The sequence below is a fragment of the Miniopterus natalensis genome, chromosome 12 (genome assembly GCF_054644295.1).
Source record: "Miniopterus natalensis isolate mMinNat1 chromosome 12, mMinNat1.hap1, whole genome shotgun sequence".
NCBI classification, from domain to species: domain Eukaryota; kingdom Metazoa; phylum Chordata; class Mammalia; order Chiroptera; family Miniopteridae; genus Miniopterus; species Miniopterus natalensis.
The window spans coordinates 54,464,689-54,536,777 of NC_142092.1; the positions used below are offsets into that span (position 1 = coordinate 54,464,689).

At 39.3% G+C, this 72,089-nt stretch overlaps 1 protein-coding gene across 3 annotated transcripts; it reads left to right on the top strand.

Annotated features, from left to right (window-relative positions):
• Positions 1-4,795: 4,795 nt before the first annotated feature.
• TMEM38B (transmembrane protein 38B) lies at positions 4,796-47,746 on the top strand. 3 transcript variants are annotated; one of them, XM_016224981.2, is made up of 8 exons: positions 4,825-4,913; positions 13,319-13,466; positions 20,351-20,507; positions 24,267-24,304; positions 29,807-29,959; positions 30,764-30,851; positions 35,108-35,225; positions 45,843-47,746. In XM_016224981.2, exons 3-8 carry the CDS (start codon positions 20,401-20,403, stop codon positions 46,056-46,058), a joined length of 720 nt encoding a protein of 239 aa, XP_016080467.1. In that variant the 5' UTR covers positions 4,825-4,913; positions 13,319-13,466; positions 20,351-20,400; the 3' UTR covers positions 46,059-47,746. The 3 variants fall into 3 exon arrangements, with proteins under 3 accessions (XP_016080465.1, XP_016080466.1, XP_016080467.1); XM_016224979.2 differs by lacking the exon at positions 13,319-13,466 and having other exon boundaries at positions 4,796-4,913; XM_016224980.2 differs by lacking the exons at positions 13,319-13,466; positions 24,267-24,304 and having other exon boundaries at positions 4,796-4,913; positions 29,775-29,959.
• Positions 47,747-72,089: the final 24,343 nt, after the last annotated feature.

The window sequence follows — 72,089 nt, forward strand, 5'->3', positions numbered from 1 at the left end:
GGGTTAGTGTCAGTAGTTTTACGGTGGCTGGTCATTCATGCCTTGTTACAGAGGCGTTTCTTACTTCATTAGCTTGGCTTTGATCACCTGACATTTTTCCTGGGAATGTTTGACTTTGTCCTGCTTAAGCCAGATGACTAACTCTCATCTGGTCTCTGAGTTGGATTTCTTAGTCTCAGCTACAATCTGACTGACCAGACTTGCCAGTTACCCACTCTAATTAGCTAGTCTCAACATCCCTATATCTAATTTTATCGTCAGACTCTCTCCTGGTTATGGATTTGCAACAGCTGTTGGCCCAGTTGTCCTAATGTTCACCTGGTAGGGAATGCTCCCAGACCTTCTTTAGAATATAACATGGCTAACTTTTTTTTTTTTTTTTTACTTTGACACCTCAGAGTATGGTGAATTTAGAATATTGGAGGCCCTGCCAAAGACTTTTCCTAACTAAAGGAGTCGATTTCAATGTAGATGACGTCCAGCTGATAGAATATAACAAGAAAACTTCTAGAAAACCTTAGGCACGTGCCCTTAGTCAAAGCAATAGCATCACCTTCATGTGTTAAGGGAAGCATTGTTGTTATTTCTATTTGGGCACACATGATTATTACTAGGAATAATGATAAAGAGAAGCAAATAAGAATAAAAAAATAAAACCACCCTGGCTGGTGTGGTGCAATGGTTAGAGCATCGGCCTGCACACGCAAGAGTCGTGGGTTTGATTCCTGGTCAAGGGCACATACCCGGGTAGCAGGTTTGCTGCCTGCCCCCAGGTGGGGTGTGCTCAGGAGGCAACCAATTGATATGTCTCTCACACACTGATGTTTCTCTCTCGCTCTCACTCCCTCTCCCTCCCTCCTCCCCTTCCCTCCTTTCCACTCTCTCTGAAAAGCAATGGAGAACAATATTCTCAGTTGAGGATCAACAAAAAATCTTTAAAAAACCCAACCCAACAGGAGAGAAATAAAGGAGAAATGCCTATACCTTTTCTTGGAATGCTAAAGACAATTTTACTGAACTTACTAAAGTCTGCGACACAATGGAGTATGTAAGTGCTGTCCACAGTCATATGAGCACAGCTTTACATTGGAATGATTTGCCTTTGTGGTTATTGCAGGTCAGAGCGCACCTGCAGTTGCACTTGCCCTGTTTGTACTTCTGTTGTCTGGACACACTTACGAAACTCCGGGTAGAATTCCTTCTGTTTGCGCAAGTATCAGGGGCACATTGCATTCTCGTTGCTAATGTTTTGGTTCAGCCAACCCAGGTACGCAGGTCACTGACATTGTGAGGTCCTCGCCTTAGCTATGCGCCGTGCATTTTCTTCAAACTTCACTCGTAGACATCCTTTCCTAATTTTTCTCCTTTGCCTGCCTTCTGGTGTAACAGGATGTTAACTGGGACTTGTTATCTTAAAATTCCAGTTAGAGATCCTAAGACAAAAGACACTACCTCCACATTCTAAAGAGAGGCGCTCGACTGTGTAAGCAGGACTTAAAGATAACTGGTCCAGAGACCTTCACTCCCAACAGCCCAAGAGGTAAAAAATTTGAAAGGAAATTCATGGAAGACAAGGAAAAGAGTTAGAGTGCTTTTGCTCTTTTACTCCTGTCTCAATGAGGAAAGAGGTGCCTCCTCCAAGCCAATTCAGACTCTATTTAAACAGATACAGGGTTATTGTTCTCATATAACAGTAAGTCTGAGAGAGCTAGCTGATACCCTCAGTTATCTGCTATTTTCTTGATCTTTCTCCCATGGTCACAAGACAGCTGTGCTAGCTCAGTGCAGAAAGAAGAGGAGAAGAGCCCATCTCAAGGACACAGATCATTAAAAAAAAGAATCCATTGTTTCTGTTGATATATCTGTCTGTTCTTTTACCAATTCCACATTGTCTTGATTACTGCAGTTGCATAGTAAGTCTTGAGGTCGAGTGGTGTAGGTCCTCCAGCTTTGCTCTTCTTTACTTTGTATTCAGAAGTATGTCAACAGACATTCTGTTCCGTGTCATTTGCCAATTTCTAACACTTGGCCACCCCTTGCTGAGAGGCTGGAAAAACCATATTTAAGGTTTTAACTAACATGCAGAGTTGGATTTGCCTGTTGGGTGTGCCATCTGCTGGTGTCTGCCATAAGTGTAGATGTCGGGAGACCTTGCTATGTAGAGATCCATGACATTGTTGTGAAAACCACAAATGTACCCCATGTATGAGTCAGCACTGGGGTTCTGCCATAAAGAAGAATATCAATAGCCACCACCCCCCAAAAAACTATAAGCAACACTTGCTAACTAGAAGGTCCTCTGTTCCTTTTCTATAATTTCCCTACCTAGTACCTTGACCTTGGAAAATACAGTAGGTGGAGGGGCCAGAAGATGAGGAAAAGTCGAAAGACCACCCCTGCCCCTTTCCCCCATTGCAAGTCTCTGGGCCTGGCAGACCTGAGCTGATGGAATGGGAGCAGCTCTGAATTCGATGCAAGATTGACATTTTAATTGGACTGGGCTTTTAATTTTTTTATTTGATTTAACTTTTTAGTATCTTAAATGACAAAGAAGCCCTGGGATAGCTGAGAAAAAAGGATGAGCGGAGATCTGACACAGGATTATAGGAGGGGCCTTTGTCTGGAGGGTAATAAATCCACTTCCTGATTGTGCCGCCACTGAGGTCAGCCCCTTCAACAAACTGGTTATGCTGAAAACTATAAATTCCTCTAATCCTGGCTGTTTACCCAAAGCTCTGACTCCTAACAGGTCTTCCTGGCCCTCATCTGGCGGCCTTTTCATTTCCGTAGGGATGCTGGATCTATCAGTGCAAGACAACTTCGGGGGAGTATCTGGGGTCCGTGGGACAGGAGAAAGCCCAGTAGGAGTACTTAGGGGAGATCGTAACAGGAAAATAACAAATTCTGGTCTATCACTAACTGCCTTTGTGATCTCACTCTAGCTTTGAATTTTCTACTCTGAAATGAATGGGCTAAAGAAAATGATGGTAATAGATACCTCCTGTGATAGCTGCCTGGCTCCCTCCATTCTCAGGACATTGCCTATATCTGGGGATTCTGTGGGTCCATGTGACCCAGCCTCCCTCCAGAGCTAGTGAACCAGAAGATGTCTGTCCCAGGCCAGGGCAGGCTCTCTTTCCTGGAAGTCTATGAATAGGGGGACACAGAGACTGAACAGTGTTAACACTGACTATCATTAGTAACTGAGAGCAGCCCACAACCACCTGCTGCTGCTGGTCCCAGAAACGCCCAGCTTCTTGCTCTTCTTGGGGCTTGATGACTCAACTCTTCCTTGGTTTTCATGAGGTTGCCTGGTAGCCTTTCCGTAAATCCCTTACTTTACTTAAACTGCCCAGAACTGTTTCCTATGACTTGCAATCCAAGGTACTTTTTTTTTTTAAAGGGTCCATTCCACTCCTACAATTGGATTATTATTTGATTTAAGGGTACCTGTTACTCTTGAGCATAGATGGATTAAAACTGATACCAGACACAAGGGAGTCCAAGGCTGCCTGTCACTACTTGAGCCAAACTAAGCAGAGACAGAGCTGAATCACATATGAGTGTTTATTCCAATAATGCCGGCAGTATGGGGAGAGCAGTCGGTCACCCTGGAAACTCTGCTCTGACCCCTCTCAGTTGGCTGATTTATATACCAGTGAGGGAGAAGATAGCTACATGCGCCTGCAAGCTACACTATAACAAGGAAAGGGGACGGAGGGGTCTGCAGTCCGGCCTTCAGGAGCTCAAAGTCCGGTAACAAGGTGGTGAAGCTTCTATGATGTTACAAACGCTGTTCCTGGGACTGGAAGAACGGTCAGCGTCCCTGAGGTAAACTCCCGGAGGGGTCAGGGTCCGGGCACAGCAACCAGATCAAAGCGTGTCCTGTCCTTGGTCTGTTCTCAACATGTATTTCTTCTCTGAGTGATGGACCATTGAGGCACCTTATCTTTCTACAGCCTGTTTTCATCCTCTGGTTTCCCAGGTTCTGTAAGAAATCTTCTTGTCTATAGTTAGAAAGGTGAATAATTATTCAACAACTGCGGCTCTATTCTTATCATGTGCCTTCCCCACTATCAGTTTCCTGAGGGCGGGACATTAGTTGCATTCTTTTTCATATCTCCAGTAAGTCACGGTGTGATGTGAACACTGTAGTTGGTGGAGAAATAGAGGCGAATGACATCGATTTACAGAAAGAAATCCGACTCCGAGGGTCTCCCCTTTAGACTGCACGGGTTTGTCCCAAATCATAGAACTATGTATGAAAATGGGCGAATATAATGTATGCAGATGAAATCTTTAAAAAAGCTGACTTAAAAAAATTTCTTGAGGATGCCACAAAGCTTTTGTTTATGAGGGTTACAGGTATCGATATTTAACATATTAGAAATTACAACAGAAAGATATAAAATAGTTCTTAATTCATTTAAAAAAATAATAATTGCACTCAGTGTTAACACTATCGATGCGATTTCATTTATTACTTACGTCTTATTCATCCGCCGGCTCTCCCCGCCCGGCACAGCTTGCAGCACCCAGGCGCTGGAGGGGCCCTTATTTGGAGAACAAGCTCAGGCCCCGCAGAAACGGCGGGAACCCCGTCGCCCCGCCCACCCGCCGACGGGGGCGCGCCTGCGACTCTGGAGACGCGCGGCCCCGCCCCTCCGCGCGCGGGTGCCAGGGCGCACGCGCGGGGCTCCTCGGGGCCGCGCCGAAGAACGTGCCCGCGGCCGCCCCTCCCCCAGCCCTCCCCGCGCGAGCTGGGAACCCGTCGCCCCGGCTGCCGCGGTAGGTCGTCGTCATGGCCTCTCCGTGGGATGAGCTGACCCTTTCCTTTTCTCGCATGTCTATGTTCCCCTTTTTTGACATCGCCCACTACCTGGTATCCTTGATGGCGCTGAAGCGTCAGCCTGGTGAGTGCGGGGCGCCGCGGACCGGCCCCCTCAGGTGAGGAGGGCCTGCGCCGGGTGAGCGGCCGAGCGGCCTCTGTGGTGGAGCGTCCTCTAGTTAAGCCGGAGGGGCGCCAAGGGCCGGCCGCCCCCACCTCTCCAGTACAGAAGGGGAAACTGAGGCCGGGAAGGGAGGCGGCACCGGGCCTCGGCAAGGCTGGAGCGACCCGGGGTCCGCGACGCCGGGGGCTGGCCCTACCACCCTGGAGGGACTCCCGGGACCGGTGACCCGGAGGCGCCGCCGCTCGCAGAGCCCGGTGCAGCCAAGTGCCCGCCCCGGATTTGCGCGGTCACCTGGTGGTGCCACCGCTTCTTTGGAAAGTATGTGAAAGTCACCTGGGAACTCAGCTCCGAGGGACGGCGGGCCTGACTTAGTCGCTTGGAGTAGTGAGTAGTTGCGGACCGCTCTGCAGTGAGGAAAGTTGTATGGACACTTAAACCAAGAGCCGCAGGGAGGCACACCGCTCAGGCGCGCCTCGCTTGATTGCGCTTCGCTCTTCCGGGCGTCACAGAGGGGGCGGTGGTGGTTTTGTATTTTGGGGGGGGCTTTTTTTTTCTTTTTAATTGAAGGCCAAACATTCCCCCCCCCCCCCCCAGCAAAAGGATTACGGCTCGCTTTATTGCTTTATTTGCTTTAATGCCACCGGTGGTGGTACGGAACCGAGGGCTTGGGGTGTGAGGATGATGCTGTACCTCTTATGGACTGTTGGTTTTTAAAACCCTTGTATCTCAGAAATGTTTCTCGTTTACTTTGAAGTTTGTAGCCCAGTCTAAATCATTGTTTGGTAGGAAGTTTTTGCCCTGGATAAGGAGAATGTTATTGTGTTAAATAAGGACAGAGAATCCGCATAAGATATTGCTTCCTTGATTTGAAAAGGAATGCATTTTCTTACGCCGTATTCAGTAGTTGATATTTTCTTGTGTAGGCTAAATCAGAGGTTCTCAAAGCGTGGTCCAGGAACCCCTGGAGATCCTGACACTTGCAGGTCAAAATTATTGTCGTAGTAATATGCAGATGTTATTTGTCGTTTCACACTCATTTTCTCACAGATGTACAGTGGAGTTTTCCAAAGGCTATACATGTAACAGATTGAATGCAGAAGCAGATATGAAAGTCCAGTTTTCTAGTTGAAGCCAGACCTTAAAGAGATTGCTAAAATATGAAAGTGTGGCTTTTCTCTCTAAACGGCTTTTGCTTTGGAAAATAGCTATTTTTCATGAAGAATACATAATTTATGTTAACATTTAGTGCACTTATTATTTTTAAAGTGAATACATAAAGAACTATTTAATTTTCTAATATTCTAAATGTTGATACATAAAACCCACATAAGCAAAACATCTTTGAGGTCTTCAAGAATTTTTTTTTCCTTTCAAGGGTAAAAATTTTATTTTTGAGGAACTTCATGCTGCACATTTTCAAAGGGAGTCATATAGGAAAGCAAAAATGTTATCCTCCCCTCATCCTAGAAATAAATAAGAAGGGCATAACATTTCTTTTTAAATCACGACACTTGGAAGTTTAGCACCACCCAAAATGAACAGAAACGGGGGAATAAAAGTACTTACTGTGTATTTCAGATTTCTTTGGTTGGAGGTCTCCCTATGTGGTATTAATTACTATTTCTTCTTTCAATTCATATTACCAAAACAGTAAAAACCAGGAAAAAAAAAAATAAACCTTGTGGTTGCTGAAACTGGGGATGTTGCTCTGGTGTCTTCTGTGCAGGCATTCTCGAAAAAATTGCTGGAAACATTGGCTGACATTCTCCTTTTGTGTTTGTTTTGTAAACAATAATTATAAACATTTCAATGTTCACATCTCGGTTCTTAGCCTTCCACTTTATTGCTTAGGTATTTCTTTGGTGTTGGTAAGGTCATGGTCTGCTTTTTGTCTTATTGTTTGAATGGTCATTAATTCTTTAGGTCACTTGCTGATTGTGAAGGTGCCTTGGGAGCCTGGTGTTACTCAGCATTGCTCTACTTGGTGGCTGGAGCAGGGTTCTCAGATGGCACTTAACCTGCCTTGGTCTCTTTGCCACCTTGTGAAGGAGTGTTAGGAGGACCGGGGCAACTCTGATAGTTGTACAGGTGTCAGTATCTGCAGTGAGCTGATGGCTGCTTTGGACCATTGGCTGCTCTTTATCTCCAGCCTTTCCCACAGCTGGGGCAGGTTGTGGATGAGGAGGTCCCCTATGGTTCCTTGGACGGTAAGTTGGATTTCAGTGAACTGGTTCCTGAAGTTGGCTCCCTCGGGGACTCCCATCCTTCATCTCTCCAATCTCACCTGCCTGCATTCTGTTAGGATGGGGAAAGACCACCGCAGGTACTGAGATCAATGCTGGGGCCAGGGCAGCTGACTCTGGGCCCCAGAGAACTGCCCATCAGTGGCAGGGGCTTCAAATCCTTCATTGCTGTCACAAGAATATTTTTTAAGTCAGACTTTTTAAATGTTTAATTTACATATATTATATTCAGCCTCTTAAATGTAAAGTTCTACAATTTTGGACGAACATATACAGTCATGTAACCAACACCACAAACAGTTTGATCACCCATCCCAGATTCCCTCCTGCCCTTTTGTAGTCAGCCCTCCCCCAGCCCCAGGCAACCATTCATCTGCTCACTAATTTTTATGGGTGCAGAGGAGTCCTGAAACCAAAAAAAAATTGAGACCCATGTAACTAATTGAATGCTATTACATAATTGCGCATGGTGTGAAAAATATTTCACACAAGAGTATGCTATACCTATTTAAGCTTTTTACCAGGAGTGTGCTAGACTGCCTTACACAATGTTGGCTTTTATTAGTCTTAAATACTTTGCCATTCTAATGATCAGAAAACATCGTTTTTATTTGCATCTGTCATGGTTAATAATGAGTTTGTGCTAGGTTTATTGGTGATTTGTATTTACACTTCTGTAAATCTGTTGAGTTGATCATATTGTTTTTCTTATCTAAAAAGTATTGTAATACACACATTTAAAAAAATAACTCATCCTTACATTCTTGGGATAAACTTTACTTGTCTGATGTATTATTTTAATTTTTTAGGGATTTTGATTTGCCAATACTTTATATAAATTTTCAGTTAAAATTGGCAACTTTTCCCTATCTCCTGTGACTGATTCTCTAGAACTGAGACCTATAGTACAATAAAACCACAATTCATTTATGTACTGCTTACCAGGGTTCTTCTTATCTTTATCTTCTCAGGAATGTTACTCCTTGAGACTCTGACTTTTGGAATGTACTTTACCACTGCTAGTACCTCACTCCCCACTTTCCTACCATTTACATTTTGTGATTTGTAGTCTTTGCCTAGATCTTAAAAAATGTCAGTGGAGGCAACAGGGTAAAGGGGGATTAACTATTTCTATCTGTAGTGTAGATGAGGATAGCATCCCTTTTTTATTTGGTTTGGGTTGTAGGCCTTCACATCCAAGGAAAGATAGTGGTTTTCCCCCTTTCCTTTCTCTATGTGACTTGTGCTTCTTAGGCAAAGTTGTCAAGGTACTTAATATATTTGGTGGTTTTGTTTTTTTATTTCTTAGTTTACCTCCATTTATCTCATAATTAACTTTGGTTCCTCCTAAACCCTGGTATATGATTGTGGTTTTCAGTTTTGGCTAGTAGTATAGGTTTTTGTTTTGTTTATATTTTCCTGGGTATTTTATTAGGAAGTTAGAAAACACTGCTTTGGGAGCTATTAAAAACCATTTTAACAGAAAGTTTATATCATCAATTTTAATCTCCCATCTTACATTTTCATGTCTGTTCTGTTTTCTTATTTAAACCTTCATTAAAATAAATAAAAATGTGTTAATTAAATAACACATTTCTTCAATCCAACATTCATATATCCAATTGCTGTTTTCTGTAAGATTTCCCAAAAATTTAATCTACAATTATTTCTACTTGATTTTTACATGCAAAGTCTATATTTTAATTCTCCCGCCACTATTTTGCTAACTTCTCTCAAATCATATTTGGTTCATTTAAGCAAATATTTGTTGAAACTTGTACAAATTAGATGTTGAGGATACCAAGATGAAAAATACTATTATGGCCTTAAAGAAACTGTTGTCTTTTTTTTTTTTTTAAATAGTGTCACATATGGTTGTACTTTTGTTCCTACACAATAATAATCACTCATTTCAGATACATGGAAGACATTTCACTATATTAATTCTAATCCTCACATGTCCCTTTAAGGTAGGTATAGATGAGGTATAGTCTTAGGGGAATAAAATAACCTTCCTTAAGGCACATGGTTTAGTAAATTATGGAGCTAGTTCTTGGGCTAACTTCAAAGTTTTCAACTATTCTGTGCTCTCTTTGCAGGTTCATTTAATGTCCTCGGTTTCTCAATATTTAACAATTTCTCAATATATTTTATTGTTCATATTTTTGCTCCTCTCCTCTCCCCTCCCCTCCCCTCCACTCCTCCCTCCTCCCTCCTCCCTTTTCTTCTTTTTAAAGAAGATCCTTTAACATTTCATGTAATACTGGTTTGGTGGTGGTGAGCTCCTTTAGCTTTTACTTGTCTGGGAAGCTCTGTATGTGTCCTTTGATTCTAAATGATAGCTTTGCTGGGTAGAATAGTCTTGGTTGTAGGTCCTTGCTTTTCATCACTTTGACTGTTTCTTGTCAATCCCTTTTGGTCTGCAAAGTTTCTGTTGAGAAATTATCAAGTCTTATGGGAGCCCCCTTGTAGGTACTAACAGCTTTTCTTTTGCATTTTTTAAAATTCTCTCTTTGTATTTAACCTTTTGCATTTTAATTATGATGTGTCTTGGTGTGGGCCTCTTTGGGTTAATCTTGTATGGGACTTTGCACTTCCTGGTTTCATATGTCTGTTTCCTTCACCAAGTTAGGGAAATTTTCTTTCATTATTTTTTCAAATAAGTTTTTAATTTCTTGCTTTCTTCTTCTCCCTCTGGTTCACCATGATATGAGTGTTGGTATGCTTGAAGTTGTCCCAGAGGCTCCTTATAGTATCTTCATGTTTCTGGATTCTTTTTTCTTTTTGCTGTTCTGATTGGGTGTTTTTTGCTTCCTTATATTCCAAATTGCTGATTTGATTCTCAGCTTCATCTATTCTACTGTTTATTCCCTGTAAATGATTCTTCATTTTAGTTAGTGTATTCTTCATTTCTGACTGGTTCCTTTTATGGTTTCCATGCCCTTTTTTACACTGTTGAAGTTCTTCCTAAGTTCAGCTATTCTTCCCCTAAGTTCATTGAGCATCCTTATAACCAGTGCTTTGAACTCTGCATCCACTAGATTGCTTGTCTGTTTTTTTCTTTTCAGTTTTTTTTTCCCCCGCCTGAAGTTTTGTTCTGTTCTTTCATTTGGGACGTGTTTATTTATCTCCTCATTTTGACTGTCTATCTGTGTTTGTTTCTATGTACCAAGTAGAGTGGTATGTCTTTGGGGCTTAGTAGAGTGGCCTAATATAGTTGGTGTCCTGTAGGGTTCAGTGGGACAGCCTCCCCAATCACCTGAGGTGGGCACTTGATGTGTGCCCCCTGTGTGGGCTGTGTATACCCTTCTCTTGTAGTTGAGCCTTGATTGCTGTTGACTCGTCAATGGGAGGGATTTACCCCTAGGTTGATACGCTGCAAGGCAAGGACTGACTTTGACCACTATCGAGGATCAGCTGTGCCAGGGCCCACCCCACAGAGTAGATCTTACTTCAGCGCTGCTCTGGTGCCTAAGTCCACACCTTGAGTGTGTTGCTTGTGGAGGTGGTTGGGTAGTGCTTTGACGAGAAGCTGTCCACTGGGTATGCTGGCTCTGGGCCTCCCAGGAGGTGCAGGTCAAGGTCATCCACTGCCTGTGTTCTGCCTGGGGCCACCTGGCATGAGCTACAAAGTGATCGGCAGATGGTTGCTATTTGTGCTGGGCTTGGAGGTGCCCAGGCGAGGCCAAGCTGTGAACCAAGGTCAGCTATCCCTAATGCGGGACCTGGGGCTACTTAGCGGGACATACAGGGCATGCCAAGGCCAGATGTTGCTTGTTTGAGAGATTTTAGGAAAGTCTGAAGCATGAGCCAAGACATGTCATTTGTATGGAAAAGGCATTGAAAACAGCTTGGATAGGCCCACAGGTTGGATGGGGAGGGGTCTCGGAATCACCAGGGCAGGGTGAACAATGTTAGCCAGGTTAATGGAGACTAATATATGGCTCCCACCTGCCAGCTCTGTGGGGGAAGGGCTCATAAAAGGAACAATGGCCTCTGCCAGCACTTCTGTCTGGGAGAAAGCTGCCCCTCCAGCTCTCCCCTGAGGGCTGGGACCCCGCACTCCTCAGGGGGACTTCTGCAGCCAAGATATCCCTCCCAATTTTTATCTGCCACAAGTGGTATGGGACCAGACTGTTTCTGTCTCCGACCCTCTTACCAGTCTCGATGTGGCTTCTTCTTTATATCCTTAGTTGTAGGGCATCTGTTCTAGATTTCAGGTGATTCTGATTGATTGTTGATCTGTAGTTTAGTTGTATTTTTGATTTAATTGTGGGAGGATGCGAGTACTGTGTTTACCTACGCTGCCATCTTGACCGAAAGCCTCTCATAATGAAAATATTTTTATGTTAAAGTTCATAGGTGGTAATATATACATACTTTAAACATCTTATGCTTTAAATTAGATTCCTGTCTCATGGTAACAAATTCTGCTGAGTGCTTTGGGGAAAACAATTCTATTGATAACATGTTACAAACATCTTAATACCAGATAGGACAGAGAATTTTCTCTTTTATTTTTAACTTTTATTTATTAAAAAAAATTTTTATCTTCACTTGAGATATATTTTTATTGATTTTTGAGAGAGAGAGAGAGAGAGAGACATCAATGTGAGAGAGAAACATCTATCAGTTGCCTCCAGTAAGTGCCCCAACTGGGAATCAAACCCATAACCTAGGTATGTGCCCTGACCGGGAATTGAACCTATAACCTTTTGGTATACAGTACGATGCTCCAACCAACTTATACAGTCAGCCAGGGTGAGAATTTTCTCTTTTAAGTGTTAGTATGTTAAAAATAAAATAATGTATCCTAATTAACATGCTTGTTCCTTAGATAAGGAATACATATTTGTTTTAAAAATGAGAAGAAATAAAAAAATCACATAAATCATTTTTTTCTACCAAATATTTATAGTATGCTCTAAAGATATGCAGGTTTCTGTATAAGTTTCTATATTTTCATATTTTAACTTCATATTAAACTAATTCTGATACTACTATGATGTATATATAGACACACACAAAGGAACATAGCACCTGAAGAACTTTGTCGTAAGATTTTCTTATACTGTAAAGTGTGTTACCATAGTGTGTGTACTGAAAAGAGTGTTACAGAAAGGCTAGCTTGAGTTAGAGAAATTTTTCTGGGTGACATAATTTTGAAATTAGGACTGATGTGAGGGAGACCCTCCCTTCTCTGTTCTTTTCTTTTTTTCTTAATAAAATCTTAGTTTCAATGATTTAAGACTGTTGGTGTTATGAGTACTACTTCAGTGCCATGATGTGCCTTTCTCATCTCAGCCTTGTAGTAAAAACTCAAAAGAATTATAGCTTGGGCTCAGAGAACTGAGTCAGAAGCAGCCCAAGAGTTGCATTTTGCTTACCTCTTTTTTCCTACTGTCAGTGATCAATCCATTCAGCAGATAAGTCAACAGGGGTGTCTGCCATGTACTAGGTAGTAAATATGTTTTTATGTATATTCTCTCATCTTAAATCCTTATAGATTATGCATTATTCCCATTTTATGAAAGTTGAAATTTAAGCCAAGAGAGGTTAGAGGTCTTATAAAAAGGTGTCACAAAACTGGTATGCAGTCATAGCAGCCTTTCTCAATTGTGATAGCATTAATGGAAATTAATTGTAATATGATATAGATGTATATATATGCGCATACATAAAAAAGATGTGGGAAAGCAAACAATTAAGTTGTTGAGTTCACTACAAAGAGTAAGTGCTGGAACCAGGATTTATACCTGGGGCAGTTAAGCTCTAGAGTCCATCCTCTTAAGTACTCTATATTGCCTTTCAACATAACAATTGTTCAGTATAGCAGATGGTGCCCATTGACCAGAAGAAAATATAATACTCATTTATTTTGCTGACTGACCAGTGTTGTAATGAGTCATCACTGTATGGGGTAATACTGAACAGTGCCTATACACATATTTTGATAGATAACATGTATGTATTAGAGATACAAGTGGTATTGGCTCTAAAGACAGCATGACCATGTATCATCAAAATAACTCTTGAAAATTCTTAGGTTTAGGGGAAATTGCTACACTGGAGATTGACAATCCTGTCTTTTAGTAAGTTTCTCATAACTAATTTTTCTTCCAGATTGGAACAGGTCACCATTTCTTGAGTTGTCACCGGATGGGTATCATTAAACCTTGGCATCAGTTCTCTTGACAGGATGTGTACACCACAGAAAATTCACATCTGCCAACTCATGTTCATTCCTGGGCACATTTTGCTGTGTAGAATGGTGGGTTGCACTATTTAAATATTTATATCTCTTTTTTTTCTCCTGAGCACATACAGATGAATTCCCATGTTAATAGAAGTATGATGATGTTAGTCTACTGAACTCACACATACATTTTCATAGTTTTGTTGTTTGTTTTTGCATAAATGGGCCTCCCTTAAGATGTAACAGCAGTTAACTGTCTGGTTGTGTATTATTGCTGACCAAATTTTTTGTATTACCTGCACGTGTATATAACTTTCGAAATATTTGGACCCAGCCAGGCGTGGCTCAGGTTGAGCATCCACCTAGGATCCAGGAGATCAGGGTTCGATTCCCGGTCAGGGCACATGCCCGGGTTGCGGGCTAAGCAGCCAATCAGTGACTCTCTCATCATTGATGTTTCTATCTCTCTCTCTCCCCCTCTTTTCCTCTCTCTGAAATCAATAAAGATATGTTTTAAAAAAAACAAACAGACATATTTGGTTTTCCCCGTTAATGATTTCTTCCTGTAGATATTTTTTACATATTTGGGGTTTTCATTTTGTCATGTCAGTGCATGTAAAGCTGCTACATTCTTTTGAAGAGATACATTGTATTACTCAGATTGGATATGACATAATTTGTTAAAATTTTATTTAAATATACAATTAATAAGTGAACATTTTATTTTACTTTATTTATTCATTTATATTTAATCCTCACCCAAGGATATTTTCTCCATTGCTTTTCAGAGAAAGTGGAAGGGGGGTGAGGTGTGTGTGGGGGGAGAGAGAGAGAGAGAGAAAGAGAAAAAGAAGGAAAGAAAGAAAGAAGGAAAGAAAGAAAGATGTGAGACAGAAACATCAATTGGTTGCTTCCTGCATGTGCCCCTACCAGGGCTGGGGATTGAGCCTGCAACTGAGATATGTGCCCTTGGCTGGAATCGAACCCATCGAACCCATGACCCTTCAGTCTGAGGGCTGACACTAACCACTAAGCCAAATCAGCTAGGACATGAACATTTTATTTTAAAGAATCCAAATACAATTAAATAATTTAATTAAGTAAATTTAAAGCCTCTTTTGTCGTCTTCCCTAATCCCAGGCTTTTCTCAAGAGATAATAAGAGTTAACATTTGTTGTATTGCACACCTGTTCTGGGCATTCCATGTATCTTTTGTGCCTAGAGAAATGTGTAGTGTTTGCATTTTTGCCCATAAATGATCCATGCTGTGATACTGTTGTTCAACATGACTGTATTTGGTTATTTGCATATAATCAACAGCATGTCTTGGGGATCTTTCCATGTTTCTAATTATCTACCACACTCTTGAATTGCTCCTGTATAAATATTCTATAGTAGAAGTGATCATGGTTTATTTAACTGTTTCTCTGATGATGGTCATTAGATTTTAAAAAAAAATTTTCATAGAGTTATAAGCAACACTACTTTAATATTCTTGCATGAAACTCCTAGGACACTTGAGTCAGTTTTAAATTTAAATTTTTAATCATAAATGGGATTGTTTTCTAAGTTTCCCTTTCTGATAGTTCATTATTAGTGTATAAAAATGAAACTGATTTCTGAACATTCATTTTGTATTCTGCTGCTTTACTAAATTCATTGATCAGTTCTAGTAGTTTTTTGGTGGAATGTTTAGGGTTCTCTATATACAGTATCATGTTGGCAGCATCGAAACATACTGTCATTGCTGGCTTTTTTGAGGCAATGGCCTTGGGACATGGGCATACAACAAGAAACATCCTGTCATTTTCAATGTCTGTAGCCAAGTAAGGCTTTTTTAGAATGTGACTGCCTGGTTACCAGTGTTCCAAGTTCTATTGAGCTGTATAGTCAGGAAGTAAAGTCACTGCTCTTTTCTGAGGAGATACTTGGGGTAGGGGATCCAAGCAATTCTAGGGAGGCTGAACCAGTCACAGGGTACACTGTGAACATGCTCTATCCAGATGAAGTTCTCAGTTGCAACAATAGGACTCACTTGAATTTGTGTGAGCAGAAGGGACCTTAAGCTAGGGGGCCTCACAGAAGGTCAGAACATTAGGTTCGAGGCTTGGTATAGGCCACAGCACCCAAACCAACCCTCAGGGCCTGAGGCTACTAGGTGAGGCCATGGTCAACCCAGAAAAGGGATCCACTCCAAGCGGAGAACATAGGTCCTCAAGTTCGGGACTCACCAGGCTCTCCCTGGAGGAAGAGAGAAGCCCCTAAAAGTAGGGAGAGCAAAAGGGGGAGAGGAGGACATTTTTGTGGATGTCAGTCTTCTAACCACTTTTAAGGTAAGCCACACACTTGGAGAAAGTGTTTTCAAAACACATATCCAATAAAGAACTGGTATCCAAATACATATATATATCCCTTAATTCTCAACAATAAAACAAACAACCCAATTAAAAAATGGGCATAAGCTCTGGATAGACACCTCACCACAGAACATACATAGATGGCAGGGGATCCAAGATGACCTAGAATAGGTGGAAGTGACACCTCCTCCCAGGACCAAACTGGAATTAAAATTATAGAACAATCAACCTGAATAACCAACTAAAGACTAGCTGAACAGAAGGCTTATAACAGGATTACAGATGAAGCCACATCCAAACTGGTAGGCAGGACAGAGATGTGAAAAGGCCTGGCCCCACGTCCATGTGTGTCAGTAGAGAATCTACAGGGATATCTCAGCTGCAAAGGTCCCCACCAAGGAATGTGGGGTCTCAACCCCATGCTGGCCTCCCCACCCAGGAGCACCGGATCTGGGAAGAGACTTTATGTAACATCTGGCTGTGAAAATCAGTGGAGCTTCTGTCTGCCAGGGAGAGATGGAGGTCTGGTAGAAAGCCAGGAGCCCTCTTAAAGGGCTGGTGCACAAAATCTTGTTTGTGGGCACACATCTCAGGTTCTGGCAGAGAGATGGAGGCTCAGAGCAGACTGGATTCATACAGGGAGAGGCTTGGAGGGACAGCTGCCAAGGTCCCTGTGCTGAGTCCATCTCCCATACCACCCACAAATGCCATCTTTCCTGGGTCAAGCACTCCCCTCCATATGGCATTAGCCTGGGGAAATTCACTAGCTCCACCCTTCCAAATCCCTGTGGCCTCGCCCTACCAAGCTCATGCCCTGTGGAGGAATTAGCTTGCTGTGGTCAGCCTAGGCCCATGGTCTCAACTTTCTTGGAAGGTTCTCAAGGAGGTCCTGGCAGACCTGAGGTGGCCGAGACATATAGGGAGAGACTGAGTTTTCTGGCTCAGAGGTGAGGGCCATTTTTCCTTCACATGCCCAACTGCCACCATTGTTTTTGTGCAGAGCTGTCTTTCCACATGGCCAAATCTTAATCTGTTTTAACCTGATGAACTCTGTTGGCCTCACCCTGATTACTCCTTGAGTTCCTGCTTCACCGCAAAGGTTTGCAGGCCTTGGGCACATGTGACTGCCCTTGGTGTACTCTTAGACTTTTGCTGAGTGCCCTCAGGTTCAGCACTTGTGCCGAGTTTCAGTTTGATCACTCCTGGTGAATACCACTTGCCCCTACCTTGTGAATGAGAACCTACTCAAGCAACTTGCATGCCACTAGAGGCTCTTTCAGTGACTGAGCCTAATGGGCAGAAAGCAGAGACAGATCTCAGGGTGACTTAAGCTTTATGCTGACCTGCTTCTGGGCTTGGTACTGGTGGAAGCCGGCCTTGGCACACAGCCTAGTCCCTCCCATGTGCACCAGGCTTAGCAGACGGAGCCACAAACTAGATCTCTTTTTAGCTCCAAACAGGTAGTCCAGGGCCAGTCATAGGCAGCATCTGACTGACCTGTGTCAGAATCCCTCCCAAGGGGCTCCAGAACCAGCACCTGGTGGCAGGCTTCAGACTACATCAGAGCACAACCTAATTAGCTCTATAAGCGGCACTCTCAAAGGGACACCTTGGCACCACCAGAACCTGCTGGGGTGAATTCCTCTTTGTAAGGTCAGCTCCTGCACAGCAGCTTACACAGTGTTGTTAGGGTTGATTCTTAGAGTCTGCCAGCCTGAGGGTCAGTCCCACCCATGGATGGGCCAACAGCAATCAAGACTCAACTACAATATGAGGGCTCACATAACCCCCACAAGGAACAAAGAGAAGATCTTAAAAGCAGCAAGAGAAAGATAGTTACCTACAAGGAAGCTCCCATAAGACTGTGAGCTGATTCCTCAACAGAAGCATTTCAGGCCAGAAAATATTGGCACAAAAATTTAAAGTGATGAAAAGCAAGACCAAACTACCAAGACTACCCAGCAAGGATATCGTTTGAAATGGAAGGAGAACTAAAGAGCTTCCCAGACAAGAAAAAGCTAAAGGAGTTCATCACCACCAAACTAGTATTACAAGAAATGTTTAAGGGACTTCTTAAGAAGAAGAAAGAAAAAGAAAAAAGGAACACAATTATAAAGGATAAAGTGGCAATAACTATGTACCTATCAGTAATCACTTTAAATGAAAATGAATTAAATGCTTCAATCAAAAGACATCAAGTGACTGAATGTATAAAAAAAAAGACCCATATATACCCTGTCTACAAGAGACCCACTTCAGAACGAAATACACAGGCTGAAAGGGACTCGAAAAAGGAATTTCTTGGAAATGGAAACAAAAAAGCTGGAGTAGCAATACTTATATAAGACAAAATAGAACTTAAAAGCTGTTATAAAAGACAAAGAAGGACATTACATAATGGCAAAGAAATCAATCCAACGAGAGGATATAACGTATGTAAATATTTATGCATTCAACATAGGAACCCCTAAATATATAAAGCAAAACTTGATGGAGATAAAGGGATAGATCAACAATAATACATCAAGAGTAGGGGAATTTAACACCTCACTGACATCAATGGGTAGATCTTTGAGACAGAAAATGAACAAGGAAACATTGACCTTAAACAACAAACACACTAGACCAGGTGGTTTTAATTTATATTTTCAGAGCATTTCACCCCAAAGCAGCAGAATATACATTATATTCAAGCACATGGAACATCTTCCAGGATAGACCACATGTTAGGACACAAAACAAGTCTTAATAAATCAGGAGTATTGAAATCATATCAAGTATCTTCTCTTACCTTGACAATAGTATGAAACTAGAAATAAATTACAAGAAAAAAACTGAAAAACATTCACATGGAGGCTAAATAACATGTTACTAAACAAGGAGTTGGTTGTCAATGAAATCAAAGACATCATAAGATACCTTGAGACATATGAAAATGAAAACACAACAACCCAAAATCTATGGGGCATAGTGAAAGCAGTTCTAAGGGAAATGTATAGCAGTACTGGCTTACCTCAAGTAATAATACAAATCTCAGACTATTTAATCTTATACCTAAAGGAACTAGAAAAGGCCCAAAGTGAAGGGAAGGAAGGAAATAATAAAGATTAGAGCGCAGAAATAAGCAAAATTAGAGTCTTAAAAAAAAGAAATACAAAAGGTCAATGAAACCAAGAGTTGGTTCTTTGAAAACAAAGAAGATTGACAAACCTTTTACCAGACTCATCAAGAAAAAAAGAGGATCCAAATAAAATAAAAAAGAGAAGAAACAACTGGCACCAGAGAAATACAAAGGATTATGAGAAAATATTATGAACAACTATATGCCAACAAATCAGACAATCTGAAAGGAATGAATGAATTCCTAGTTACATACAATCTTCCAAAAACTGAATCAAGAAGAAACAAAATCTGAACAGACTGCAACTAATGAAACCGAAGCAGTGATCAAAAAACTCCAAGCAAACAAATGTTCTGGACCATATGGCTTCATAGGTGAATTTTATCAAACATTCAAAGAAAAACTAACACCTGTCCTCTTAACCAGTCCAAAAAAATTCAAGAGGAGGCAAGACTTCCAAACTCATTTTACAAGAGGCCAACATTCTAATTCCAAAACGAGATAAAGACACTATGAAGAATGGAAATATAGGGCAATATCCCTGATAAACATATATGCAAAAATCCTCAAAATATTGGCAAACCGAGTATTAGCAAAATATTAGCAATACTTAAAAAGATCATGCACCATGATCAAGTGGTATTTATTCCAGGCATGTAAGGTTGATACAATATCCACAAATAAATTAATGTGATACATCACATAAAATTAAGGATAAAAATCATATGGTCATATCAGTAGACGCAGAAAAACATTTGACAAAATCCAGCACCCATATGATAACTCTCAGTAAAGTGGGAATAAAGGGAATGTACCTCAACATAATAAAGGCCATATAAGACAAACCCACAGCCAACATCATACTCAACCAGGAAAAACTAAAAGTGTTTCCCTTCAGATCTGGGGCAAGACAGGATTGTTTGCTTTCACCACTCTTAATTCAACTTAGTACTGTCCACAGCAATCAGAGACATTTTGTGATGATGTAAATATCTGTTCATCATCAACTTTTGGTCTTTAGGTTTATTTTACTCTTTTTCTAGCCCATTGTGTTGAAAGCTTAGTGCATTTATTTCAGCTTTCATTTTTTAAAGTGTGTAATTAAGATTATAAATTTTTCTTAATATATCTTTTTAAACATATCAACTGGGAGTACTTTATAGCAGGATTGGGAATGAAAGGAAACAGTAGGTGGGGATATTGTTTATAATAATCTACTACTAGGAAACTGGCAATAAGAGCCTGAACAGAGTATTTTAATGTTGCCCCAAATCACCCATGTCTGAACAAAATGTTTTTAGTCCTGATTTAAAGAACAGAAGATATGTTTCATGATGAATGTGATTGTCACATCTATGAGTAATGATAAATTCATGAAAATTAAGAAGTGAACAAATTGCTATTTCTTTAGTGCTAATAGTACCACAGGGCTTGTTTAATATACAGCTATCTCAGATCACATTTTTACTTCACTATTTCAGGAGCAGTGGCGGTGGCATGGAAGAATCCTGTTTCAAGTTGGTTTACTGCTATGCTCCACTGTTTTGGTGGAGGAATTTTATCCTGTCTACTGCTTGCGGAGCCTCCACTGAGGTTTCTTGCAAACAACACTAATATATTACTGGCATCTTCAATCTGGTAAGCTACCATTTTGACTATCAGACATTTAAAACATTGTTTTGTAAGTTATTAGTAAATGCAGTTTTTTCTTTAAAAAATATTTTATGTTATTGAAAAGTTAATGCATGTGCAAAGGAAGGAACTCAGATAATCCCAAAGATTTTATCTGCAAAGTATGTTTCTTTCTTACCCTCTTCTCCCTTATCCTCTCCCAGAGGTAATTATTGTTACCACTGTCTTAATGTATTTTTGGTGGCAGCATTTCAAATATGAAAGAGCATCAAATATTTCGCCACAAACAGCTTATTTTTATCCCCTAACCCATATATACAAATATACAACAGGATAGGAATCAAGAATGTGATCAACTACACCAAAGTCTAAGTGATTATAATTCATATATAATAATTGTTCTTGTCATACTCTGTTGGATTTTGGGGAGCCTTATGAGATTTAACATTAATTTGTCTTGAATTTAGTTTTGAAATGAAGAAAAATATTAGTAGCAATTGCTTTGGATTCTTGCAAATCAAATTCAGTGCCTTTGTGCTTGCCTAAGTCTTCTCTCTGTAATGTTCTTTCCCAGAAGGCTCCTATTTTCTTTTTTTCAGACAGGTTGCCCCTGAATGAAATACCACCTTCTCTCTCATGACTATCATGTCATCCTTCTTTATTTTTCTTCTTAGACTGATTACTACTTGATATATTATCTGTTCGTTTCTTTTTATGTTGGTTTGTCTCACTCTGCTAGAATAACAGCCTGTCAGAGCAGGAATTTCATTTTATTAACAGTGTAGCAAGTACCGTTCTAGGTTCAATAAATACATTGCTAAAGGAATGGACTTCTGTGTATTGTTAAGGGATTTCTGCACTTGAGTGGCAAAGAATTTTAGATCTTGACTAGTTGATCCTTTCAGTGAAATAAACTTGCTTTTCCATAAATATATCCTTTCTTGGCTTAAACTAAAAGGCATATTACAAATGGAAAATAAGAAACACATTTTTATATAGTGAATTAATAGTATAGTGTTTAGTTATTTGTTAATCTCAGATCTTTTATTATTTCCCTTAACATAAGAGGAAATTTAGAGACTTGGTAAATGGCAGGATCTGGACTCAGCACTTAGACTATGATCTTTTTCCCCCCCCCAATTTTTATTAAAAATTTTTTAAAGATAGAGAGTAAGGGAGAGGGAGAAACATTGATGTGAGAGAGAAGCACTGATCAGCTGCCTCCTGTACACCCTCTACCAGGGACTGAGCCTGCAACCTGGATATGTGCCCTGACCAGGAATCAAACCAGCAACATTTCAGTGCGTGGGATGATGCCCAGCCAACTAAGCCACACCATCCAGGGCTAGACTGTGATATTAATTAAGAGGAATTTTTATTCTGAACAACGTGGTTTTTTAACTTAAAATTTTCAATTAATATTTAATAGGTACAAATGAATATTTATAAAGTACATGCAAAATATAAAGAATTGTGATACAATAAAAACTTGTATATTCATCATTTAGATTAAGAAAAAAATTCCACTTAAAAATCCTTTTATTAAAAAGGAAAAATTCAGAAAACTACAAAAAACAAATATGTGGCCTAATGAATTATTGTAAGGTATATCCTTGAATCCACTACTCAAGTCATGAAATAGAGCTTTATCATCCATCCTAGAAGTTCCTTCTGTGTGTCCCATTCCAGTCACAACCCCCTTCCCACCTCAGATAACCATTATAGTAACATACCATTATCCTGACTTCTATGATAATCACTTCCTTGCATATTTTTATAATTTTATCATCCAGGTGTTAATCACTAGACACTATAATTTAGTCATGCCCATTAAAAAATGTGATGTCTCTTAAATCTCTTTTATTTTATAGGCCCCCCCCTCCATCTCTTCCCCCCTAATAATTTGTCTCTTAAAGACCCAGAGCCATTTGACTTGTAGAGTTTTTCATAGTTTAGAGCTTGCTGATTGCATACTCACAGTGCAGGTCATTATATTCCTCTATTTCCTATGTTTCCTGAAAATGGGCAGATTGATCCAGAATCCAAATCAGACTCAAGTTAGATCTCTTTAGCAGGACCATAAGAGGTCCAAAATGTCTGATTAGTTTTCTTTTTGTTGACATTAGCACTCTTATACTTAGTGACTATATCTATTAATTAATTGCTATTTGCAAAGTTTTGGTAGTCTTATTCTATCTTTTCTTATGTATTAGTTGGAATAGTATTATAAATGGTAATTCCCATTAATCATCTGTTATTTGGTTACCCAGTTGTATAGAAAAGGCAGGATAAACACTTGATTTTTTTCCCTTTTTCAGTGTTCAGGATAATGAATTGGTCCTCTGACATTCTCCAAAGGTGACAATTAGAAAAAATTTTTTTTGAACTCATGGATTTAAGCTTATTTCATTGGTTTTAATAAATTGCAATTATTGTCATTACTGAAGCTGAAATTGTTCCATTTTTGGCTGGTAGGAACTTCTTTAGAATGGTTCCAGGGACTTTGATTACCTTCCTTGCTACTTAATGGAAGATTCATCTCATACTTTTCTTAAGGAATCTTTTATTTCTTTAATAAGCTCTGCCATTTTGAGAAATAGCATTTCAAGACCACAGTCTGAACGCTAGAGATGTTCATTTTTACTGGATTGATTACTGTTTCTAGGACTTTTCAGTGGACAGAGCTAGGAAACAATAAGGATAAAATAACGTATGAGTTGATATTGATATTTTTAATTCAAAGTCAAGGCCATAGAGCTTTCATTTAACCTTTCTCTGTTACATATGTATCTCCTTTCTTCCCCGCTAAGAATTTTGGTTTTTAAGGGCACAAAACATGATAGAATTAGAATATTCCAGCATTACTCATTTATTTTACTCTGTATTATGCACATAATACATAGTAGTTTTGGATAACAGTACTAATACTCTCCACTGATACGATTACTGAAAACATTATTATTTTTTTGCATATATACTTGTCATTTTCATCCCATTTTTAAAATAGTTATACTATTATTTCCATACTATATATTATTCTTAATCCTCATTTAGTCTTAGTTTTATAGGTAACTGTGTATTAATGCTTACCACCAGTTCTTATGTCTTTATCTCTCTAGTAACTTTGGTTGCCTAAGCTTATTCTCTAGTTGGTTCTTCAGGAACAGTAGTCCCTGAATTCTCACATGTTCATGTTTGTCTGTGTGTCTTTTCTACTTGAAAGTGAGTTTTACTGGATAAAAATCATTGGATTATACTTTCTATCTTGAGTGTTTTAAATGTTACTCTGTTTTCTTGAAAAGTCTGACGATTATTTAATTTTCTTTCCCTTATAAGTCATGTACAGTTTTTTTCCTAGATGCCCAAAAGACTTTTTCCCATTAAAGGCTAATAATATTTGTAATTTATTTTTTATTTGAATTTATTGGGGCGACATTGATTAATAAAAATTATATAGGCTTCAGGGGTACAATTCTATAATACATCATCTGTATGTTGTATTGTATTTACCACCCCTCTTTACCCTCTCCTATCTCTCCCCAGCCCCCATTCCCTCTGATAATCACTATACTGTTGTCTGTGAGTTTTGTTTTTTTTTTCTTAATTCCTTCACCTTTTTCACCCAGCTCCCCTCCCCTCTCCCCTTTGACAGCTATCAGTCTGTTCTCTGTATCTGTGAATCTGTTTCTATTTTGTTCATTAGATTCCACATATAAATGAAATCATATGGTATTTGTCTTTTTCTGACTGGCTTATTTCCCTTAGCATAATACTCTCCAGGTCCATCCATGCTGTCGTAAAAGGTAAGATTTTCCTTTTTTAACAGCCGAGTAGTATTCCATTGTGTAAATGTACCACAGGTTTTTTATCCACTCATCTACTGATGGGCACTTGGGCTGTTTTCAGATCTTGGTTACTATAAATAATGCTGCAATGAACATAGGGGGCATATATTAAAAGCATAATAATTTAAACAAAATATGTCTTAGTGTTGTTCATTCTGGGTCAGTATTCTTAGGAACTTGATATGTTCTTTTTAGTAGCTACACTTTTTTTTTTTTAATTGAAAAAGTTATTTTAGTACTTGTCCTCTTCCCTTTCTTCAGGAACTCCTATTATTGGTATATTGTCTCTCCTTTGCTTTTCTTCAGTGAACCTTTTTATCTTTTCTTAAAATTTAAAATGTTTTCCCCTTTTACATTCTACTTTTTGAAGCACTGTTTTATTTATTTCTCTTTGTTTTTCTTCCAGTTTGTTTTTCATTTGTAAAATTCTTTTTTTCCCTGAGTATTTTATCTTCAGTTCTGTTTTTCTAATTCTGTTGTATGTTGTTGTTTTATGTATTGTTATCTCTTTCATAATGTCTTTAGGGTGTTTTAAAATAGTAGGTTGCAGTTTTGATATGTTTTATGAACATATTTTCGTGAGTGTTTTCATTGTCTGTAGGAATGTATTCTTTTTTTTTAAATAATAAATGTGTATGGGATTTGACCTTGATCCTTTTCTGTTGGTCATTTTTATGGGGAATTAGGTTTTTTTTAACTTTTAGCATAAGGTGGAATTCAGGAAAGTTTTTTGACTTCATAGAGCTCGGCCTTTTGGTTTTATATAGTGTTCCAAAAATGATGACCTGCATTCTGAGATTTCCTAGGTCTTTTCCCCTTCCCCAGTTTGGTCTGGATCTCCTGTTTCTTCTGTTGTTCTACCCTACTCAGTTTCTATTATACACCAGCAGTTTCTTCTCACTGTGGGACTTGTTCTAGAAGACACCCTGGGTGGATCAGTTTTGAAAGTTCATGGTGACTAAATTGAGCCAACCTCTTTTTAGACCTTCTTATCATGGACCTTTTGTCTCATGCAGTATTGGAGATGCCAGCATCCCTCCCAGTTTTAGCCTTTGTTTTTGTTGTTTTCCATTTTGGCCTGATAATGCTCTCTAGCGAATACTCATTAGCTATTTTGGAGTTGTTGTTAGGCTCATTAGTTGCCACCTGTTGCTTTCTTTTTTTCTGCCAACCAGTGTAGATCTTGTGGGTGTTGGTGAATAGTCTCTGTGTTTTGAGAGTACCTTGTCATGTAGTTTTGTTTTAGGTATTGTGGATGGGATTTTGGTTTTGCTGTGTAGATGCCTTGTCTATGTGGAGATTTGAAGAAATCAAAATCTGTGCAGCCACTGCTGCTACCATCTTTCCAGAATCCTTGCTTTTAGTTTTGATGTCCCCTGTAAGTATAGTCTATGATGTTCGTACAACAGAATCACCTAATGACACATTTCTCAGAACATATTCCCACTGTTAAGTGACACATGCCTATATATAGTTCTCTGGGACTGTTTTCTTCACTGAACATTATGTTACTAAGATTCATCTCTGTTCTCGCATGTAGCTATAGTACATTTCCTCTCACTGCTATGTAATTCATTATATTAATATCTATATTTTATTTATTCTTCTGGTGAGCATGTTAATGGTTCTAGTTTTGTTGGTCATTACAAAACAATAACAGTAGCAACCACTGGTGTAGTATTTACTATGTCTCAGACGTTTTCTATGCTTTACATACATTATCTCTTGTAAACCTCACAAGAATCCTGTAAGGTGGTAGGTACTATTTTATTCTCATTTAACAGCTGAGGTAACTGAGGCAAGAAGGGTTAAATAACTTGCCCAAAGTATCTCAGATACCTACTAGTTGGAGCCAGGATTCAAACCTACGGTATCTAGTCCTTTAGTCTGTGCTTATGTAGTATGTAGTAGATTGTTTTGGATTCTGAAAATGCAAATATTGTCTCTCTCCTCACAGACTCTTAATTAAAAATACTTGCTTAACAGCACAGTTTATTTTGCTGTTTTTTAATGGTTTTAATTTTAAGAACATATTTATAATCTTTGCTTCATTTGATTTGAGAGAGAAAAGGATGTTTGGAATATACTTTAAACTCTAGTAAGCTAAACTAAGGGATTCTGTGAATGCACTTATTGGAAGGGTCATCTTTATCCAGTACACTAGCTTGTAGTGCTCACATCTGGAGATTAGCACCATCTACTGGCAAAGGGAAACAACTGTTGGGAAGACAGTGTACACTTTGATAGGATTTTCCTCTTTGAAACTGTTTCTGGGGGAAAGAAATATGTTGTAATTTTTGTGTGTATTGATTTTTGGATCCCTGTTTGTTTTCCTTAAACTTCAAGTGTATCTATTATATATTGCACATTTGCATAACTGAGACTGCATTTTTATGAGGAAAAATACAAGAAAAGTTATAGTTTTATAGGTCTGCCATTCTGCCATAGTCTTTTCAAATCATATAAAGTTATTTTTTAGATTAATAAGAACAAGAAAAAGGTATCAGTTTGGGCTAATATGAACTGTATTTAGTTTATAGTTCTATTTGGCTTAGTTAAGTAATGCTGTCTTTGATAGAGAAGTGGAATTAATAGAGTGAAAACAGAGTTCTCAGTGACTAATCACGGGAAGCTTCTTTCTGCTCAACTCTTGGTATTAACTTAATTTTTGCTTTTATCTTTCCTACTTAAACTGGTTTAGCTTTCATTTGTCAGTGGCTTAGTATTCTGTTTGTATACTGTTTTAGATTGACTTCTGTTATTTAGCACTATTTGTCTTTTTTTTCAAAACTCTGCATTAACGTAAGTGACTTAAAAATGGATGAGAAAGAGAATGGATGAGAAAAAAAGTGAATGAGAAATCAGTTGCCTTCTTGTTCCATTTCTTTCTTTTAATGTTTTTATTGATTTGAGAGAGAGGAAGGGAGAGGGAGAGAGAAATAGAAACATCAATGATGAGAGAGAATCATTGATCAGTTGCCTCCTGCATGCCCCCTACTGAGGATTGAGGCTGAAACCTGGCATGTGCCCGAACAGGATATCAAACCTTGACCTCCTGGTTCATGGGTTGACCCTTATTCACTGAGCCACATAGGCCAGGCTTGTTCCATTTCTTGTTCAATATGTTCTATTTCTTCTTTTCTGATATGTTTTCTTTAGGCACTTTACAAATTTAAAGATCCTTAGATAATTTTAGTTAAAGGTGAAATGATAATTTTTACAGAAGGAGAGGCATAATGAAAGCTAACTTGTATTATGGAGCAGGAATGGTTGTTTAAGGAGCCATTAGTCTGATATGTTTACTTGCAAGTCTACCAAGCACAATAAACAATTGTTCTTTTGCCCTGTGACTATATAACACTTGAAACAAGAATTGTTTTCTGCTTTAAATGTTAACTTATTATAGGTATATTTTAGAGATATATGATTAAATGGAATAAAGACTTATATATTAAAAATGGCAATAATTACAAATTTTGGATTGTATGTCATAATGTTACATAGGTGAATATAGAAAGTCCACGGTTGCTCTTGTAATAGTACAGGTTTCTAACTCGTTGAAGATAGTCTCAGGGTAGAGAATGAAAATGGGGGCATTTGTGTTTTTGTTTTTGTTGTTTGAGTGTTTTACTTTAGAAACCAAATCCCCCTAATTCTGATCTATAGTGGATACCAAAATATTTTAATTTTATTTAAAAACACATTTTAAAATTGCTTATTTAAGTGTAACTCATTTTTCCCCCTAAAATCTAACTGACTTCTTGGAAATTTGTTCTGTATTTAAAGAGAGAAGTGTATAGAGGCTTTCAAAATATTGTATGAACATGTACAGTTTTTAAATCATACCAGTCATTTTCAAAAAGCTTTTTACTACTCTCAGGTAATTTATTGCTTTCTCTCAAACTCTTTAATTATCAACTGATTCTTTGATTTGATATATTTGTATTTTGCCTCAAGATTAATTGTTAATAAATGATTTAATTCAGGACTATTTTTCATCATGCTGAGTTTTAGGTGAGGGAATAGCAAGATGAATTATTACTGCCATCTAAAGTCTATTAAAATTTATTATGAGAATTACAGCCTTTATATGGGGTGTGGCAAAAGTAGGTTTACAGTTGTGAGTACACATAACACAGAGTTTATTCTTGTATTATTATTTACTAATTATTGTATTATTTTCCATATGAACAACTGTGAATCTACCTTTGCTCCACATTGTCTATTAAAAGAAAAATTATTAAGAGCGACCTACGTTTAGGCACAGGAGCCAATTGTTTTAGTTGTATATAGCCATTAGAATTTATTCTGAACTGAGAATATTAAATAAAACAAAATTCCCAGTGTGTATGGCATTGTTTGAGTGGGACCTTGAAGAATAAGAAGGAATTGGTGGGTGGGGATAAAGAAGAAAGAGTTCCTTGGGAACAGACCATTGCATCTTATGTTGGGTCTCTGAAGCAGTATTCTGGCAAATAGGTTTCATATCCCATGCATACTTTTGGGAATTCTTACTTTATGAATCATGAATTGCAACAAGATTATCAACTTTTTTTTGAAGAACTATAATACTTCTTTCATACAGTGTATTCCATATCACTCTGTTAGAAAGAAGATGACATTCTGCTTTAAGCACAAAATTGTCAGCTAGAGAGTATTTTTAGGAATGGGGGGGGAAGTAGAGTGTTTTCCAATTTAACACTACTGCTAAACTGTTTGAACAGATGCTTAGAACAAATGAAGCTTCAAAAAATAATTCACCTGAGGAGGAGTGAATTATCTTAAACTAGTATCACAATTTAATTGGTTAAAACTTAATCTTACTCAACTGAATTGAAGAACAAGCTTCATATTCTTTTAGCTGTATGAAAGTATGTTTTTCCTTAATACAAATCTGTCTCCTTGAGAGCTATGACCTTTCTTTGTATAGATTGCAGTTTATGTACTGTACAGAGGGGCACAGGTGAAGATGTTAGTGGGATTGCGATGCAGCCCTTGCTCAGCTACCAAGGGCCCTTTTCTAATTCCTGTTCCCAGGGAAAAAGGCACTCTAGCTAGAGAAGTCCCTACCCTACAAGTGATTATACATTTTCTTTATTTTTTTAGTGGATACAGCACTTAGCTTCTAGAGGAGTATAGGCACAAATTCAGAACTCAGTAAATACTTTTTGCATATATAGAGTAGTCAGAAGTTCAAACAAGATGAAATTTCTCTGTGATCATGACTTTTTGTCTGATTATTATAGGTGTTTCATGTGATTTTTTAAAAATCTACCCAGTTTTGGTCTTGAAGTCAAATTCCATGTTTATATGGAGTTTATGTTTATATGTTTGTTGTGTTTTGCCAAATTGTTATTGTTGATATGCTGTATTTTTATTTCTGTTCTGATTCTATTTATATATTAAAATATTTAAATTTTAATTTCAGGTATATTATTTTTTTTTGCCCATGTGACCTAGTTTCCCAGGGCTATTCTTTCCTACCTGTTCAAGTCCTGGCTGCAGGAATGAAGGAAGTGACCAGAACTTGGAAAATAGTAGGTGGAGTCACACATGCTAGTAGCCATTACAAAAATGGCTGGATAGTCATGATAGCTATTGGATGGGCCCGAGGTAATAATAGTATATGTTCATAAATATTCTGTTATTGGTGTACTATGACTACTGAACAGTTCTCTAGTTACATTGATGGGGACCATATACTGTAATAAAGTCTTTTGGGATGATGGAAGCCTTGTTTCTGTTGGCTAATAAAGTTATTTCAAAAGCAGCACTTTTCACTAGTACTAGCCACCAGCTATTATGTTGAGCCCAACTGCCTTACAACATAAAACTTTTGTGATTGGTTTCATTAGCAGCCCCAGAACCAGAGGAATTCATAATTAACTAAGGTATAGTACCATCATAAATAAAACAAGTTTACATAAGAAATTATGTGCTGCGCTTAAAAAAATTGCCGTTATTTTTATAAAATCCTCAATAACTGGAAATGGCAAATATGATTCATTATGAGTTCATGTTTACTTTGCATTACTTACCTTTATTGTTGAATTCTTTTGTATGTGGGAATTGAAAAAATGTCCCCAATCTCATAGTGTATTTCACCTAAAGCTAATATCAGGGAAAGAAATGATAAAGCAGAGGATTTTATTTTTCAGGTCTGAAACAAACCTCTAGCCACATCTCTGTGCCTGAGGACCCAATTTTAACCTTAATTACAGCCCACTAGACAGTTGCCATGCTGGTGAAAGGGAAGAATTGCAATAGTGTCAGTACCATAAATATACAAAGCAACTTTTCTTTTTATTTTGGGGATCCTCTTGGGATTTTAAGTCAGGAGATAAAATTATGGCTTTGTTTCAAATATTTTCTCTAGAAAATTTGGCTAATATTCTTGTTTTATTTTTTCATTTTTAGGTGCAGGTGGTAGCATTATCACAAGTTTTGAGCAATTGATAAAAGGAGGTTGGAAACCACAAGCTGATGAATGGCTGAAGATGTCCTAGTGAGTTGGTATAAACTATTCCTACACTCGGCTTTTTAATCTTAGATCCCACCAAATTTATTTTTAAAAACATTTTGCAGATTCTAAATGTGGATGAAGTGTAGATGAAAAAATAAATTATAATGATAATGGGAAGAAAAGCAGGAAACTTTATTCTTTCAAAAAGTCTGCTCTCTCACATGTAGTTTTAAAAATATATATTGATTTATTTATCTGTGGGTTCCTTTCCTTAAGAAATAAAATCAAACAAAATTGTCTAGATTGTTATAGAATTGTGGGAAGAGTATGAATTTATGGAGAGAGAATTACATAGGCACAGACTTATCTGGATGGAAATGAATCAGTTGCAGGCTCTTGGCCTTTTCATTAATGAAATCACCCAGATTTCAAATTTATGTAGTTCTCTTAGTAAAATGTCAAGTTTATGAGAACAAACAATACGTTGTCATAAAGCCCTGTTAGTTCCTTTAAAAATGGAAGTTGAGCTTAATTGTACATAACAATAAGAAAAAGATTAGAGGCAATAACCCACTCTATACATGTTCAATGCATACTACCTTTTGTGTCCACTTAAGAAAGTCTGATCATTAGATATTCTCTAATGACACGGAACCAATATTAAATAAGTCACAGATGTATCCCTATGTACCTGAAAATGAAACAGAGGAGTGCAGTATCTGTTCCCACAATTCAAGAAGGAAAAGACTTAGGGAATAGTGGCCATAATTAGCAAGTCAGGGTAAGCTTCATATGAAATTAAGCTCATTAGAATGGATTAGTATCCATACTGGTGAAGTATATGTTTGAGAAACAACAAATTACAGGATATTTAACCTGGAAAGTACTCCTTAAAGCTTTAATTGAGGCAGTTTAGAAATAGAAGAAAGAAGGCTTTGGTTGATAATAAGTTATAAATAAGGCATTAGTATAATTAAGGGGAAATTTTTCTCATTTTGAGTGCATGCCTTGAAATATCTTTTATAAACCATTTCTTGGGGGTTTAAAACCGAAATCAAATTACATTTCTCCTCTGTTCAAAACCTTGCAGTGACTCCCCCAAATGGCCTGTAAGACCCTCCAAGATCTGCCTCTCCCCCACACCCAGTTTGCTTTGACTTCATCTCTTATTCTCTCCCCTGTTTATTACACTCTATTCTTGAAAAAGCCAGGTGTGGTCTGCTTTAACACTAGTTTTTCTTTTTGTCTAGAATCTTTTTCCTCAGGTGGCTACCTCCCTATCTACTTTGCTTAAAGTATTTTCTCAAAGCTCACCTCAGTGAGGTCTACCCTGCTTAAAATGGGAACATTTCCCTCTATTATTCTTTATTTCTCACAGCATTTATCATAATCTATCATTCACTTATTCATTGTGTTGATTTTCTTCTCCCCTTCGCTTCCCCACCATGCTTCAAAGAATACAGGATGCCAAGGATAGGGATTTTTGTCCTTTTTGATTGCTTTTGTATCCCCAGCACTATCACATAGTAGACACTCAATAAATATTAGATGAATGAACGTTTGACAGTTTGTCAGGCAATTATGATATTTTGTCCATTATGATATTTTGTGTATATGTGCATATATTTAAGTTTTCATATATCTATTACTAAATACTTCTGCATAGCAGAGAAAGCCTATTTGGTCTTAGAGAATACATATATTGTCATAAACAGAATGTTGGTAGAAATATGAATGTTAGAGATGCTGGTGAGGGCTCAGAAGGAAATGAGGAACATGATAGTAGAAACTGGAGAGATGATACAGTTATATAGTGGCAGAAATCTTGTCTGAATTGTGGAAAGCATAACTTGTAAGCAATGAACTTAGATAGTTAGCTGAGGAGATTTAGAAGCAAAGTGTTGACATTCTGGACTGATTTATCCTTGCTGCTTATAAAAAAAATGTGTGAGGAAAAATTTGAATTAAGGGAATGACTGCTAAGTAAAGAAACCAGGACTTGATGATTTAGGAAATTTTCAGCCAATTCAGATTGCAAAAGATGATAAAATTAGGAGACTAGTTCTTAGGAAAGCCTGCTGTGGAAAGAAAGCCAAGGGTGTTGCTGGACAATTTTTACTAGTGTTAAAAGGGGTCAGGCATGTGACACATGAATCCATTCGGCTATCATAACAGAAACCAGGACTAGAGATGGGATTATTCAGGAAAGATCTATGAAAGACCATTTTGACTAATGGCATGGATTCCTGTGTCATACACAGGAGACTCACAAGGTCTTTGAAAATGTTATATCAGCAGAAACATTGCCAGCTTGGACTGAAAGGGACAGAGATAAGATGAAATAAAAGAAGGCTGTCATACTCCCAAAATTCTACAGGCAGGAAACAGGCTTATAAAACTGCTCAGCTGCAAACATGTGCTACCCTTCAAGGAAGAGGAAGAATGACTTTAAGGTGAGAGCTGTGTGCCTAGAAGCCTGACTCCAGGCACACAGACTGGAGTCACAGGTGCAAAGGCCAGAGCCCTGGGTGCAGAGGTTGGAACTGCAGACTCAGAGGACATAGCCTCAAGCCATAGAGGATTATTTGTAGGCCTCATAACCTAATGGAATTTGCTCTGCTGGATTTTGAAATTGTGTGGGACCAGTGACCGTTTTATTCTTCTGACTTTTCCCTTTTGGAATGGGAATGCCTGTAACTGTTACCCTATGCCTATTCCACCACTGTATTTTTTTTGTTTAATTTATCTTTATTGTTGAAAGTATTACAGTTGTCCCCCTCCTTCCCCCCCATTGACCCCTCAACCCCGCTCCCACCCCACCCCCTCTCCCACCCCACCCCCCAGGCCTTCACCAAACTATTGTCTGTGTCCACGGATGATGCACATACGCATATAAGTTTTTTGGTTAATCTCTCCCCCCCACCCCCTTCCACTACTGTATTTTGGAAGCAGATAGCTTATTTACTAGCTTCACAGGAAGCTACTATAAGAATTTTCTAAATGCTTCCTGATCTTCCCAACCAATCTCACTGACTTTTTCCTAAATCCCAGCCCTTTTCCAATTTCCTGCTCCCATTTATTATCTACAATCCTTGTTTCTCAGATTCATTGCTTCTGGATTTATGCTCTAAGAGCACACAATCCAGAATGGAATGTGTGTATGCTAAAAGGATGCCTGTGATGAGGTACTATGGAACAGAACCCAAACTATTAGAAACAAAGAATGGCAAAATGACATTAAGACAAACCTAATTTCATTTGTTTTTTGTCTTATCTTGTTAAAATGTCAATTTGGTGTACATTTTATAATACAGTTGTACATGTATATAATTTACAAATTAATTGATAAACATCTTAGGGAGTGTCTTAAATACTTTTTTATCAATAGGGATACATAGTTGTAAGTTTAGAGACTACTTTTCCAAAACAGGAATGCTGCCCAGTCATTGCTAAGCAAAGTCCATACTCCTGTTGCCCAAACCTAACCCTGTTTTGAACTCAATCCTTAGCTTGTAATAATTCAATTAATAACTTAGTTTTCATAAAATGGCTTATAGGGGCTTTTACATTCTAAGAGTTTATTATTTATCTTTTTCTAGTGGTAATCATAAAAAGCTACATAATGACCTGTTACTGAGATATGCTTAAAAATGTGGCAAATATATGACATGAAAGTAGTGCTTCTTATTTGTAGATTAACACCTTATAGACTTGAAATGTTCAGCATTAATTTATTAAGATATTAGCTAATGCAAATATTCTGTGCTGGAGTTAGCTCATGCAGTTTTATGAACACCAATTTTGTATATCCCTTCTCTATTTTATACAACACCCGGAAGTTGGTTTTGATGGGAATATTTACACAATGGAAATAAGAAAATACTACAAATCAGGGCTTTCTTTTCCTTCCCCCATCCCACCCAAGGGGACTGTTTAGCATTGTAAGGTTTTTCAGGGCTAATCTACTTTTCCCAAATTATGCTGTGGAACATGGGACTTTCAGATCCTTTGTGAGAAAGTGTTGTATGGTCAAATATGTTTCAGAAATATTGTATGTAGAAATGTACTCTATCAGAGAGCCACAATATGTATGAACATTCTAAAATCTCTAATACTTTATGCTGTGGGGAAAGTTATTTAATTTTATATAACTACCATTTCCAAAACTTTATTCACAGAACTCACTTTTGTGTTATATTAGTAACTCATTAAATTAGTATTTTGTAGAGTACTCTTTGAGAAATAGAGACATAGATCATGTTAATTACTTACTGACTTAAAGTGTGTTTTATTTTCAGCCCTGCCAAGGTAACCCTGCTTGGGTCAATTATCTTTACATTCCAGCACACCGAGCACCTGGCAATAGCAAGGCATAATCTTGTGTTCCTCTATACCGTGTTTCTTGTGGTCACAAAGGTAAGAGTTCAAAGTAGAAATAAATCAGTTACAAATTTTGTGTAACCAGAATTCTGTGTACAAGGCAAATAACAGGAACATTTATTTTTTATTGTTATTCCAGTCTAAAAAGATGAATTTGGGGGAGTTTATTCAGCACATCCATGACTTTCTGAAACTTAGCTCTCCTATGATTCCTCATTTGGTTTATGCTGAGGCTACCAGGAAAGACTTGCAGATAGCCTAATAGTATATTAGAGGCTAGAGAGTAGTGGAAATGGCCAAGGCTGAACAGAGACTGCAGAAACAGTGTCATCTCATTTGTAAAACGAGGTTTTGAGGTAGATGTTCTCTGAGGTTCCTTTAAGCTTTAAAATTTTGAAATTTCATGTTAGGACATTTGTGGTCAATCTCTTGTGTTATTGTCTAGTTCGAAGCTTTATTCTTTCTTGAAGATAGGTAGTATGGCCCGGCCGGGCGTGGCTCAGCAGTTGAGCATTGACCCAGGATCCAGGCGATCAGGGTTCAATTCCCTGTCAGGGCACATGCCCGGGTTGCGGCCTCGATCAATGACTCTCTCCTCATTGATGTTTCTATCTCTCTCTCTCCCTCTCCTTTCCTCTCCCTGAAATCAATAAAGATATATTTTAAAAAGAAAAAGAAAAAGATATGTAGTATGATATAAGATCACAGGTTTTCGAGACAGGTTGTCTGTGTTCCCATCTAGCTTTGCTTTCTAATCCCTGAATAGGCAAGTCACTTAATGTCTCTAAATCCCAATTTCCTCATTTTCATTGTATGATTGTTGAGAGGATTGGAGATGACATATGTCATTCTATTTTTGTGTCGCTGACTCATCTTATGAATTCTATTTGTGGCTATATCATGAGGCTAATCCTGGTTATTGTTATTCTTATCATTATTAGATATTGTTCCCTGCTCACAGCTAGACAGTTAATTTTAAAATAAGATAATTATTTAGTCCTAGAGAAATTTTATAGCTAACTTTATCTCAGTCTAGATATTTTTGGCTAAAAACTTATCTACAGGATTCTTAAAAGGAAGCAGTATTATGTTATATAAATTTATGTCTTAAAAAGAACCAAGTCACTGTAGGGATCATTTGTTTCTGTTTCCATAATCTCTGCAATGGAGGTGGTCTGTGGCAGTAACTTGAGTAATGCCAATATAAGGCAAAATCTATTCACATGTGCCTTCCTCTTCCAGTCCTCAAATTTTGGGCTGTATGTATTGCTTTGTAACTGCTTTACTGAGATATAGTTTACATATCATACAATTCATCCATTTAAAGTGTACAATTCAATAGTGTTTAGTACAGTCACAGATTGTACGACTATCACCACAATCAATATTAAAACATTTCATCACTCCAGAAAGAAACTGCATGCCCATTAGCAGTCACTTCACATTTTCCTTTAATTCCCCCAGCTGTAGGCAACCACCAATCTACTTCTGTTTATAACTTTGCCTATTCTGATATTGTAAGTAAGTGGGATCATACAATATGCAGTCTTGTCACTGATTTCTTTCACTTAGCGTAATGTTTTTGAGGTTCATGTGTGTTGTAGTATGTATCAGGACATTATTCCCTTTTATTGCCAAATGATATTCCATTGTATGGATATACTACATTTTATTTATCTATCAGTTGGTGGATATTTGGGTTCTTTTACTTTTTGGGTGATATGAAAATGAGCTATGAACATTCATGTTCAAGTTTTTGTGTGGATATATGTTACATTTCTCTTGGGTAGATCATATAGGAATGGAATTACTAGATCATATAGTAATTCTACATTTAATCTTTTGAGGAACTTTGAGGAATTAACCAAAGTGGCTTTATCATTTTATATTTCTACCAGCAATATATGAGACTTCTAATTTCACCACATCTTTACCAATGCTTGTCTTTTTCATTAGAGCCATTTTAATGGGTGTGATGTGGCATTTCATTGTTATTTACATTTCCCTGATGACTGATGATGTTGAGCATCTTTACATGTGCTTACTGGCCATTTATATATCATCTTTGGGGCAGTGTCTGTTCAGATCTTTTTCTCACTTAAAAAGTTGGATTGTCTTATTATTTATTCAGTTGTAACAGTTATCTATATATTCAAGATACCAGTCCTTTGTGAGATACATATATATAGCCGATATTTTTCTCCCAGTTTATGGCTTTCTTTTTCTAATTTCCTTAACATTGTCGCTAGAAGAGCTGAAGTTTTTAATTTTGATGAAGTTCAGTTTATCATTTTTCTTTTATGGTCCTGCTTTTTGTGTTCTATCTAAAAAATTCTACCATATCTCAAGGTTGTAAAGATTTTTCACCCATATTTTTTTCTTATAGTTTTATTGTTTGTTTTTTGTTAAGTCTCACCCAAGGATATTTTTTCCATTGCTTTTCAGAGAGTGGGGGGGAGGAGATAGAGAGAGAGAGAGAGAAACATCAGTGTGAGAGAGACACATCGACTGGTTGCCTTCTGCATGTGCCCTGACCTGGAGCAGGGAGTGAACTGCAACCCAGGTATGTGCCCTTGACCAGGAATCAAACCTGTAACCCATTGGTTTGCTGGCAGACATATCTACCCACCGAACCACACTGGCCAGGGCTTGTTTTTGTTTTTACATTTAGGCTTATGATCCATTTCTTTTAAAAAATATTTTTTATTAAATTTATTGAGGTGATATTGGTTAGTAGGATCATATAGGTCTCAAGTGTATGTTTCTATGATACATGATCTGTATGTTGTATATGTGCCATTTCAAATTAAATTGTATAATTGGCAGGAGGTAAGGGTCAGGTTTATTTTTTTCATATGAATATAAACTTGTTTTAGCACTTTGTTGAAAAAGACTATCCTTTCTCTCATTGAATTATCTTGGCACCTTTGTTGAATGTCAGTTGGCCTTAGACATGTGAGTCTCTTTCTGGACTGTGTTCTGTTCTATTGATTTATATGTCTATCCTTAGCCAATACTAAACTTTCTTAATAACTGTAACTATAGTTAAGTTTTGAAATCAAGTAACATAAGCACTCCAACTTTGCTCTTTTTCAGGATTTCTTTGTATATTCTAGGTCTTTTACATTTTCATATAAATATTATTATAAGGGTGTCACTTGGAGTCAAATTCTATTTACTATAGGTAATATGCTTTTTCTTTTAACAGTTTGCTAAATAAGGAGATAGTTTTTTTATTTTATTTGTAAAAGAATAAGGGTTCATTCCATTTGTCACCATTATAGTTGTATCACCTTGCTGAATCAAAGCCTCGTAAGAGGCTGAATTCACAGAAGTCTGTCCTTGAACCTCCTAAGTCTATTTCAGCAATACTGATGCTGGCAATACTTCTCAGCTGAGTGATGACTCTACTGGGAGTAGAGCTTCTATTAAAACACTGGACTTGAAAAACACTTACTAGAGCTCATGTTCCCAGGAAATACTTTAGATCCTGACACACTTCTCTTTTGGATTTTGTTTTAAAAAATGCTGGGTTTTTTCTGACAGTGGGCCATTGTTTTTATTGGAATTCTTTTATTTTTTATTGGCAGTCCATGTAGTCAGTAATTTTGCTAGTACACCTTACTGTAACTATTTATTCCAAAGAATAGTTTAATATAAGGAAGTTCTTCTTAGATCTTACCCAATAATGGCATACACTTGGAGGATAACATTATATTTAGATTTTTTTTTTTGCTATATTCTCCCCAGGTGACCACATTCATATTTGTTCCTTTACCTTTTACTTGTATGGTAATGCTTGCCAAATCTATATCCTGTACTTAAATGTTTCTGGGCTAACCTCCATTACTGCAGTTCTCTTCACTGTTTTGTAATTACTGATTTACTTGCTTGTCTCTGACTAGTCTATAAGGTCCTCGAGGGCAGGGACCACATTCAACATCTTTCTGGCAGCCAGGTGTAATGCACAAGCAGATTATTTAAATTCTGTTGATGGTTGGTTTTAGACTTTGTTAGTGCTATTGTATTTTAAATTTGCCTTCTAGAATGTGACTCTTTTGGTGTCTCAATTTAAGCTTGAAGTGTATTTCTGGGCGGTTCCACCTTGCCTAGTCTTGAACTTCAACCTGGCTGCTGAAGTGTGTGCTCAGCTCTTTAGCATCCCAGCTGTTGCTGTCTGCTAGGTTTTGAAATCACTGTCTCTGTACACAGTTAAGGGTTGGTAAACTCCTCTAAAACAGATCATGCATGGATTTTTGGGCTTGCTTCCATGTGATTCCCTCCTTTTGAGCTGCATTTCCCTCAAGTCTAGATGCTGTGGCCTTCTCAGACTCCAACCTTAGTCTCCTTAGCCTATTTGGGACTTCTACCTTTTATTCCCCTATGCTGTGAATGGACACATATCCTTAAAGAAAAAAACTAAGGGTGAATGTGAAGTTCATCTTGTTCAGCTTCCTTTCTCTTAGGGATCATACCCCATCAGGATCTTCCTGTATCGGTTGTTCTCCAGTGCCTTTAAATGGTCTTAGATATTTCTGTCTTTTGTATTGATTTTGGTAAAAGACTGGACTCTGATATAAGCTGTTTAGTAATGCTGCCCTGATGTCCATGTACATGCATTTAAAAATGCTATTTTGTTTATTTTTATTAAGGTCAAATTCACATAATGAAATCAACTATTTCAAAGCATACAATTCAGTGGCATTTAATACATTCAGTGTTGCATGCCCATGCATTTTTAATTTATATAATGAGAGTAGTACATTATAGCTCTTGTTCTTTGTCTCATTTTCACTTAACAATATGTTTTAAGAATTTTTCCATGTATTTTTATTTATTTTAATAATTGCACAGTATGCATTTCACTTATTCATTCTTCTTATCATGGACACCTACTTTGTCTCCAGCTCTCCATTACCTATACTATATTGCAGTTAATAAGAATTTGTTCTTGATTCCATTGTCCTCAAGCAAGTAGCTTATGTGGGGCCTCTTGTTGAAATTTGAGTTAAAAAAAATTCCAGTTTGATTCATTATCTGAGATCTGCTGGAGGAACCGACCCTTGGAAATACATGGGCTTTTTGGAACCATTCTAGTCCTTAAAGTTCTTCCCTCAGACCTATTTTGACACCAACCTAATTTCTTTAGCAAATCTAAACATCTCTGAAGACAGTGTATTCTGCCAGATAGAGGATTGTTAGCACTCTCCATTCCATCTCTCAATGTCTTGGTTGCTTGTATTATTACTAGGATCAGCCTTACAAGAAATGTTAAAAGGGCTCCTTTAAGCAGAAAAGAATGGGTGCTAAATAGTAACCAGAAAACATGAACGTTTATATCTCACTGATAAAAGTGAATATATGGTAAAGGTAGTAGATTAATCACTTATGAAAGTAGTATGAAGGTTAAAAGACAAAAGCAGGAAAAATAACTATAACTACAGTGATTAGGGGATACACAAGATAAAAGATGTAAAATGTGGCATCAGAAACATAAAAAGTGTATGTGGGGGGGCAGAGTAAAAATGTACAGCTTTAGAATGTGTTCAAACTTAAATTTTTTTCAATTTAAAATAGACTGTTAGAAATGTAAGTTGTTAGATGTAAGGCTCATGGTAACCACAAAGCAAAAATGAATAATAGATATACAAAAGATAATGTGAAAGGAATATTAGCATACCGTAAAGAAAGTCAACAAACCAGAAAGGAAGAGAGCAAGAGAGGAAGAAAGGAAAAGAGAGGAACTGCAAAATGGCCAGAAAACAATTAACAAAATGACAATAAGCACATACCTATCATTAATTACTTTAAATGTAAATGGACTAAATTATCCAATCAAAAGACATAGAGTGGCTGAATAGATAAAAAAAATGAGACCCACCTATATATTACCTACTAGAGACTCACTTCAGATGTAAGGACACATACAGACTGAAAGTAAAGGGATGGGAAAAGATATTCCATGGAAATGGAAACCAAAAGAAAGTTGGGGTAGACAAAATAGACTTTAAAACAAAGACTGATGAGAGACAAAGAAAGGCACTACATAATGATAAAGGGGTCAGTCAACAAGAGGATATGACATTTACAAATGTTTATGCACCCAACTTAGGAGCACCTAAATATATAAAGCAAATATTAACAGACCTAAGGGAGAAATGTACAGCATTACAATAATAGTAGGGAATTTTAATGCCTCACATCAATGGATGATAGATCATCTAGACAGAAAATCAAAAGGAAACATTGACCTCAAATGAATAGATCATATGTTAGGTCACAAAACAACTCTTGATAAATTTAAGAATACTGAATCATATCAAGTGTCTTTTCCAACCACACTGGTATGAAACTAGAGATCATTACAAGAAGAAAACTGAAAAATTCATAAATATGTGGAGATTAAACAGTATGCTACTAAATAAGCAATGGGTCAAAGAAATCAAAATAGAAATCAAAAAATATTTTGGGACAATCAAACATGGAAATACAACATAACAAAACTTACGGGGTATACAGCAAAAGCAGTTTTAAGAGGAAAGTTCATAGTGATAAATGCATATGTCAGGAAACAAAAAAATCTCAAGCAATTTAACTTTACCACTCAAGGAGACAGAAAAAGAACAACAAATAAAGCTCAAAGTTAATAGAAGGAAAGAAACAACAAAGATCAGAGCAGAAATAAATGAAATAGACCAGTGATTTTCAACTTTTTTATTTCATGGCTCACATAAACTAATTACTAAAATTCTGTGGCACACCAAAAAATATATTTTTTGTCAATCTGACAAAAATAGTATAATTTTGATTCATTCACACTAGACAGCTATTGTTGTGTTGGCTGTTGTCATTTTTTTTTTAATCCTCACTCGAGGATATTTTTTCCATTGCTTTTCAGAGAGAGTGGAAGGGACAGAGAAAGAGAGTGAAACATTGATGTGAGAGAACACATTGATGGTTGCCTCCTGCACTTGCCCCGACCGGGGCCAGGAATTGAGCCTGCAACTGAGGTACATGCCCTTGGCCAGAATCGAATCCAGACCCTTCAGCCTGCGGGTTGACACTCTAACCTCTGAGCCAAACTGGCTAGGGCTGTTGTCATTTTTTTATTTGACAATCTTAAGGGAAAAGACGTTAGTGCCCCTGACTAAAATAGTCAGCTATTTCGTGTTTTAAAAATTGTTGTGGCACACCAGTGTACCTCTTGTGGCACACTGGTTAAAAATCATTGAAACAGACTAAAAGACAGTAGAAAAGATAAATGAAACTAAGATCTGATTCTTTGAAAGATAAAATTAATAAACCTTTAGTCGACTCACCAAGAAAAAAAGAGAGAGGACTCGAATAAGTAAAACCAGAAATGAAAGAGACATTACAATGGATACCATAGAAATACAAAGGATTATAAGAGACTACTATGAATACTTATACACCAACAAATTTGACAACCTAGAAGAAGTGAACACATTTATAGAAACATACAACCTTCCAAGATTGAATGATGAAGAAATAGAAAATCTGAACAGACTAATTACTAGTAAGGTGATTTTTGAATCAGGAATCAAAAACCTCCCAACAAACAAAAGTCCAGGACCAGGTGGCTTACCTGGTGAATTCTACCAAATATTCAAAGGAGAATTAATACCAATTCTCCTGAAAAAATCTTCCAAAATATATGAGGAGGGAATACTTCCAAACTCATTTTATGAATTTATGATATCAAAACAGACAAGGTCACCTCTAGAAAATAATTATGAGGCCAGCATTACCCTGATACTGAAGCAAGGTCACCTCTAGAAAATAATTACAGGCCAGTATCCCCGATGAACACAAATGCAGAAATTCTCAACAGAATATTAGCAAACTGAATTCAATAATACATTAAAAGGATTATAGAACATTATAAAGTGGGATTTATGGCAAGGGATGTAAGGATGGTTCAAGAGCAGCAAATCAATCACTTTGATACACCATTAATAAAGTAAAAGAGAAAAAAAAAATATTATCTCAATAGATGGAGAAAAAGCATTTGACAAAATTCAGCATTCATTTATGATAAAAACTCTCAACACAACAAAGTTGGTGTAGGGAAATGTACCTCAGCATAATTAAGGCTATATATATATGACATGCCCACAGCTAACATCATAATCAGAGGTAAAAAGCTGAAAGCAGTAAGATCAGGAACAACACAAGGATGCCCACTCTTTCCACTTTTATTCAGCATAGTATTGGAAGTACTAGCAAGAGCAATTAGGCAAGAAAAAGAAAAGGCACCCATATTGGAAAGGAAGAAGTAAAATTGCCTCTATTTGCAGATGACATGATATTATATATAGAAAACCCCCAAGACTTCATAAAAAAAACTGTTAGAACTATTAAACCAATTCAGTAAAGTTGCAGGATGCAAAATCAATATACAAAAATCTGATGCATTTCTATACATGGATCACTATGGAAAGAGAAATTAAGAAAATAATACCATTTATGTAAAAAGAATAGAAACACCTAGGAATAATTTTAACCAAGGAAGTGAAAAACCTGTATATGGAAAACATTAATGAAAAAAATTGAAGACAGAAATAAATGGAAAAATATTCCATCTTCATGGATAAGAATTGATATCGGTAGACTGTCCATACTACCGAAAGCAATCTACAGATTCAATGCAATCCCTAACAAAATTCCAATGACATTTTTACGAAATAGAATAAAAAAACCAAAAATTTTTATGGAACCACAAAAGACTCCAAATAGCCAAGCAGTCTTGAGAAAGAAAAACATAACTGGAGGCAAGACACTCCCTGACTTCAAACTATGTTACAAAGGAGTAGTAATCAAAACAGTATGGTATTGGCATAAAAACAGAACAGTGGAACAGAATTGACAGTCGAGAAATAAACCCACACACATATGGTCAATTAATTTATACCAAAGGAGCCAAAAATATATAATGGGAAAAGGACAGTCTTTTTAATAAATAGTGTTGGGAAAACTGACAGCCACATACAAAAAAATGAAACTGGATCCCTATCTCACAACTTACACAAAAATCAACTCAAAATGGATTAAAAACTTGAGTGAAGATCAGAAACCATAAAACTTCTAGAGGATAACATAGGCAGTAAGCTTCTTGATGGTGACTTTTTTTAATCTGACACCAAAAAGCAAAGGCAGCAAAAGCAAAAATAAACACATGGGACTATATCAAACTAAAACTTCTACACAGCAAAGGAAGCCATCAACAAAATGAAAAGACAGTTTACTCAATGGGAGAAAATATTTGCATATCATATATTTGATATGGGGTTAATATCCAAAAAAAATAAAGAATTCATAAAATCCAGCAAAACAACCAAATGACCCAATTTTTAAAATCTGAACAGAGCCCTGCCAGGCGTGGCTCAGTGGTTGAGCATCGACCTAGGATCCAGGTGATCGGGGTTTGATTCCCGGTCAGGGCACATGCCCAGGTTGTGGGCTGCAGCCGATCAATGACTCTCTCATCATTGATGTTTCTATCTCTCTCTCTTCCTCTCCTTTCCTCTCTCTGAAATCAATAAAGATATACTTAAAAATAGAATAAAATCTGAACAGATTTTTTTTTTTTTTTTTACAAAGAAGACAGGTGGCCTACAGGTACATGAAAAGATGCTCAACATCACTAGTTATCAGAGAACTGCAAATCAACCACAATGAGATATCACCTCACACCTGTTAGAATTGCTATTATAAAAAAGACAAGAAATAACAAGTTTTTGTGAGGATATGGAGAAAGGGAACCCTGTTCACTGTTGGTGGGAATGTAAATTGATGTAGCTACTATGGATAACAGTGTGGAGGTCCCTCAGAAAATTAAAAATAGAACTATATGATTTACATTCTACTTCTGGGTATTTATCTGAAGAAAATGTAAGTGCTAAGTCAAAAAGATATGCCAACCCCATATTCATTGCAGCGTTATTTACAATAGCCAAGATATGACAACAACCCATCAAACGATGAATGAGTAAAGACTAAATGGTGTATATGTATACAATGAAATATTGTTCAGCCATAAAAAGGAATGAAATCTTGCCATTTGTGACAACATGCATGGACCTTGAGGACATTATGCTAAGTGAAATAAGTCAGACAGAGAAAGACAAATTCAGTATGATCTCACTTATATATAGACTCTAAAACTTCAAAAACAAACAAGCAAAACAAATTCAAAGAAGAGAGATTGGTGTTGCCAGAGGCAGGGTGTGGTGATGGGCCAAACAGGTGAAGGGGGTCAAAAGGTACTCCAGTTATAAATCAAGTAAGTCATTGATTGGGTAAGGTGACTATAGTTCATGATACTATGTTGCACATTTGAAAGTTTCTAAGAGAGTAGATCTTAAAAATTCTCATCACAAGAAAAAAAAATTTTTTTGTAACTATGTATGATGATGGATATTAGCTAGACTAATTGTGGTCATTCCACAGTATATATACATATATGGAATCATATGTTGTACACCTGGAACTAAATCGTGTTATATGTCAATTATACCTCAATAAAAAAAGAACACATTTTGAATTTTTTCTCCATTTTTTATTTCTTTTCCCTTTAGTTTTGAGAAAATAAACATTTGTGTTTAAATTCAAAATTGAACTTTTTCCCCCCAGATAATCATGATGACTACAGAGATTCCTACTGTGCCTTTTGCTCCTTTTGAGGATACAGTTAGTCGGATATTGTTTGGCTGGCAGCAGCATTTCTCACCATGTGAAAAAAAAAGTGAAGCAAAATCATCTGTCAAAGGTACTAGATCATCGACCTCAAAATCTACAGCTGCTACTTCAGATAAAGTTAAAAAGAAAGACACTAAGAAGACTGAGTAAATTTACTTGATGACTTTTAGAAGGCAAAAAAATTTCTTATCTACCTGTCAGATTGTGATAAATATTTCTATTGTAAATAATGTGAAATAAAGATTATACATAAGGAATGGAGGTGACAAAAAGAAAGAACTTTCTATTTCAGGGAGACTATCTCTTTCTGGATTGTAATTCTCAAGTGTTATGAGTGTATCATGTGAAACTGTTTTTCTAAGTTATATAAAAAATTGTGATTTTATAGTTTTATATTGATAAAAGCAGGCTAGATTTTTTAATGGTAGAGAAAGTAAACTTTTTATCACTGCAAAATTATAAAAATTAAACCTTTTTGTTTTATTTAGATATTTTTAAATCTTTTTGAGATTTAGTTCAGCAAAATTAAACTTTTATTTCACATTACCATTATAATTTCTAGATATGGAAAACAAAATTAAAATTCCTGTTTAATTTTGAACACTGGGAAGAGTAAACTTGACCTAAATCACTTTATATTACAAATGAAATAAATTTCTAGTTTGTATTTCAGATATAAACATTGTATATTTTGTCCACATTAAATGGAAATACCTGAAATTTTATTAGTTTTTTCTATTAGCTTTTTTCATTGAGAACAAAGTATTAGCATGAGTCTTGAAGTCTGTTTCATGCCCTTGTTTGTACTGTTTCTTCTCAAAAGAAAATCAGGGTTATAATTTTTAATAAATTACTAATCCTGTGTTTTGCTTTATAAGTTTCATTTGAGGAGCTTATATATTTTTTCCTCTCCTTAAAACACATTTGTTTTTAACTGTGAGAGAGATTATTATTCTCAGCATTTCACATGTTGTTCTTTTTTATCTTAGTTGGTTTGAATACTTTGATGGGTAGTATCATCTTAATGATTTAACAAAAAGTATTTCAATTTAAAAATTTTCCCATTATGTCTTCTAATGGGAACTTTTCAGTTTTCTAGTTGAAATGTCTCTGACTAGTTTGCATATGTTTATGTTATATTTTAATCTATGTGTCAATATTATTCATTTTATTTTAAATTAAAAATAATTAACCCTTATGTGAAAATGTTTAGCTCTAATGAGAATTGTCCTTGGGCCTTTGGCAGTAACCAACGAGCCAAGAAGAAACAGAAGCTAAAATCTCATACAGTAGTCCATTTGAGTGAAGAATGACGACATTAAACCTGGTTCCTTTTAGATTTTCTTGCTTTATTTTATAAAGTCCAGTTATAACTTTAAAGCTCTGTGATTGACATTTTTTCAGTCTACACTGTGTACCTGCCTACCTGCAAAGAATTACTGTGTATCCAGAATTTTTGGATGGTTAAGGAGTACTCAAATCATATTCAGATTAAAAGTTTTTTGTTTTAAAACATTTTAAACAAATACCAACACCAGCAGGGATAATACTTTTACTTGCTAAAAAAAAATTTGGGGTGGGTGGGACGGGACCTTTGATAGCTTTTGGATACTAAAGAGTTTATTTTTAATATTGTGACAGAAGGCATTAAGTATTTAAGAGTTGTTTGTTATATTTGATACCCTTGTAAAGAGTTAAGAACTTTTCAAAATTAACATGTTACTACTTGTGGACTTAGTCTTGAAGTTTGAGTTTGACTATAGTAGTTGAAATGGCAGGAATCTTGTTTTATACTTGTGTTAAAGACAAATTTATTAAAATAAGTTATTTAGCACCAATGGACTATTCCTTATTTTTATAGTTTAAAAAAATACTTTTCTTGCCCAGCTGGCATGGCCCAGTGGTTGAGCATCAACTTGTGATCCAGGAGATCGTAGTTCGATTCTCGGTCAAGGCACATGCCAGGGTTCTGGGCTCGATCCCCAGTGGGGGCGTGCAAGAGGCAGCCCATCAATGACTCTCTCATCATTGATGCCTCTCTCTCTCTCCCTCTCCCTTCCTCTCTCTGAAGTCAATAAATACATGTTTAAAAATATTTTTTTCTCTCTTGAGTTAGACATTCAGAACTCATCTGGCATTTTGACAGGTAGGGTATATACTAAATGATTACTGTCCAAATGGGACATTGATACAAATTTTAAAAATCTATACAAGCTTCTTAAAACCTTCAGTTCAAGGTTCTTAGGAGAAAGCTATACTAGAGAACATTGGTTAGGCCTGAAACTCCACCCTGAATCTGCCCGTGCTGCCTAGAGACTTCACAAGATTTGCAAAGCAGATTGTTAGACTCCTTACCCAACATGCAGCACGAATGAGGCCTGTTGACCAGCTTAGCACAGCCAGTTAGTTATTGGTAGCCCTGAGGAAGTCAAGACCGGGTAGGTCCCCTTACATAACAGACAAGCTGACAAGAACTGGCTGGCTTAACTCAGTGATTTCACTCTAATCAAATGTGGCCAAATTAATACAAATTCTGACTTACTAGATTAGTCACTCTTCCTTGCTGAAGGTGAAAGCTGGAGAGGAGCCAGATATGTGGAATGGGTGCATTTCAGTGGGAATTCCGGCTTCCCTATAGGCAGAGACCAAAAAGTAGGGAATGAGAGAAGGGAGACATTTCCTCTTCATTGTATTTTTTGTTTACTCCTTTAAGGCCTAACGCCATTTCATTAAAACCTACTTCAAATCACAGATTGATTACAATTGTGTGATATGTTGGAAATGGAATAATGTGTTCAAGAATGCTCTCCTTCGCCCAGTGCTCCCGGAGTTTATATTAAACTGGTGGAGAGACATACAATAAACAAACGTGTTCTTGTGATGCTAAAGGTCATGAATCAATATTAAGCAGGACACAAGGATAGGAAGTGAGGGGGTTGGCGGTGTTTGTTAAAATAGGATTGCTAGGGAAGGCCTGTCTGTCAAAAATGCATTTAGTGAGACTTGAAGGGAGCAAACCAGGCAGACATGTGGGTAAGTGCAAGGGTCATTCTGTTTCTTCATAAACTTGAGTTAGATTATATATTTTTCCTCCCAAAATTACTGATTTTTTTTTTGTTAAGTACAGTTTCACTCTTACAGTTTTTATAAGAGTAATAGGAAGTATTTTATAAATGAATTCTCTAAGCTCAATGTAGGTATGTGACTGGCTGGGAAGCTGGTGGTCCATATTGAAATATATAATCCATTAGTGCATATTTGTGGTGGCAGAGTGGACTCATGATTTGTTAGGAAAATCAGTAGACCTTAGATTAATTTACTTGGCAGATGGTTCGATAATTCATGACAATACAAAGTTATGTGGCACACAGAACTGAAGATGAGAACTATTACTCTCTCCTGCATTTAAAGAGAATTAAGATTTAATGGGGATCAAGAAAAATTAAGCAATTTAGATGTTGGTGTTATCAGCAAACAATGGTTTAGCGGAGGTTAGAGGAAGGAAGGGACTCCTGCCATACAAATTTATTTTTACCTCTATAGCGTTGTAGTGCTTTTTAAAGAGAATAAAGTTGATAATGGATATATGTGTTTTTAATAACTATTTTGTGTAATCATGCAGTTAGACTTAAAAATTTAGCCCAATCTCATCCTGACCGGTTTGGCCCAGTGGTTAGAACATTGGCCCTAGGACAATTCCCAGTCAAGGGCATGTGCCTTAGTTGCAGGCTTGATTCCCACCCCAGTCGGGGTGCTTGTGGGAGGCAACCAATTGGTGTGTCTCTCATGTTCAAGTTTCTCTCTCTCCCCCACCTCTCCCCCACTCTCTCTAAGAAATCAATGGAAAAAATATCCTCAGCTGAGGATTAAAAAAAATTCAGTCCAATCTCAATAAAACTAGACTGTAGACTAAAGCCTTCCTTGGGAAGAATATGAGATAAAAGGAATCTGCTACAGTGGCTGATAAGCAGCATGGCTATGTTGACATCTTAATGAGCTGTGAGAGGAAGTACATAGCATCTTGATTAAATTTTCCAAGGATGCTAGGTGTTCTGAAAGTCTGTGATGACAGGAAACTTTGAAAGGATTAATAATATGCTTGAAAAAATGATTCAGCTTAAAAAATGTAAGTATGCATCTGGGAATAAATATAGAAGGCTCAAGCCTAAGGAAATATGAATGCATTTTGTAATAAACTTTGAATGACAAAAATCAATGAAACATTAACAGCCTGACATTTGGGGGTTATATGACTGAGGAGGACAGTAATTCATGTTAGAGGACAAGTAGCAGTCTTTGCCATGACTGCTGATCTTACAGGACTGTTTTGAAAATAATGCATATTAAAATCTTTTTAAAACGTTATTTCACAGAGGAGTCTAGTTAATTTATGGGTGAAGCTAGAGTTCTACAGAGTTTGAAGCACAAATAATGTGTCATTTCCCATGCGTAGTGCTTGAACCCCACAAGCCAGTAAGACAGGACGTTCAGAGGTCCGTTCTCCTCCCGACACCGGTGCTGTGCTCCGCCATGGCGGTTATGGTGGCGTGGGGATGCAGTGCTGTGACGGAGATGGCGAGTCACTGTGTACGGCCTGACTCGTGCACGTAAGTTATTCTGTCCTTTCTGTCACTGCGCCACTGTGCCAGTATCCCTATCTGTCTGATCGCTCATGCTCCCAGTTGACAAGTCCTCAAAAGCTCCCATTTTTCTTCTCTATAATTGCAGAGTATGTATTAGGACAACTTTTGTGGTGATTAAATCCATTTGAACATGATGCATTTTTTAAAAAAGCCCTCTCTCTCCCTCCAGCGTGGTGGTGTGTGTGTTCAAGGGGCTCCACGTATGGTCCTGCCCCCTTATTTTGGGCAATGTTGTTAACATACTCTCAGTGAAGGAGACTTCTAACAGTTTTATTGTTGACAGTATTCCAGATGTTCCCCATTTCCCCCCTCTGCCCCCCTCCACCCGGGCCTTCCCCGCGCTATTGTCTGTGTCCATGGGCTGTGCATATATGCATGTGTGTTCTTTGGTTAGTCTCTTCCCACCCTCTCCGCTCCTCTCATCTCTGAGATCTGTCATTCTGTTCTATGCATCCGTCCTCTGGACCTAATTTGTTCATCAAAATGAGGGAGACTTTTAAGCCAAACCGTCCGGTATCTTTAAAGCGATTCCCACTTCCTCTTTGAACCAAATCCATGGGATGCTAGGCCACTCCAGGGCAGTGGAAATGTCATAAACTGAGTTGGTGGCCACTCCCCAGAGGTGGGAAAGATGTGAGTCCATAAGTGGTGGGGCAGAGGGTAAGGGCAGCAGGAACAAGGTTGAGAATTTTCTAGGAAGAGATGGGCCTCCAAAGAAAGGCTCCAGGGAGAAGCTCCCCCCAAATATCAGGTCTGGAATAAGGTGACGGAGGCCAGGATGTGAGGAAACTGGTAAGGCAAGTACCCTCTGTCAGAAACAGTCACATTTCTTCAAAAGAGCATTTCTCAGATTTACACTGAAAAAAATTCATTGGCGTCTAGCATTCTGAAAAGCGCACAAATTGTGTTTGTCTTGTTCATTGATCACAAAGAGAACATACCCTGTGTTTATCCTCATGTGCCTGACTTATTGTGTATGTATTATGTTCCTGAGATTCACAAATGTTGCTTTGTGTAGCTTGTAGTTCACTCATTTTCTTTGCTAGGATTGCCTCCTACGACTACACCTCAATTTGTGTATCCATTGTGTTGACGGAAATTTCAGATTGTTTTTCATTTTGGGCTATTGCAAATAATGCTGCTGTAAGAATTCTCTTGCGTATCTTTTGTTTGCATATGTGTTGCTTTGTTTAGTCAATTCTTTGGAGTGAAAGTGAATGTGCTGGGTCATGGGGTATGAACATATTCAGCTTTTGTAAATAGTTTCAAAAAGTTTTCCAAAATAGTTGGCATTTATCTGACTTGGTGTTCTGTGTTTCTTGGATCTGTGGTTTGGTGTCTGACATTAATTTGGGGAAGATTCTCGGTCATTATTGCCTCAAATATTTTTTAGTTTTCTTTCTCTTTTCCCCTCTCCTCCTGGTATTTCCATTACATGTATTTTATACTTTTTGTGGTTTTCTCACAGCCCTTGGATATTCTATTGCTTTCTTTCAGCCTTTATTCTTTCTGCTTTTTGTTTTTGAGGATCTATTTATATATTCTCTAGCTCAGATTTTCTTTCCTCAGCCATTCTTACCGACTAAATAAGTTCATCAGAGGCATTTTTCATTTCTGTTACAGTGTATTTGATCTCTAGGATTTCTTTTTGGTTCCATCTTAGGACTTCTACCTTTCTGCATACACTGCTTGCCCATCTGTTCTTGCATGTTGTCTACTTTATCCAGCATAGTAATCATTGTTATTTAAATTCCAACATCCCTGCCATATCTGGTTCCGAAGCTTGCTCTGTCCCTTCAAATTGTGTTTTTTGACTTTTGGTATGCCTTCTAACTTTTTCTTGATACCCAGACATCATATACTGGGTAAAATGTGGGGAGAGGGGAAGCATTTTATAGCCTAATGATTAGGTCTCAGTTTCTCAGTGCCTCCAGACTGTGTACTTTACAAGTGTTTCTCAGTTTTTTCCTAACCCCTTAGATGGGACAGGATGGCTGGAGTGGGCTGAACTTGGGTATTTCCCTTCCCCAGGTCAGTGAGGCTCTGATAATACCCCAGCAGCTTAAGCTGTGGTTAGATTCCTTTAAGGCAGGTCTCGTTAAGAACAGTAATTGAAATAATTTTTAAAAAGTACAGTGCTCTGACTTATTTCAAAATAGTTCCTTTTCCCCTCCCCCTCCTGGAAGCCCAAGGGATTTTTCTCTGGAGTTTACTGTGAGACTCTACCTCTTGCAAGTAAATCTCACCATACTGTGAGGCCCACCATATTGTGATGGGTCCCCCTGCAGTTTTTCACTCTCAGGAGCTGTCCCCACTGAGCCACTAGGAGGGGAAAGAGTTTTTATGAGCTAAACTTGGAAGACCACTTCTCACTTTCTTTTGGTAAAACTGAATCATATGACCACATTGACCTGCAAGAGAGCCCGGGCTATAAGCCCAAGAAGAAGAGGAAATGAATTCAGTGAGGTCTAGCAATGTCGGGCAGCATCTAGATCCAAGGAGCAACGATGTGTCGGGAGCAGGGCGGCAGGAGCTAAAGCCCAGATTTTGCTGGAATTCAGACAGGAGGCAGCATTTGGTTTGAACTGTCCTGCCCAGTGTGGAGTAAGACATTCATGGCAGTTGCAGATGTGGAGATGGGTGTTGGCGGTGAGAGTGTTACTAATGCCAGTGCCCAGGCCCTGAGCTCTGAGAATCAAGTAGGGTCGGATTCTGGGACACAGGGCCAGGCTCTGGCGGTGAAATTAAAGGCTAGTTCTATGGACAGAGATTCAGGAGAAGGCTTGCATGTGGGGGCTTGCCTTGGGGATTTTCTGCCTGTCACAGCAAGACTTAATTCCAGATTCCTCCGTTGGGGGCCTGGGAATCTTTGGGCCAGGCTTGGCTCTGGGATTGTTCAGAGATGGTCGTCTTCCTCCGGAAATTTTCCTTAGCACTGTCTTTCCTAGAAGGGTGCTCACCTATGCCCATCGAAGAGCTTACCCTCCTCGGGAGAGAGGCCCTGTACCTGTGGTTTTCCCGAGCAGTCCGACTCCCACTCCCCGGCTCGTAGGAACGTACATTAAAATAACGCCACCTTCGTCCAGCTCCTGCTACCTCCCGCTGGGTTTGGGACGACAGTGAGGGCCACATGGTGGCTGTTTCTGAGCTTTTCATCTTAAATTTCCCCACTCTTCTCTCCACACTGCCACAACGACAGCTAAAACATGGCTGGACCAGTTGTTCCACTGCTTAAAAATCTTCAAGCCTGTCTTCAGATTCCTTACCGTGAAATAACGCCAGGGCACAGGCCCCGATTTCTGATGTCCTGTGATCCTACAGTCCAGGCATGTAACCCAGGGCTAAATGACCACTAGGTTCTAAATGACCAATGGGTTCTATATAAAGAGCTGGAGCATGAACTGCTTGGTTTATTTGCTTTCCTTTTTGGATGTGGCAAAAAAAAAAAAAAAAAAATCATAAAATTGTTTAGGGCTTTCTGAAAATTGTCTTCTAAGGACGATACTGCATGTGCTGTCTAGAGATGTTGTTGGAACAGATGTTGTGAGAGGCTCTTACACTCTAATATGCCGAGGATGCCCATGTATCCCCCAGGCGTTAGGGCAGAAAATCCTGAAACGCGTTCACAGCGCCCCAGGGCGTTGCCTTCCACTTGACCCTTCTGTTCTCGTGATTATTCAAAGCACAAGGGTTATTAAGGAGCTGAAAGATGATTATTACACAGCATCGCGGTTGCCAGCTATGTGCTGGCAGGGTTTTGAAAACAGATTCAGGAAACCACTATAGGTTAATGATATAATAGGATGTGGAAGCTTCTGGTCTGGAGTAAGTTAGCCTATTTTATAGAGCAAAATATGGGAGGTAAAGGAAGCAGCGTATGATAGCTTTTGAACATAGACTCTGTAGTAAATCTGCCATTTAATGGCAGCTTGACCTTGGGCTGATTGTCACCATTTCAGTGCCTCATCTGAGAAATGGGGGTTATAATAATATTCTCTTCCATCGGGTTGTCGATAGAACTAAGTGAGCAATGTATGGACCATGCTTAGCAAGATGCCTGACACACAGTAGGCCCTCAAAAAATCCATCACCTATTATTATGGGCAAAGATTTTTTTAAAAATACCTCTCATTTGAGTAAGAAAAAAATGGCAGATTAATTGGCCACCAAACTCAAACATTTGTTCTTAATGGTTAGAAATGAAGCCTTGAAATTCTGCTGGTAAATGGGGATATTTCTGATCATCTCCACCTGTGTCTGTCCTTTTAGTTACCCACCCAGAGGAGCTCTCAGATCATGTGGGAAAACAGCCCAAACAAAAGTCTAGAGCCAAGGTTCCTATAGTGTGGGCTCCAGGCCAGTCACATCAGTGTCACAGGGAACTTGCTAGAAATACCAATTCTTGGGCTGGGTATCCCAGATCTACTCACTCTGAAACTCTGGGGGTGGGTGCAGCAATCTGTATTTTAACAAGCCCTTTAGGCGATTCTTCAGCTCAGATTTGAGGACCACTGATGAAGAATCTCCAGAGATAACTTTGCTGGTAAAATGCAGCCTCCTGTCATGGCAGAGCATCTGTGGAAGTCAATGAGCCCAGCCCAGCACTTCCAGCTGCCGTCTGTAATCGCCACCTGAGCCCTTCACGCCCCTCCTCTGCCTCCTCCTGCGGCATCTTGGTTAATCATCTCACCATCCACCCAGTTGCCCGCTCTTCTAGATTCTTCTACTCTTTGGCTTTCCATCCAACCAGGCACTGGGAGCCTGTTGATTTCCCTTCCTGAATGCTGTCATCTCCTAGCTCTGCTCTCCCCCTGCCTCTGCCTCCATTCAGGCTCCCACTGCCTCCCGCTGGGCTTGGGGTGACCGTGAGGGCCGCGCCGTGGTTGCTTCTGAGCTTTTCGCCTTTAGTTTCCCGACTCTTCTGCTCACTCCGAGCTTTCCTGCCCCCTTGCTCTGCTGGTGCGCATCTCCCCTCCTACCATCTTCTTCCCCATTATCTGCTGAGTGAGGTCCCAGGTCACAGCTCAGCTCCAACAGCCTCCACCCTGGGGACCTTCCTTGACTTTTGTAAGGAGATTTAGGCTCCTTCTTTTTGGTTCTTCAGCCGTGCTCCGTTTTGCATGGCAGTTCCTACTTATATGGATGGTTTTCCTACAAGACTACGAGCTTCTTCAGGGCCAAAAGAAAGGCATTGCCTCGGTCACTTCCCCGCCCCCTCCCCAGCGCTCAGCACAGGGCGTGGCTCTTAGTAAGTAGTTGCTTAATAAATGTTCGTTGAAAGAGTGAAGGAATGAGAGTAAGTGTATTGCTACAAGAAGATTTCCTTTTAAGGAACAAACCCTCAGCTGCTCAGGCAGAGAATACTGCCTTTAAGAGAATATTTATGCTCTGGATGCGGCAGCCATGGAAGAGGAGCGCGTCTCTCGGGGAAGCACGGGGGAGCTTGGGCAGGTGAAATGCAATTATCCGGCTGGCCCTGGGCCAGGCCGGGGCTAAACACAGACGGGTACGACCTTCATCTCGCCTCGCTTCTGAAGAGCGGCTCCTGCAGCTGCCCGGAGATCCCTGACAGCTTGTGGGGGCCGGGGTCAGCCTCCCTCGCAGGGAAGGAGCAGCGGAGCCCGGTGACCCAGCTGAGCTGGCTGCTTGGCTCCTGGCCACCTTTGGTCTAAACACACGGCCTGGTGTGGAAACGGAAGCTGGCCTGTGATCTTTCCTTCTTTTCAGCTGCGCTGCTGCATTCTTTCCAGCTGAAGTTAGCACCGTGTGCCTGCCTTTGAGGACACAAGACCCCAGCATATAACAATAGCTTGACCTCAAGTTACTGGCAGTCTGTGTGTGTGTGTGTGTGTGTGTGTGTTTATTTCTAGAAACGATAAATCTTCTACCCTAATTGCCAGGCAACACATGCACAAATGCACAAAATTGAAGTCTTTTTGCAGATCTTTTTTTTTTTAATAAAAGTTTTTTTTTTATTTTATTTTAGAGAGAGGGGGAAGGGAGAGGGATATATAGAGGGAAACATCATTGATCAGCTGCCTCTTGCATGCCCCCTACCAGGGATCAAGCCCACAACCCCGGGCATGTGTCCTGACTGAGAATCAAGCTGGTGACCTCTTGGTTCATGGGTCCATGCTCAACCACTGAACCACACCTGCCAGGCTGCAGATGATCTTAAATCCTTTCTGGAAGAAGGTGCAGGCTACACAAAAAGTGGCTGAGCTGGCATTAAAATTCAGGGAGTCTGACTGCAGGGCCTGAGCTCTGAGATCCCTGCCTTTGTGGCAGAGGGTCTATCGGGAAGGTGGGGGGGGGGGGGGTTAGCAGAGGCCAACAAGCATACCCAGGACTCCTGGGCCCCTGGTTTTTAAAGTAACTAAAACCATAGAGCCTTGGTGCTCTCACAAGTAAACGACCTTGGAGGCAGCCACAGGAGACCGGTGGAAGAATGCGGAGGAAAGAATGTGGCCCGTCCTTTAGACAGAGCAATCTCACGTTTAGTCAGTATTGCGCCTCTCGACCCTTCTCCAGACAAGATTTTATGCCCAGAGCAGAGACTTTCCCCTAAACAGCAATATTCCTGTGTGTTCTACTTTTCATTTCCCTGATTCTTCCTCCAAAGGTCTCCAAGCAATTTACAAACTGTGCGTTGTGTTTGCAATCCGGACCCTTAAAGTTTATCTATCTTCCTCTCCCCTCTCACTTTGCCTTTGTCTTTTACGATCGTGATTGAAAGAGGAAGAGTTGGGAGACCCAAGCTCATGAATGTATATGAAGCCATTACCTTTGCCGGGTGAGATACAGGCACAGACGCTCTTTTTAAATGGTTATCTCTGCATCACCAGAGTTGCTTTGGAGCTTTCCCCTCCAATTGCACAAATTCATTATTTACTCTTTTACTGCATCTATTTACAAGTTGTTGTGGACCCTGTGGGAGGCCCATTTGGGCCTCAGAGCTGTGGTAATGAAGCCTGGCTCAGTCTACTTGATGGATCTCACCACTGCTGCTGCTTGGGGGATAGAGAGTGTGCCCACTTCTTTTCTGGAAGGTCAGCCTGACTGAGGACAAAGGATGCTAAATTGCGCTCTGTGGAATCCAGGAATCCTGAGTAGGCTGCCAAGAGTTCTAGGAAATAACAGTAATAAAATCAGCCATGGACATTGTTTTATTTTTCGAGGCACTGTTATTTTGATTTCGTTGTTAAACTTTTTCTAGGGTTAAAATGTGTATCTAGTGCAGACTGACTAAACCCCCCCAACGGTTGTTTTAAAATTAACTACAGGTGTGGATCGAGCATGTATGGAGGAGTTGGGGAAGTTCTGTGGTGGTGACTTATCCAAAATAGAGATTTGTCATTTGACTAGGGTGTCAGCTCCAAGAGGAAGAGCACCTGACAATGGAAGGCACTTAATAAGTGTTGAATGAATGAATGAATGATTTTTTCTGGCTGCTCTCTTTTTTTTTCTTTTTTAAAAAAATTTATCTGTTGTTGAAAGTATTACAAATGTCTCCCTTTTTCCCCCATTGTCCCCCTCCACCCTGTACCCCTCCTCCAGGCCTTCACCCCACTATTGTCTGTGTCCATGGGTTATGCATATATGCCTATAAATTCTTATGTAAATCTCTCCTCACTCCCCCCACCCCACCCCCGCCTTCCCTCTGAGATTTGTCAGTCTGTTCCATGCTTCTGTGTCTCTGGATCTATTTTGTTCATCGGTTTATTTTGTTCATTAGATTCCACATATTACTAAGGTCATGTGACACTTGTCTTTCTCTGACTGGCTTATTTCACTTAGCATAATACTCTCCAGGGCCCACCATGCTGTCTCAAAGGGTAAGGGATCCTTTGTGTAAATGCCCAAGAAGATGATTGATATGATTTCAATCTTCTTGAACTTGTAGAGACTTGTTTTGTATCCTAACATGTGGTCTGTCTTTGAGAATGTCCCACGTGCACTTGAGGAGAATGCTGTAGCTTTGGAGTGGAATGTTCTGTAAATGTCAATTAAATCCATCTGATCTAGTGTGTCATTTAGAGTCCCTGTTTACTTGTTGATTTTTTGTCTGGAAGATCTATCCAGTAAAGTCAGTGGGGCGTTAAATTCCCCTACTATGACTGTATTGCTGTCGATCTCTCCTTTAAAGCCCTCCAGAAGTTCTTTTTTTTTTCTTCCAGCCTGTGTGTGTCTTTTGTTCTGAGTTGGGTCTCTTATAGACAGTATATATTTGGGTCTTGTTTTCTTATCCATTCAGCTACCCTGTGTCTTTTGATTGGGACATTAATCCATTTATATTTGAGGTTATTATTGATAGGTACTTATCTATTGCCATTTTATTTCTTTATGCCTCTGTTTTTCATTCTCTCTATTTCTACTATTACAGCAGTTCCATTAACATTTCTTGCAATGCTGGTTTGGTGGTGATAAATTCCTTTATCTCTTTTTTGTCTGGAAAGCTCTTTATTTCACCATCTATTTTGAATGATAGCCTTGCTGGATAGAGTAGTCTTGGTTTCAGATCCTTGTTTTGCATACCTTGAATACTTCATGCCATTTCCTTCTGGCCTGTAGAGTTTCTCCTGAGAAATCAGCTGACAACCTTATGGGAGATCCTTTGTAGGTAACAGCTTGCTTTTCTCTTGCTGCCTTTAAGATTCTCTCTTTGTCTTGGATTTTTGGCATTTTAATTATGATGTGTCTGGGCCTGGGCCTCTTTGGGTTCTTCTTGCTTGGGAGTCTCTGTGCCTCCTGAACTTGTGTGGCTTTTTCCTTCACCAGGTTAGGGAAGTTTTCTGCCATTATTTATTTCTTCAAACAAGTTCTCTAACCCTTGCTTACTTTCAACCTTTTCTGGCACTCCTATGATGTGAATATTGTTATGTTTCATGTTGTCCCACAGCTTCCTAAAACCGTCCTCCTGTTTTTTAATAGTTTTTTCTTTTTGGTTCTCTGATTGATTTTTTTCTACCCTGTCTTATAATTTGCTGATCCAATCCTCAGCTTCCAATTTTTTTTATTTTATTTCTACTATGTCATTCTTAATTTCCTTCATAGTTTCTATATCTTTTTTTTTTTCATGCTGTTGAGCATCTTTATGATCAGTATTCTTAACTCTATATCTGATAGATTGTTTACCTTCACTTCATTTAACTCTTCTGGAGAATTCTTTTGTTGTTTCATTTGGGGCTTGTTTTTTTTGTCTCCCCATTTTGGCTGCCTGTTTGGATTTGTTTCTATGTATTGGGTAGATGTGCTAGGGCTCTCAGTCTTTTGGATGGTCTCTGGTGCAGACCATTGTCAGATGCTGTTTGTGACTGGCCTTGAGTACCGTGTTTGATGTTTTCCACACTCCACAGCTTCTGGTTTCCTCTGCTGGGGCTGGATGTGTTTGAACAGGACCAAGATGTGCGCCAATGTCTGCTTTTCCAAGCCCTGGGTCCAGAAGCAAATCAGGCAAAGACTCAAAGCACTCAGAAGCTGTTATTCAGTCTCTTAATGAACCTCATGCTGTAGAAACTCCACAGGGTGGGGCCAGAGGTTTTCCAGCAGGGTGGGGCAATTGCTTCCTCCCAGGCAAAAAGCTGCTGGAAGGTAAATGTCTGCCCGAGAAAGACATCCTCTGCCCCATATGGGGGAATGACTCAGCACTGAGGTCAAGGTGGGTGCCCTCTGAGATCTATTCCCCAGCCAGCCCCCCTGGATTCTCCTCACACTGCTCTAGTCCACTCTGCCCTCCCTCCACCAGAGCCCAAGGTGAGCGGCTGCACCTGAAACTTTGTGCATTGGCCCTTTAAGAGGGTGCCTGCATTTCCAGCCGTCTCTCCCTGGCAGACAGAAACCCTGCTGCTTTTCACAGCCAGATGTTATGTATGCACCTGTCTCAGTTCTGCTCTGGGCTGGGAAGCCCAGCTTGGAGTTTAGACCCCAGAGTTCTCAGTGGGATCCCCCACAGCTGAGATCTCCCTCTGGACCTTCAGCTGCTGCTTGCAGGAGCCCAGCCAGCCCTCTTGCACCTCCACACTTCCTACCAGTCTCTATATGGTCTCCACTTTTCGACCTTGGTTATGAGGGTGCTCCCCAGTTAGTCTTCAGTTGCAGTTGATTATTCAGGATGGTTTTTCTGTATTTTAGTTGTAATTCCAGTTTGGTCCTGGGAGAGTGTGAGTGTAACTTCCACTCAGTCTGCTGCCATCTTGGATCTCCCACTGCTTTCTGTCTTCTGATGGTCCTACTTGCAGGCTTCATTCAGCTCCAGATCTTGTGCCTATTTTGACCAGGGAAGAAATTTTATCAGCAGTTTTGCTGTAGCTGCCTCACATCATTAGAATCAAGATGCTCAGGCCTGATTGGGACCAGGTGACCCCACCATGGTCCATTGGCTGACACCATCATTGCTTCCCTAGCTTCCTTTGCTGCAAAGACTTGCTCTCAGAGGAATTCCTGGGTGTTTGGCTCACCTCTGATCCAATGTCTATATCTTCTCCTCTGGTAGTGGCTCAGGTTCCTGCTCTCTAGTCCTCCTGATTCAAGGGCAGAAGCTTTCAGGTCCTGTCACCTTTGGCTTTTTCTCCAGATAATGCCTGTTCTCCTAAATCCAGATTCTTGGCTACCAGCTGAAATGATGAGTTCTCTGGAACCCAAAGCTTTGGAGCCTGGCTGCCCTGGTATATGCTTATCTAGCTAGCCAGACCTCCTCCCAGAGAGCTGAGCACCTAAGTATGGCGGTGAGGCTGTCAGGGTTCGACTCAGTTTCTCTTCTACGGTGACCCATAATGCTCAAGTCCCCAAGCTCTAGTCTCCCCAGGAAGGTCAAGGTCCTCAAACTAGGATTTAGAGGGAAGGGAAGTCTTTAACCTCCACCCAACTGGTCATAGGTAAGTTAAGAAGAACAGCACAAGTGTCTCAACTAACAAACATGGTGGCTGCTTGGGAAAATATTGGGGCCCCTGGCCTATTGGTTGTCCGAGGTTGCATTAGTAATAGGAAAAATTATTACCAAAAAAGTCTTTATTACAATTATTTTGGCAAAAGCACTCAGAGAGAGAGAGAACTTTGCTTCTTGGAGGATTTGGCCCACTTGCCTCCATTGGGAGAGACAAAGAGTCCCTGGCCATCCTGGTGTGGCTCAGTGGTGATGGAATCAGAAGTCCTGACTTCTGGTGAGGATGTGGGGGGAGTGGACCACAAGAAAGGAAACATAAAGAATGTACATAGACAAGGAACCTGGGAAAGTTTCTGGGAGAGACATGGAAGTGAAAGTTTTAGAGGAAACAGCTTCTGAAATCTAAAAATTAAAGGTGGAAAGGAACATTTTTAAGAGGTTTCACTTGGGTTATGATTGGAGTTTCAAATTATTTGTGGCTGCTGGATTGAATGAGACACCATGCTAGAATCAAATTACTGGAGAACCAGGGGCTTCATTCAACAAATATTGAGTGCTGGCTACTGGAGATGCAGCGTGAGCAAAACAGACCAAAAACCCCTTTCTCATGGAACTTATTGGAAGAGATAGAAAGTAAATAAGTAAATCATGTCATCTATTGTGCAGTGGTGAGTACTGTAGAAAAAATAAAGCAGGAAGTAGGGAATTCTAAAGGAAGAGCATGTTGGAAATTTAAAATACGGTTGTTAGGGAAATCCTTCATGAGAAAGTGTCACAGGAACAAAGATTTGATGGCTGTGAGGGGTGAGTGGGCAGATATCTGGGACAAGGCCCAGAAGAGTTAGTGTAGGGCCCGTTTGTGCAACACCAAGGTGGCTAGTGTGGTTGGAGTGGGGTGATGGACGCAATGCGTGGTGGGGTTGGGATCAGAGGCCCTGGTTATAAAGGAGCTTGTAAGCCATGCTAAAGTCTTTGGCTTTTCACTTGGAGAGCTCTGACAGGAGGCAGATATATGGAGAATAGTTAAGAATTATTACAAAAATCCAAATGATCTATGGAGATGGTAACAGCGGACACAGTTAGAAGGGTGTGCCTTTGTTAGCATTGTACACTCATTTATTAATTATTTAATTTAATAAATCATTTAATAAACAGTTTAATAAATATTTATTGAGTCCTCACAGAGATTATAGTCTGAAACGGAAGATAAATAATTAATGATCATAAGCTCATCCAGCTCCGGAATGCTAGGAGTCTAAGGAACCAGTGAATGTAGCGTTGGGAAGGGAGACACTGGCTCCTTCCTGTTACAGAATCAACTGGGGAGCATAAGGAAGTGGTAGGCAGGTGACATTCCTGTTACACGGGGACAGAGGACTGAGGCAGGGGCAGAGGCCCAGCTGAGCCAGGGGAGTGCTGAAGAGCCTGGGGTAAGAGAGTGTGGCTGAAGGTTATGCCCCAAAGGCAGGTGAGGGACAATAGTGAAGGATGTGGTGATGAGAATTCTGCAGGCTGGGTTGGGGGTTGAGGGCGGGACTCCCCTTGGCAACTTCCACAGCCCTAAAAGAGGACCTGCTTCTCTCAGTCCTGCGGGTTCTGGGGAAGGAGAGTCTGCTAGGCCCTGAGGCAGAGGGTCAGGGGGGAAGAGCCCTCGGGGATCACCCAGCCACAAGCTCTCATTATCCAGAGGATGCTCAGAAGCCCAGATAAGGGAGGAATTTTCCAAGGTCACCAGTTAGCCCAGGCAGAATTCTCTTTTTATTGCACCTGAGTGTGTCAGGAGGTTTTTCCCTGCTCTCTCCTTCATTTAGCAGGATGTGGACCTTTTTCTTTGGTATCTATTGGTCAGGACCCACCCATGCTGAGGACCTGGTTTCAGCCTTGGTTGGCAAATCAAGGGTGGCATAGATTTTGCCTCAGAATCACTGTGGTCTTTGGCTCTTTCTCAGGAGTTTGACCTGTGGCCCTTTCTGCACTTCTGCCATCAGCCTGGATTCGGGACCTGCTCCCTACTCCAATCTCTTGCTCCTGTGACTTCTCTTCTCTACCTAATGACTTGTCTGAGGCTGTGCCCAGTTCTGTTCTCTCTCTCTATCAATCTTCCAAAGGCAACTATACCACAGTCTCATTTCTCTCCCACTCCAAGCTCCAAAATACTCTGTCCTAAACCCAGCCCATAAGGTCTCTCTTCCTCTCTGCAGAACTTCTTTTCCTCTTGTCTGTAGTTCCCTCCCTTTCTGATTTAAACCTTCCTATCGTCTCCCTCTTCTATGATCTCTCTTGTGATATCTCTCACTATTCACAAAATGTCTAGGGACTGATTGGATAATTGGGCAAGAAAGACTCCTTTTGGGAGTGAGCGGTATGGAGGGAAAGAGGCCGGGAACAGCCAGATGTTAATATTTTTTCTCTCACATCTGCAATTCTCATAACAAATGGGGGCCTGGATTTCAGGTTTGGTCTGGACTGTGATGTTTCCTCCTCCATCTTTCTATTACGTTTCATCGCACAATAAACGAAGCTTTCCATCCTTCAGATGGTGATGTCAGACCGCCAGCGGTGCGAGTGAGCTTCTTTATCTTCCTTTCCCCGGCCGTCAGCAAGCCACGCTCTCTTGGTTTGCTTGTTGGATCCCATTGAGTCATTTCTTGTGGCTTCAAGCTTTGATCAACCTATAACTTTAAATACTAGCTCTATTTCTGATCACTGCCTACTTTGTGCTTCTAGCCCAAAGATCTCTCTAGATTTAAAACCATTCAGGTTGTCACAAAGCTCTCACTCTCTTACACCTGGTATGAGTTTAGGGTAGAGTCCCAGTTTCAGAATTTCCTGCTTTTTTTCTCTGCTGCAAAGGGAGACTGTGAACACCCACCTGCCAAAATGGTGGAAGGATGAAGTGAGATAATGGCTATAGAAATGCCTTGTAACTTGTAATGGATGTTAAAAAATGAAGAGTCCTCTATCCACCTTCATTGCTTTGTGAGTCGTATTTGTGACTGCGGCTCCTACCTGCTAAATTTAGCAATTGCCCCTGCAATAGACATATGTTGCCACCAGGTGGCAGGAGAAACCTGTGATGCAACTGAGGAAAAAAAAACACGTTTCAAGAGAGAGAAATCATAAATTCTGATTGTTAAAAGTAGCCAACTCTTTAGTGATTATTAAACAAACAACAAAGCTCATTTATAAATCACAGCAGCCCTGACTAAACCAAATATAAAGGCTGCAATACACTGTGTTTCAGTTTTATTGGGGTGTGGTGATCATATTCCAGATGAGGTCTTACACAAAACTCCAAATATATAAACTAGGTAAAAGTGGCAGTACTTTTTCTGAAGTAGGGCAGGACACTGGGAGTCTTTTCCCTCCCCCTCCTCTTTTATCCTTGAGTTACCTCAGGCCTTCATGGGACAGAGTTTTAAACCACTATTCTGATAACTATATTTTCCCTACACCCTCTTAAAGTATTATTTTATCATTATGAGAAAATACATATTGCATTTAAAAGTACTGAATTCTCAAGTTTATATAAAATATTAATATAGCCCTGGCCGGTGTGGCTCAGTTGGTTGAGCGCTGTCCTGTGCGTGGAAAGGTCGAGGGTTCGATTCCCAGTCAGGGCACATACCCAGGTTTCGGGTTTGATCCCTTGGTGGAGTGTGTGCAGGAGGCCACTGATCAATGTTTCTCTCTCACTTTGATATTCTCTCTCTCCCTCTGCCTTCCTGTTTCTCTCTAAGATCAATAGGAAAGGAAACAAACAAATAAAAATATTAACATAAATATATAAAATGTATATAATTACAAAATTTAAATTACAAAATTTATAGACTTTATAGAATATAAACATATATAATTTTGCAGACTCTATATAGTATACAGGAGATGTAAGTATACATTTTTACATTTTAGAATAAAAACATGTTATTTTGAGGCACTTAAGTTCCTTAGAAGAATATTTTTAACATTCTCAGCTGTTCTCCACTTCTTAATGATTGGAAATTCTCTACCTAGCTTTCGGTTCAAGGTGGCAGACTGAGAACAACATTCAACCTCTTTCACCCTTAAAAATATCACCATGAATAAGTTAATTAAATGTAAAGAGGTATTAAAATAAATCAATTCATTAAAAAATGAAAATGCGGTGTTGCACATTAGAAGGTCAAATGTTTTGAAGTATTTCTAGAATAAGAAGGCCGATCGAGTATAAGCTCGTGGGCAAGCCAGAGTGGAGAGGCCTTGCCCTGCAGAAGGCCGCAGATCGGAGGGGAAACAGGTTTGCACCGGGAGGGAGGGAGCCTCCCACCCCCCTCCCCGGAGTCTACAGTGTTCAGAATCACAGAATGGAAGCAGGAGTGGCCAACTCTGCAAGTGGCCTAGAGACACTGAGCACCATGTCTGCAGGGTGGCTGCCTTGTTTAACTTTTCCAACTTCCCTCCTTAATCTTTTCAAACCCTCCTGAACAATGGGTGTGCTTTCCATCTAAGGCTGAGGAAAGAGAAATATTTTCTAACGAAATCTGTATGCAAGAGGCTGGTGCCCATAGAAGGGACTATTGTGATCCAGAATACAGTCTTCTTTATGCAGGCGCTGGGCCAGTGGGCACTGGGGATGGCACCGCCTGCCTGCTCCTGTCCTCGCACGCCAAGGAGATGCTTTCTCGTCGGGACACGCTCCTCTCGGCCCCTGGAGATGCTGGTCATGGCTGAGCAAACACAAACTCGCCTCTCCCCATGAATCACCCCGGACCTTTCTTCAAAAATGCAGATAGATCACCAGCCATCGCCAGACTCGTGAAGAGACTGAGGCTCAAAAAATGAGAATGAACTAACGGGACTGGCCCCAGAGAAAACAGGGCTAATTCAGGGGAAACAGAAGTTTAAAGGGATGATTAAAGAGGTGAATTAGTCAAGATGATATTGTTCTCATAAAATGAGAAGAGTATATTATGATAAAGAGGCAATCAGTGAATCAAGAAAATCCCAAGGAGATTGGACAATGCAGTTCTTACATCGAGGCTGCCACGGTGCACGGCTCTGGGTGCAGCTGGCGGATGGTGAAGCCACAGCCGGGGGCCTTTTCCTCTCTTTGGTTCCTACAGATGTTAAGAGACTCCCACAGGTGGTCCCACCCCTCTCTAGGTCGCTTCATCTCTGCAGGTTTATATACCTGTTGCAACTTTTTTCTCCTTTGAATCTGAACCTGGGAATATGAGGAATTGGGGGGGGGGGCCCTATTTCCCTTCCCCTCCCCCCACACTCTGCCTGGTCCTGAAGCAATTTTTTTCTTGGTAACGCTTCAGTCCTGGATGAGTCTACATCTCCTTCATAAAGATGAGGCAGAGAAAAATCACTGTAAGGTATATGGAAAAATTCTGTAGCACAGAGAAGCATGGTAATGTACTGTGATGAAGCCAATCCACCTTCCTCTGAAATATTTCTTACAAGAAACTAAAAACACATAAAAAATAAAATACCAATTTCTAATAAGATACATGTGGATACTTGCTTCTAGTAAACTGACCAGGCTGCTATGGGGAGGGATGGGAGTAAGAAAATAAAAGGATACATAGAAATGAAAAAATAGTAGCTAAAATAAAATCCATACAGGAATCAAGAATCTGGAGACAGGATGCTGTTAAAAAAGCAATTAATTGAGGTAGAAGACAAAACTTTGATGTTCTCAGGACGCAGAGGAAAAGAGCAAAGGTATTAAAGCATATCAAAGAAGACTGCGGCTGTAAGCAACAGAGAGAAGAAACTCACTTCATGATTAATCAGCATTCTAGAAAGTAAAAGAACCCAGAACAAATGGAGTAGAGGCAATAAGGGGGGAAAAATGAAAAAAGGACATCTGGATTTAAAATATATATTTTTTATAAAAACAAACTGGGCCCGGCCGGGCGTGGCTCAGCGGTTGAGCGTCGACCTGGGATCCAGGTGATCCGGGTTCGATTCCCGGTCAGGGCACATGCCTGGGTTGCGGGCCTGATCAATGACTCTCTCATCACTGATGTTTCTATCTCTCTCTCTCCCTCTCCTTTCCTCTCTCTGAAATCAATAAAGGCATATTTAAAAAAAAAAAAAAAGATTGGTGACCGAAATGTAACAGGCACTGCTATAGCATTCTTAAAGAAGACATAGACACAGACCTTCATGATCTCAGATCTGCCACTGGTTTCTTAACTATGCCAACAAAAGCACAAGCATCAGAAGAAAACAATGGATAAATTGGACTTCGTCCGAGTTAAAAACTCTGGTGCTTCAAAAGTTTTCAAAGGACACCATCAATGGAGTAAAAAGATAATCCACAGAATAGAAAAAAAATTTGCAAATTATATATCTGATAAAGGGTTTATATCTAGAATATTTAAAGAATTCTTACAATTCAATAATAAAAAGACAACAGAGTTAAAAATGGGTAAAGGATCTGAGTAGGTATTTCTCCGAAGAAGATAGACAAATGGTCAGTAAGCACATAAAAAGATCCTCAGCATCACTAGCCATCAGGGAAATGGAAATCAAAGCCACAGCGAGGCACTGCTTTAGACCTACTAGGATGGCTGTAATTAAAAATACAGATAACAACAAGTGTTAGCGAGTATGTGGAGAAATTAGGACACATATTCTGCTGGTGGGAATGTAAAATGGCACAGTTGTTTTGGAAGAAAGTCTGCCAGTTCCTCAAAAGTTTAAACATAAGAGTGATCATATGACCCAGAAACTCCACTCCTAGGTATATAACCAAGAGAAATAAAAACACAGGTTTTTCAAAATACAGAAACAAAAACATACAAAGCAAACTTGTACATGAATGTTCACAGCAACATGATTCATAATAACCAAAAGGTAAAAACAACCCAAATATCCATTATTTGGTCATAAAAAGAAATAATGTGTTGAATACATGCTACATGAATAAATTTCAAAAATATTATGCTGTGTGAAAGAAGCCAGTCACGAAAGACCACATATTGCATGATTCCTTTTATATAAAATGTCCAGAATAGGCAAATCCATAGTGACACAAAATATGCTAGTAGATATCTCCGCTAGTGGCTGGTGTGGGATGAAGAGTTTGGAGGCTAATGGGTATGGAGTTTCTCTTTTGGATGATGGAAATATTCTAGAACTGATTGGGGTGATGGTTGCGTATCTCTGTACATAGACTAAAAAAACATTGGATTATACAATTTAATGGGTAAATTATATGATATGTCCATCATATCTTAATAAAACTGTAATAGAGGCTAGAATATTGTGGATATTGGGGTTATATGTAGACTGAATCTCCTCCGTATATCTTCATGTCCTCTTACATTAAAAAGTTCTTATTTTTATACTTAGAGTTTTGAATTTCTCATTTCTCGTCTACTTGGTAATTTGATTTTTTTGCAGTATCTATCTGCTTCAGTTACAGCTTTAATTCCACAGTTTGTTTTCATCTCTAGCCAATCGTTCTTGATTTCAAATTATTATTTCTTCATGACACTTTGCTGTAGTTTCATAGATACAGTCTATTCTTGAATCTTGCTGAGAAAATGACTCATAAATGCTTTAAAATTTCTCTTGCTTCTTGGAGTAAATCTATTTCATAGAAGCATTTTTTTTACTAAAGATTTCTTCTTCTTACTCTGACCTGTATTTCATGGAAATTTGGGAGTGGAGACATCAAATGTATAAGTCACCATCTTAGCCATTCCCCTTTCTGGTCAAATTTATTGGCTAAAAAGTTTAATGTCGAATTACCTATACATAATTTAGAAAGATTGAGACTCATAGGGGTAGTGGCAGGAATTCATATTATTGGAAAAGTATTTGGAAAACTTCAGTTTTGAGAGAAGAATGCCTGATCTTGTGATAGTAATTGCAGGAAGAGGCAATAAGGAGGCTTTTGTCAGAAATAGTGTTAGCTAGACCAGTGGATCTAAAATTTGATTACTACCATACATCAAAATGAATTCCAGATGGATTCAAGAGTTAAAAGAATGTACAGCCAGAAAGAAGACTAAAGTAAAAGAGAGTTGCTATCAGCTTTCCCTCTATAGCAGAATACCTTACCAAACACTGAAGTCACAGAAAAATCATCTTAAGAGAAAGGGTTCCAAGTTCAGGCCCATAAAATGAAAAACTCCTGTCCAACCACAGCAATAATCAAAACTTTAAAGGCAAGCATACTTGAACGCATTTGCAATGATAACAATAAAGCCGTGGTCAGAGCACTTCGTATGTGCATGTAACCTTAGGAATCACTTTGGTCAAATCCCCCCTGAGGGGCAGCGTGAGGTTTTAGGTCCACGCTGGACTTGTGGCTAAGCTGCTGTGGGAAGGCCACCAAGCGTACTGGCGAAGACCACGGCCTTCGGAGGCTCCAGACCTGAGTTTGGGTTTCAGCTTTATCGAACCCAGGAGTTAGGTTTCCTTGGGGAACTCAATCCCCTCCGAGCCTCAGTTTCTTGATCTGTTACTTGGAGGGTAATGATAATCTCTACCTCACAAGGTTGTAGTGAAAATAAGATGAGGTAAAGGATTTAAGGTACCTAAAAATGCCTGGCTCATGGAGAGAGCTCAATAGATGGTACTGCTTTATTTATTCTCACCGTCTTCCCCATCTTCATCCATCATCACACTCCTCATCAATCTTCATCACCAGCCATCATCCATCTTCATTTTCTTCTGCTTCCTCCCCTCCGTCGTCATCATCATCATCATCACTACCCCTTTTTGAATCCCGAATCCGCTTTCCTGAGTGTCAGGAGCCTTTGGGAGCATTCAAGGTGCCTTAGAGGAGTCAACAGGTGGGTGAAGTGAAAAGGAGGCCAGATTGGGCGGAACGTTACGTGTCCCCCTGCCCATGTGTCCTGGTTCCTCTGTTGGTTTCCCAGCTCGGTGCTACTCTCCTAGCTCAGACCCTCCACCCCCTGGTCCGTTCTGATGGGCCAGGACACTGTATGACACCGGGACGTTACATAACTTTTCTCTCATCCACTTTCCTCACTTGGAAGTTGACAATAATAATTCCTATGTCCGCACAGTTGTTATGAGGATTTAAAAAAGTGCATGATTTTGAAATTTAGCATAGTAGCAGACATACTGTAGGTCCTCCAAAACTCTTAATTAATTTTAATGTCACATATCTTATTGAACCAAGGAATGCCCTTGGGCACAGTGTCGAACTATTGTTGCGCGCATGGCCTAGTATCACGTTAAATGCAGAAGGACGGGCTATTGCTTGGATGTGGTGTGCTTGACCCAGTTCTCTGAGCTCCATGTTCATCTATTTCTGAAATTCCTAGAGTGGCTCTTCCTCACCCAATGGTAACAGCCTTTCGGCTTTCTGTGATAGCTTTCTGTTCCTTCTTTCTTTTCAAATTACTTATGACCACTTGTTTCTTATACATAATTTAAAGAACCAAAGCCGACACCCCTCCCCCATGTAACAGTTGGCAAAAACACTAAAAATATGCCAAAACTTAATTTTATGTGTGTACTTTTTTTTTTCCCCCTCTAAGAAATAATAAAAAAATTATACTTGCAAAACATGTAGTGTGGGTCTTGAATCAAGTAATCAAGTTACTTCTGCCAGATGCCTCTGACAGCACCCAAGAAGGTCTAGATTCCTGGGAATTACATCCGCTCTGTGTACCCCTCCATGTGTCTGCACTTTGGGTGCAAATTGTAGGCTGGACGCAGCCCACCTTCCAGGACACAACCCCTGGTGTTAAAAGGCAATATTAAGGACATTTTATTTTTTGTTTCAAGCAGCATATTTTTGTCTCAACAGTCTGATGCTGAAGCAGACCTCCTCTGGAAAAGCAAGTCTGTTTCTAGTGCAGCCCCTCCCACCCTAGCCATATGCTTTTCCTATCTAACTCCCATCTCTCCGATGCCATAAGGTTTGGCAGAATCTTGGCATGGGGCTCAGAGATCTGAAATTATGTTGGGTGTGATGTCTGACCATTCTCCCCTTGTCTGTCCAGCTTTGCTTTCTGTGATAATATGGATGCACACGGTAATTTGGGTTTGATGTGTCCCTCTGGTAGTTGGAATCAATTGCATCTCATTGATATTGACATGCTCGCTCTGATTTAAACACTGCCTTTTAATTTAAAGAATCTTATTGGGGAGGTGTTCTTAGCATATGTTCCCAAATGACATTATTCTTTTGTAGCTGTAATGCAGGGAGAACTAAACTCAGGAGGAGCTGGATCATTGCCCCTTGGATGGGATTTCTCTGCCTGTAAGTTGCAGGGCCACAGTGCTGGGCACCCTTGGTGAACGGCTGTCCTCGAGTTATTTAACACAGAAGATGTCCTTACATTGTTCTGGCCCCTGTGCTGCAGACACTCCAGGGTCGGTTGTGAAACATTGGGGAGAGACCAAGTTTCCCGGAGCCCTGCCTTCCTCAGCAACTTCCCATGGGGTTCCTTGACATGGTCCACCTATAGGACCTCTCCTTCCTCAAGTCCTGAATTCATTATGATTGAGAAAGCTCCTGTACTCCTTTCCCCAGCAAAAGGAATTCAGTATCTAACCCAGATCCAGGCTCCGCCAGGTAGCCACCACTCAGGCCTCCTCTTGCCCCACCCCTAACCCACATGTTAAAGTCTGTTTGATGCTAACCAAATTCTGGACCTATGTACCACCAGGAGCTAT

Excerpts from the sequence above, each read along its gene's own strand:
- TMEM38B (XM_016224979.2), top strand. The coding sequence starts at position 4,802 with ATGGCCTCTCCGTGGGATGAGCTGACCCTTTCCTTTTCTCGCATGTCT. Across the intron at positions 4,914-20,350 it reads GGCGCTGAAGCGTCAGCCTG|GAGCAGTGGCGGTGGCATGG; the intron begins GTGAGTGCGGGG and ends TCACTATTTCAG. Across the intron at positions 24,305-29,806 it reads CATCCATGCTGTCGTAAAAG|TTTCCCAGGGCTATTCTTTC; the intron begins GTAAGATTTTCC and ends CATGTGACCTAG.